The sequence below is a fragment of the Carassius carassius genome, chromosome 25, assembly GCF_963082965.1.
Source record: "Carassius carassius chromosome 25, fCarCar2.1, whole genome shotgun sequence".
In the NCBI taxonomy this organism is placed as follows: domain Eukaryota; kingdom Metazoa; phylum Chordata; class Actinopteri; order Cypriniformes; family Cyprinidae; genus Carassius; species Carassius carassius.
Genome location: NC_081779.1, coordinates 27277015 through 27349103, shown reverse-complemented (window position 1 = coordinate 27349103; position 72089 = coordinate 27277015). Strand labels below are relative to the sequence as shown.

Genomic DNA, 72089 nt, shown 5'->3' with positions numbered 1-72089 from the left:
GATGTCTTTGAGGAGGCAATCTGCATGCATTGTGAGTGTTTTTTTCAGTGAAAAAGCCCTGCTCTCATTCGTCTTTCTTTACGAGAAAAAAAAAACGGCAGCCATCTGCTTCAAGTTCAAGACCCGCCGTTGCTGAGGCACAGAGGAAAATGAGCTCATGGGGATCACAGGTGGATCTGGCTGACGAGTTTAGAGAGGGACTTTCCCTTTCCCGCTTGTCGGCAGCGGACGAGAGAGAGCCTCTGGAGGATGATGTTAAATCTTAACACTTTCTGATACTGAGGTTAGAGCTCTGCTGGGTTTTTACCCAGGAAGAGCAGGAGATGTTTGAGGATGGCGAAGAAGCTGAGGCTGAGCCTTCTCAATCCTCCTTCCCTGCGTATGTAGAGCTGTTGGAAGTTATGGATCGCGCCACAGCAAAGTTGGACTTGCCATGGAAGTGTGCTAACAAGGTGACGCTGTGAGGCCTAGACGAACGTTATCTTTCTGACCGCAGCCCTCCAGCTCAGGTGAGCCTTCCATTTCTGCCTGATCTCTATGCAGAGATAAAAAAGGAATGGAAGAGGCCGTTTTCTTCTCACATCCATTGGTTTCGGCATAAGAGTTGTGCTGACATTGAGGCGATGCTCAGAAACGGCTATGAGAAGATGCCCCCTGTAGAAAAAGATTTTTATCTGTAGGTGAGTCTTCCTCTCTTAATCTCCCTCCTTGGCATCTAAGCCCCTTTAGGAAATACATCTTGCTTAAATGGCAAGGCATACGCAGCAGCAGGTCAGGCTGTGGCTTCATTACATATGATGGCAGTGCTTCAATCATATCAGGCTGATCTGCTAAAAGACCTGGATAAAGGCAAGGGCCTTTCTCCTGATCTATCTCCGTTGAGATGGTGATCGAGAAGTTCAAGGAGGTGAAGGCGCTCTCTGCTGCTTTCAGATCCTTTCGTTTCACGGATGTCCAGGTCTGAGCTTGAACAACATAGGGGTCCTGGTCCGTCTTAATCCATGGATCAGAGACAGGCACAGAAGGCTGTTGTCGCGACTCACGCTCCTCCCCTGTCTGTGGGTAAGAGTAAAATGAATCGTGGGTCACAGGGAGGTAGGCAAGACCTAAGGGATGTGATCAAGACGAGGCATCAGAGTTATCGTCCGAATCAGAGCGGTACTTAGTATCTTCTCTTTCCTTTTGGGGTTTTTTACATCTGCCCTTATCCTCCCCTTCCTAATTCCCCTGTAACCACTAGCTCTCCACCTGACCGAGATTAGATGTGAACTTCTTGCTCCAGCGCAAGAACCAGGGTGGGTCAGTATGATCCATTCTGTATTTACTTATATATGTGTGTGTATTATATATATGTTTACATATGTATATGTATATATGTGTTAAATTGCTGTGGGTGATGTGTGTACTAATCTTCTGTGAGTTTCTTTGCAGTGCCCGATTACAGTGTTTACTAAACACTAGTCTGCATTATGTCCAGCTGGTATGATAGCCCTGATTCTGGGCTCATGTTTCCGAATCAGGCGGCCAGATCACAGTTTTCTGCGGGAGCCTTCTTGATCATCAGGCCCGGCACGGCACTGCAAGGAATTTCATGGAAGTCTGGCCAGGTCACCCTGAGGGGCTTTCTGAGGGGAAGTGGAGGTGGCAGTTACGGAAGTCTTCTTGTATATGCTGCCTCAGGTGATGCTTTCCTCGCCAGAAGTTTGTAAATTTGAGCTTGCCTCTCCCGTGCGGTTCAAAGCCTATGCGATGCTTAGAAACCTTTAGGTACACACCGAGGCCCTAACAAATAAGTTGTGTAGGCAGCCTAGGCCTTTGGCCATAAGGGGTAATGTCACGGACAGCCGTCTAAATGTCCCAGGGGCAACTCCCATGTAAAGTGTTCGCCATGATTCTGGCCTGCACTCCCCTCAGCATGGCAGCGTGGGTATACTTTTCCCCATAGCGACCCCTAGAGGACGCAGTTCGAAATTCCCTTGAAAGGGAACGTCTCAGGTTACGAATGTAACCATGGTTCCCTGAGTAGGGAACGAGACACTGTGTCCATGGTTCCCTGAGGAGGGGAACGAGACTGTGTCCTGTGATTTTTACCATTATAGGCTGGTTGTTTTCACACACTGCGGCCACACAACTGTTCAAACACCTTATAAAAGAGATTTTTGCATTCTATTGCACCTTTCTGCATTTAATGGAGATCTGTTTAGCTGTGCATGTATTTATTATTATTTAATAAGCACTGTGCAATGGCCGAACTGATTGCACTGTGTTTTACGTATTCACTGTATTTCATGTCAAAAGAAAAGAAAAAAATTTCAAAGCATTTAAATTGCTTGTTTTTTTTTGTGATTATTTTTCTTCATTTTTATTTTACTTTATTTTATGTAAAGCACTTTGAATTACCATTGTGTACGAAATGTGCTTTATAAACAAACTTGCCTTGCCTTGCCTTCCCTTTTCCTCTGACTTTCTCTCTGCTGTGGACAGGACAGCCAGTTAGGCAGGAGGAAATGCAAAGAAAGCACACTACCACTTTTCCTATTGTGTTACTTTATTTTTTATTAACATAAATCATCTTCTTCATTGTCTTATGGTTGCTTACTTAAAAATAAGTAAATGATAGGCATGTTAGTCATGCCTGTTGGATTAACAGTAGTGTGCTATTTCTAAAACAAAAATGTTCAAACAATTATAGCATTCATGACTGTACTTATCCGCACATTTCGAAGCCCCATCACCCACCGTAATCTGTCTATCTCTCATACTATGAATGCTATAGATTTCAGGGCAGCAGGGATTTGGAAGTGTGCCATAGCTTGTCTCTTGATTCAGTGTGGGTGAAATGAGAGAACATATGTCTTGTCCCTCTCCGCATGACATCACCTTGCTATCAGAACTGATCTGTTTGCCTGGGCTGCTCTCATGGGGTGGAACCCTAGTCCCTTTCATAATAAAACCCTCTACTCCCTCACTGTTTTTTTTTTTTTTTGCTCTCAAAAAACATTGAAGGTTTTTTTTTCTTTTTTTCAGAGAATAGATTCCTAGATGCTTTGTTTCAATTTGAACTGCTGGACACTAGTTGCATAGGCTCATTGTAAAAAACATTCTTTACCTTCATTTTTGGAAAACTCCAAAAATGTGCCTGTACTTACAATTCACTGCAGTGTCTGGCTAAATAAACACCAGGGACAGTAAAACTCCTACATTTTATTATTATTTTTTGTCTTTTTTTTTTTTGCAAATTATGATTATGGGCAGATTACTAAAGACTTATTTTCATATTCTAATACATGTTAACATTTGCATCACATAACCAGCTCTGTGTGTATTACTTTTCTGGTGCTGTAAACTTGCTCGAAAGCACAACTGGTACAGCATTGCATTTGCAGTAGAAGAGGTCAAATGTCATGCATTTTCTTCAGCACTCTCTGGTTCGATGCAGGTGGTTTGATCCATCTTGGTTTAATCTGCCGTGCTCCAAAAGTGTGATCCTGTACTGTGACAGCATTTTAACAGCAGTGACAATAAAATGCTGAGCCCACCTTTTCCGAGACTTTATTACTATTTGACAAAAATTGGCAGTGTAAGATACTGTGTAAACAGTGTTGTTTTTACAGTTAATAACACATCTTCCAGAAAAGCCTCGCCACAAGGTACTTTGTGGCTATAGATATGTATTTGAAGTGAAGGGTTCCCTGCGTGTGTTTCTGTACTTGACTTTTTTCAGAGCACACTTCTATTTGAAGTAGTGGCCCAGTCTATGGTTTTCTTGTTACATGCTGGGAAGTCCATCATAGCCTTAGGTTTAAGGCTGTTTGTGTGTGTACATATCTTCATGTTTTAGTGTATGTCTGTGGGTTTATGGACAAGGAGTGTGACTAGACCCACCCCAGACGTGGTCGTTATTTTTAACCCCTGTCAGGTGCTCCTCAGGATGCTCACAGGGAAATGAATGACTCTCATTTATTGTGAACACATGGCACACACACATACTCTCTAACATGCTTAAACAAACACACATATGCTTTAAAATCCTACACTGGTGTGACATACATTACCAGTAAAAATGTCTGACACATTTTACTGAATTTGTGTTCTTCATTGTCTTGGAAAAGAGAATGATGCTAATTTTCAACTGTCAAGCATACATGATAAATTAACACTCAGAAAATAATAAAGGTATGAAGGCTGTTACCGAGGCGGTATCTTTTGAAAAGATACTCCTTTGTAGCTTATTCACCCATAAAGGGTGTGCATTAGTACTTCAAAGGTGTATATCAGTCCCTCAGAGTACTACATACCTAATGGTACATATCAGTATGTTTTGAAAAGGTACCACCCCAGTGATTGTTTTTGTAATGTTTTTTTTTTTAAAAGTGAAAGATATTAATTACAAACAACACGAAAAATATAATATAAGAAAGATACAAATTAAGTAAACAATGCTTTACGTTTTTCAGTAAGTAGTTTTATTTCACAGAAGCATTCAAGTAAGAAACTGAATTATGAAATGTAAACATTAAACACTGCATAGTTTTCATTGTATTAATTAAATATACACAGTGTCTAATTAAAGCAATACAATGTTATTCAGTCGATCAGTGAGAGATTTTCATTCTTTTTTTATTAAGATTAAATTCGTTCTATTCGCCGCGGGAGTGTCATTCGTTCATTCTGGTTAGTGTTTAGATCCCTCCTCAAGCGCACGTGAGCTCAGCTTTACAGAGACTCGCTGAGCAGATCACAGAGACAGAACAACAACACCCAGACTCTGTTTTAATCATTCTTGGGGACTTTAATAAAGCCAATCTCTCCCGTGAACTGCCAAAATACAGACAGCATGTTACTTGTCCCACAAGAGACAGTAATATATTGGATCACTGTTACACAACAATAAAGGATGCATTTCACTCTGTTCCACGAGCAGCTTTGGGACGTTCTGATCACCTTCTGGTTCATCTTATACTGACCTACAGGCAGAAACTAAAATCAGCTAAACCTGTATTAAGGACTGTAAAAAGATGGACTAATGAAGCAGAGCAGGATTTACAATATTGTTTTGACCTCACTGATTGGAGTGTTTTTGAAGCTGCTGCCACCGATCTGGATGAACTCACAGAGACCGTAACATCATATATCAGTTTCTGTGAGGATATGTGTATTCCTACCAAGACTCAACTAAATTACAACAATGACAAACCGTGGTTCACTGCAAAACTCAGACAGCTCCGTCAGGCCAAAGAAGATGCTTACAGGAAGGGGGACAATGTCTTGTATAAACAGGCTAAATACACACTGGAAAAGGAGATCAAAGTGGCAAAGTTCACTTCGAACGACTCCGCATCAGTGTGGAAAAGTCTAAAGAAGATCACCAATTACAAGACACCACCCCCCAGCACTGTGGAAAATCAACGACTGGCAGACGATCTGAACGAGTTTTACTGCAGGTTTGAAAGAATACCCATCACCTGCCCTGAACGCCTCTCCACACAACCGTTCACACCAATAACAACTCCTGCAACCAACCCTGAATGCCTCTCCAAACAACCGTTCACACCATTAACAGCTCCTGCAACCCATCCTGATCACCTCTCCAATCAACCGCTCTCAGCATTCACAACTCCTGCAACCAACCCTGAATGCCTCTCCAAACAACCGTTCACACCACTCACAACTCCTGCAACCCACCCTGAACACCTCTCCAATCAAGCGCTCTCACCATTCACACCTCCTGCATCCCCCCTCTCCCCCACACCTGCAATACAGATCAGCGAAGATGCGGTGCGCCAGGTCTTCAGGAAGCAGAAAAGGAAAAAAGCACCAGGCCCAGATTGTGTTACACCAGCCTGTCTGAAATCCTGTGCTGACCAGCTGGCCCCCATCTTCACAAAGATCTTCAACAGATCACTGGAGCTGTGCGAAGTCCCTTCATGCTTCAAACGCTCCACCATCATCCCCATCCCCAAGAAACCCAAAATTACAGGACTAAATGACTACAGGCCTGTGGCTCTAACGTCTGTAGTCATGAAGTCATTTGAAAAACTGGTGCTGGCCCACCTGAAGGACATCACTGGACCCATGCTAGATCCTCTTCAGTTTGCCTACAGAGCAAACAGGTCTGTGGACGATGCAGTAAACATCGGACTGCATTATGTTCTGCAACACCTAGACAGACCGGGAACCTATGTGAGGATCCTGTTTGTGGACTTCAGCTCTGCCTTCAACACGATCATGCCAAACCTCCTCCTGCCCAAACTAACTCAGCTCTCCGTGCCCACCTCCGTCTGTCAGTGGATCAACAGCTTCCTGACAGACAGGCAGCAGCTAGTGAGACTGGGAAAATACACATCCAGCACCCGTACAATCAGCACCGGAGCTCCCCAGGGCTGTGTTCTCTCCCCACTGCTCTTCTCCCTGTACACTAATGACTGCACATCTAAGGACCCCTCTGTCAAGCTCCTGAAGTTTGCAGATGACACCACACTCATCGGCCTCATTCAGGACGGTGACGAGTCTGCTTACAGACAGGAGGTTAAAGAGCTGGCTGTCTGGTGCAGTCTCAACAACCTGGAGCTTAACACGCTCAAAACAGTGGAGATGATTGTGGACTTCAGGAGAAACCCCCCTGCACTCCCCCCACTCACCATCATGAACAGCACTGTGACTGCAGTGGAGTCATTCAGGTTCCTGGGCACCACTATCTCTCAGGACCTGAAGTGGGACATTCACATTGACTCCATTGTGAAAAAGGCCCAGCAGAGGTTGTACTTCCTTCGCCAGCTGAGGAAGTTTAACCTGCCACAGGATCTGCTGAAACAGTTCTACTCCACCATCATCGAATCCATCCTCTGCACTTCAGTAACTGTCTGGTTCAGCTCAGCTTCTAAATCTGACCTCAGAAGACTACACAGGGTAGTCCGGACTGCTGAGCGAATTATCGGTACAACCCTCCCATCTATTCAAGAACTGTACTTATCCAGAGTGAGCAAAAGGGCTGTTAAAATCACTCTGGACCCCTCACATCCAGCACACTCCCTCTTTGAACTGTTGCCATCTGGTCGACGCTACAGAGCACTGAGCACCAGAACAACCAGACACAGGAACAGTTTCTTCCCTCAGGCAATCCATCTTATGAACAGCTGATAATAACTGTGGGACACACTACACTATTTATATTTATATACACTACACTTTTTATCCAACACACATACTTAGCGTACACGTAAATCTTTTGCACATAATATACATGTACATACATGGAACACACTATACTACTTATATTTATATACACATACACTTATTTATCCAAACACACATACTTAGCGTACAGTTAAAATTTTTCCACATAATATACATGTACATACATAAATGCTCATTTTAATATACCTGCCATACATTGTCAATTTGTATATTGTCAATCCTTACCCACCTATTTGTATTTTTTTGTATTTTTTATTCCTTATTGTGTTTTTTGTTCTGTCGCTGTTATGTTGCACTGCAGAGCTCTGTCACGAAAACAAATTCCTCGTATGTGTGAACATACCTGGCAATGAAGCTCATTCTGATTCTGATTCTGAGATTAAAGCCATAGACAGAAGGACTGAAAAGATTAGTACAAAATAAAATAAAAATTATACTAATAATAATTGTTGGCAAATGTTTGTTGTCAAATAGTACTTTGATCTCATTTGACCTAATATAAGGGCCTGCGATAATGTGGTTTGTCCAGTGTGGCACAGTACCACAAGACTTTAATTCAGCTCTCCTGGCTGCAGTCCAATAAAAGAAGTCACTCTTACGAGAAGTGCAAACAAAACCATACCAGTACAGTGATTTACAAAACTACAAACAAAATAATTGCTCTGCAGTCGGCACCTCAGTAACGACATGTCACGGCATGTCATGTTTATTTATACTTAACATGCTATGTAATAGACTGCTCTAAAGCAAGCAGCTTTACAGTATTAAAAAAAATAACAGTGTTAAAGTAGATTTCAGTTAGAATTACAATTGGATTTTCTACTATAAAGCAGCTCTATATGTATATGAAAATGTACTGTATAGAATATGTATAACTCATAATAATAATTGATCAAAGCCAACTGATTAATCAGTTAAATAATAGAAAATTAGTCAATTAATTACTCATAATTGTTAGATTAATCAATTATCAAAATAATTGTTAATTGCAGCCCTAATATAGCAGCAGGTGTGTTAGGTTACTGTCAATTTAAGACTTAATGCACTGATCCAATATACTGATACACACTTCTTAGTGCTCATCGTACCGTCAGTGCATTGCATGCGCAGCTCGGTGAACCGGTTATCTGTGAACTGTTTCATCCTGTCAAAGAATTACTCAACCTTGAGCCAATAGCCTTCAAGTATGAGATGTGACGGGCATGTGATTTGTTGAATGTAGTGAACGAATACGCCCTTCACTGAACGAGTTTCATGAGTCTGAATGAGCTCGAGAGATCTTGTTGTCGTTCCTGAATGAAATGACTGATCTGATACCCATGTCGTTTGTGAACGAGTTAAATGATTTGGTACATCTCGTTCGTGAATGAAATGACTGAACTGGTACATGCCGTTCGTGAATGAAATGAATGAGAGTATAACGGGTCAGTCGGCCATTTAGCATTTCAATCTCGCCAAGCGCAGTAGGCTACTGTGCACATACGCTTGTTTAGGATTTAGTATACAGAAAATAACTCCACGTTTAATCCCCGATTTTGAATGTGAATATATAACATATGAACTGTCTGACCAGACAATTAAAATAATTGTGCAAGAAAATCTCATTCTTTTTTCATCTGAACAACTTATTTAGACTTTATTGATTGCGATTTTGCACACATTTTAATAAAGCCAAATCAGTTTTTGTCACAAGTGAATATACGTTCGTTGACTTAAGACATAACACACAAGACACTCTTTTTCACTACTTTCTGTGGCGTATTTCATGTAATATGAAGAAATGGTCACTGAACAAATCAGTGAACGAATCATTTTGGTGAACGAACTGAAAATGAACGAATCTCTTAGAATCAAAATTTCCACCACTAAGACTGAGCTTGTGCATCATCTTCATGCCAGTTATTCAGCCATAAAGTGTAGGCCTATGTATTTCAAAACTGTGTCTAGTAGGCTACTATATAAATTAACGACCCGACCGACCGTGACCCGAATATCATAAAAAATATTTTTGGATGACTTGTAACCGGGGGTAACCGCGGGTGACCGCAGGCACCCGCTCATTTTGGATCAGCCCGTGCATCACTGGCAAGGACCGTTTGAATGTTTTGTATGACAATAAAATCCTAGTGATATGTAGGGTTGTTGAGTAACTCAGGGTCTGCCTGCTGTGCTGTTATCCTTGCTTTGGAACAGAGCTGGTACACAGCCCTCATATATTTTATTTAGTATATATTATTCTAGGACATCAGGGGTTTTCAAACATACTGCTCTTTTTGGAAAACTATTAGTAAGTTATTGATTAGAGATCATGTGTGCACAGAGCTTCTCGAGAAATGCAAGTAAATCAGTTCTGTAAATTTTACCGTTGTGCCACACATCTCTTGGCTGAGCAGCACATTTTTTAAAACACATCTTGATACCCTGGCTTGTTATTAAAAGACTGTAGTCCAGCATCTTGCATTTTTAAAGGTAAAAATTGTGTTCTGTGTGAATGTTTATCGCTTGTAAGTCATAAAAACTTTCTCACATCACAAAGTTTACTGGTATTTTGCTGCTGATGTATGAATATTATTTCAAAGCCTGTGTGAACAGCACAAATGGTATATTTACCAGAATCCAAAATTTTACAGTAATTTACAGAGTTTAATCTGTAGAAACAATTTTTGTTTCTGTAATCTAATGTGTAAAAACAAAGGGACCCAGGAGAGCTCCCTGAGGTACCCCGTGTCCACTTTCCACTGACATTGTGATTCTGCTGGTACAGTTGCATCAAATGACAATCAAAACTGGAGCAGTCTAAACTGGAAATGCCTGATGTAGTGATGCAACATATTTTTAGTTGACAAACAGTTGACAGTTGACAAATAGTTGACTATTTTTATGTTTGTTGTGTTGCACGGTGGCTCTAGCTAAGATATGAAAAGCAGTTTTCATATCAGCATGAACACACTAAAAAGTTTAAATATGGAGTAAATTAGGACCATAATGCGCTATGTTTGTTTATGGACAGGTTGTGTAGTAACATCTTCATCAGTGTAGCTACATCATCACTCAGAGAGGTTTGTAGTTCCCCCACTTCAGTTTCAGCTCTGGCAAAAGAACCAGTTCCATGTCATTGAAAAAGGTAAGTGTTTCTCTGGACAGTTACATAGAATCATGGCTATACTAAATACTTGCTGCCAATATTGTTGTCTATGGTCAACGAGACTGCCAGGTGTCCACCTGCATCACTGTGAATATTTTTCAAAGCTTGTACCCTAAACAGCAGTGTTGAAATAAATCACCATAATTCACAAACTCCTACACTGTTTCCTTTGTCCTGTTCAGTATGTCATAGGCCATGTTCACACAGCAGCAGAATACAGTTGTCAGTCCTTAACACGGTTACGTTCACACACAGTTCAGTTATTTTCGGGTGTGACAACCGCATTCTGTAACTCACACCTGTAAATTTTCAGGTCTTACAACCGCATTCTCGGAACACAAAAGCACTGTGTGAATGTAACAGGACTGGACAACTAGTTATCCGTCACATTATACACTGTGAAAGGGAGACACTGTGCCACACAAACGCACGTCTACTGTACCTCGTGTTAGGTGTTTTCATGAGTGTTTTTGCTAATTCACAATGACAGATAAGTCATCTGCATGTTTGTCATCTGAAATTTTTAGATCCAGTCAGTTTTCTACGGGCGCCGCTCCGCTCCTGTCAGTTCCTGTTCAGTGTTCTGCACACGACTCAAATATTCCACTTTTCACCCATATTTAAAGGCAGCTGTTGGCTAATGAAGATCTGACGGGTGAACTTGCGGCTCAGTTGGACTGTTCATACAGACAGTATTCTAAACACAACTGTAAGCTGCTGTTTGAACGATACATTTGGAGACTCATACCTGTAAATAAAATGTGGTTGTCAATCCCAAAAACTGACAGTGAACGTAGCCTTAGATTTCTGTCGGTTTTATTACTGCCTCAAACACAGAAGGGCTCATTTGCTGCCTCTGTTTTATATAATGCATCAGTGGAGAAACTTAAAAACTAGTCATGACTGTTTCCCAAAACCATATTAACATAGTGGCACCTCCGTAGTTTGAACCACATTGGTTCAACAATATAGGAATGATGTTACGCAATTTATGACATTATACGCAAGTGGTGAAATCGTAACTAATGCTAATTAACTAAGTTAGATGTTTGAGATACTGTTATAATGAACACTGCATCCGATGACTAGCTACAATATATATATTGTCATGTTGCTTTCTTTGATATTTGATTCATTGTGGATTCTCTTTTACATCATACTTCATAAGGTTCCCTTATGCATTTATGCACATGCACACTCTTTAAAAACACTGCTGATTGTTGACACATGAAAATATATAGCTGAAGCATATATATTCAAATAGAATGAAATAAATGGAATGCAATGTATGTTTGCTTGCTTATTGTGGCCAATAGCACAATTTATTTAAATCCACAACTCTTACTAACAAGAAACCATGTTTCCAACCACAGGTCGAGAGCTGTAGTTCCAACCATGTAAGTTTGCTATGCTGTGAATATCCATTTGAACTATGGTTTTGGAAAACACAGAACCATTGTACTATGTTGGTAACAACTGAACTTGCGACCATAGTTGGCTAATAATGCTTTTGGCAAATGTACCTCAGCCAGGTTGGAAGGAAGGAATAAAAGGAGAAAATAGGAGAAGACCTTGAACTATTGTTAAACTATTGATTTCTGCTTTTTCTGATATTATTAGGGGGCATTTTTACCTTAATGAGGTCATTGATTTCCCTAACCATACTGAAACAGGAAAGTGCTGTCCATTTAATTTCTTACTTCCTTTTCCCATTTATTGAAACAAATTCCCAGTATAAAACAGTGTAGCTGTTGCCTTGACTCAAAACTTCTCAATTCAAATCAACATCAAATTGGGCATTCAAAGACATAAAAACAGTTAGACAAGTACCAAAGCACCATAAAGCACCTTTGAAACTCATTGTGATCTAAACTGGTCTTCTCAGCAAGAATGCGTTTCAAGTTTGCTCTTTCTCACAAACCAGCCTATTTCCCTCAGTATTGCACACTGGGCTTCAGCTCCCTTCAAACTGTATGAATGGAAATAAGTAGAAAAGAGTAATGATGTCAGGAATCCTGGTCTTATTTCAGCTGGAGTGGAGGAGTGAGTTTTCAGTGATTTTGGCCAGTAACATGTGGATGTCTCCAGAGCTTGATTCTTTCCATCTTGTGCAGATTCAAGACTGATGGGCAGAGCAGAAAGCTTAATGGGAATGCTTTATGCTTTAAGTCTTTTCCCTCACCCTCTCCACATTGGAAAACGAAAACCCAAAGCAGTATTACAATGACTCACTTATTGACTCACTCACTTAAGTAAAGTTTCATATGGAATTTCGTAATGAATTCTCTTGGCTTTGACATATGGTTGAAGTGTACAACCATTTATAGTAAACTAAAATATCATGTAATGTCGTTTCTATGGAAACTAACACATTTGTAATGATGACGCTGCAATTCACTTCCTTTCTGAAAACTGAATTTGACAGTATTACAAAGTGTACTTTTTAAAGTTTTAAGTGTTAAAAAGAATCAAGAAAACTCTTTAAGTACACTTAAGTTGCAGTTTTATATATATATATATATATATATATACTCTTAAGTTGAAGTACATTACTTTGCATCATACAATTAAGCATACATCAATACAATTAAGCACACATTTTGTATAAATTATCACAAAGCATTGTTCATGCAGTATTAACATGATCAACGACGATCTAAATGAAAAGAAAAAGGAAAAAAAAAGTGTTGTTTCTTTTATAGAACATTTAGATATTTTACTAAACAATTTCAAAATATGATTAAGAAATGACTTCTGAAATCATTAAGAAATCATTACTGGTTCCAACTGGATGTCATGCTTCACTGGCAGTCTGTGAGAACACTGGAAAAATATCTGATTGATTATTGGAAAGACTTTTCCTTTAATCATTGTATTTTTGTATACCGAAATGTAACAACCCAACTGTTAAGTCAGAGGGTGCGGTTAGTTGAACTCTTTTTTCCATTACATTTTATACACGTCTTCAGCAGACCCGATCTTCTTCTGACAGGGATGCTTTCATTGCATTACAGCTCATTACACTGAATTGCTGTACTTTTTACTCATGTGATGCAATGTATTTCCGAGTGAATCAATATAATAAGGTAGAAGTTTTAAAAAATAACATCTAATGTATCAATGCACTAATGAACAGTTCTCAATAAAAGCATGTGTTCCTAAAGTAAATACGGTCAGTTTTGATTTCCCCCTCCTACCTGAAAATAAATGACACATTTTGGCATTGATAAGTGGCATCTGTGCCTCCCACTCTTTGAAAATCTCTGCTGTCCATCCACCGTTCAAGAAGCATAATCTCACCTCCCCTTCGCCTCACGGCTAACACGCTAGACTACGGCAGCTCATTCATACATTCAGCCTCTCTCTCTCTCTCTCTCTCTCACACACGGTCTCTCTTGCTATGACTCACACACTCTCAGCCTTCACTCAAAGCCTGACTGCTCTCACATATTAGCAAGGCTGAAGAGGAGACCTGCAGCTGCCAGGTAAAAGACTTCGATGATTACCAGTCTAATCTGCTTGATTACCAGATTTCACACACAACCACTTCTGCAGGGCTCACATTTACAGGATCATGATGCTGCTATTCTTAAAGGGTGCTCAGCTGTCTATATGGTTAGTGTTACATGTTATGCTGAATTGTGAGAGTTATGTATGTCTGGTAGTACAGTGTACCGGCTGACAGTGTGCTACTGCTCGTAGTGTACAGTTGTGTGTGTGTGTTTCAAATGGCTGCAAGTACAGAGGGAAAGCTGAGAGAGGATGAATGGACTGACTGTACTGCGTATGTGTCCTCCTTTACGCTGCTGCCGTATAAATGAGACTCGGGGTGGATGGGTGCCGGGGGTCTTTCACTGGAGGGAGGGGAAAGTTAAAACCCGGGAGATGGACATGAACAGTAGAGATGAAGTCACTGGAATTTGGTTGATGGTTTGCTAATATGTAGTACTAAAGAGACTGAAAATAACAGATGTTTAGAAAAGGCAAAATACTGCTTTTGTGGGATGCCTGACACAGGGTTTTAGCGAATCAACAGAGGCTGTATGACTGCAGAGCTGAGATGCTTTGTGTTGTTTATCTCTGTCTGCATGAGTAATGTTTATGTAATGTGAAGTTATACGAGAGATTTCGTTATGACCATGCTGCACCTGCAGACAGAGCATTTGTTGCTTTGAAATCTCAGAAATTTCCCAAATGGTTAAAATGGTCTTTATCTTGAACTTGAAGTCTCTGAGTAGCATCAGTGTGTGCATTACATTCAATGGGTTATTTCTCATGAGCTTTGCTAATTGTGGTCTGCTAATCTGGATTTAATTGATAAAATAAAATAAAATGAAATCCTGCATTCATCTTTGCAAATTCAATCTTGCATCTCAAATTTGTGAGACCGTATCTTGCATTGAATTTGAGAATATATGACTTTACTGTAAGATTTTACTTGATTTTATTTTTAAACGAAAATACTAGATTCTGATATTGTTTTTCCACGTCCATTCGCTCCTGTCTGAAGAGATGAGGGTTTTTGGAGAGACGGGGGGCACCTTGGCTTGTCAAGCACTCATTCTGTAGTCAGGGAGGATGCTGGGAGATAAATTTAGCCCTCCAGCTTTGCTTCCATCTGCCATTGCATGGTTTAGGGCCGTTGCCATAGGAACCACCATTAGGTGCCCATTCGTGAGCGAAAGGGAAAATTGGCGAGCTTTCTTAAATGTATTTAAACGACATATTTTGGATTTGGTTAAGTACAGTGTAAAGCTTATGTTTTGTGTGGTTTTGACAGAGTGGACAAAGCTTTATGCCCAGATTCGAACCATCTGAGTCTGGCAGGGTTACGCAGTGGTTTGGTAAGTCTAGTCACTGACCTCATTATTAAAAATATTATTTTCAATTGCTCACAGGTGCCCAGTGATCATGTACAGTGCAGCTTGATGATTCTCTTTGCCACATATTGAATGTTTTCATGTTCTCATGAAGTCAGTACAAATCAGTGCCTTTGGTTCTTCCCTGTTGCTGGCACAATCCCTTTAAATGTTCGTTTTGTCTGTGATGTAGGATATCATCATGGGTTGAGTTTATTGACTTTATGGGTTTACCTCAAACGACATCATTGTGTGTTTCGAGTTTAATTCTAATCCTGACTCCTAATCAAGAACATGTTTGGAAAAGCAGCTCGGAGAAGACAGATCGGCCCCTCTGTGTGTAGTTTGAAGACAGAATTGGGGAACTGTAATAGAACTGTGTTCGAGCTAAAATGAGTCATTATGATGTGCCACTGCAGTCTGTGATTCAAGGTCACCAGTGTTTTTGAGTAGGAGGACAGAACAGGTGGTTCTTGAGAAGTGAATGTTTGCTTGACTCACATCCAAGTCCAGACAACCACCATGTTTTAGGCCTCATACACTATCTGTCCGACCTACATATCCTCATCAAACATAACAAACCATGAGCCAAAGAATGACATCTGAATACAAGCCTGGCAGTTTCATGTTTTTTTTTTTTGGTTAAAACCGAGGTTCAGATCTCATCGTTTCAACCTTTTTGACTTGAGATCTTCAAACTACAGTGCGTCTTTGTTACAAAATAAATAAATAAATAAAAAAGACTTGTTTAGAGTTTCAATGAGTATTGGTTAATTTTGGTTTACTGAATGTAATTGTCACCTTTCAGATTCTCTACACTACACCAATATGTATGCACAAGGCAGCATACTTTAATAATACACTCATCAATATGTTCTGTTTTCACTATAATTGGAAGTCTGTGAACACTTAGAGTTGGATTCACACAACAATTCTGCTGGAATGTATAGTTGGCAGTGATTTTGATATGTACCAGCAGGATCTCCTGTGGTTCCACACCTAACCGCCCCCTAAAGCAAAGTGTGGGTGCCAATACCAGCTGGTCAGTGAGTGGGATGCCTAATTCCTTATTGTGTTCTAGCATTGGCGTAGGCAGAATTGTATTTTTGGGTGGGCCTGGGCAAAAGTGAGCGGGCACTAGTAACTAACGGATGAAGTCTGACTCAAAATTCAGATTATTTAAATCTTTTCATCGATCATATTGAAAAATAAACTGTAGAACAAAGTGAAAGACACGGATTTTAAAACAACCACTTCTCTGTCACCATCACAACAATGAACTACAATCATTTAAAATAGCCCCAATCCCTATACTATTTCATATTGCAGTACCTGTCCACATACAAAACCTGAGTATCAGGATGAAAATTACATTTATTTATTTATTCTAAAACAGAAGTCATTTAAAATGTTATTTGTATATTTTGAATTTGTATTTTATCATTATACATAAATTTAGCCTATTATTATATATTATATATAAATAAAGTGTATGAAATTATTTTATTCAGAAATGTCATGTTTGTGATTTTTATGTGTTAATTTTATAATTAAATTAATAGATCTACATATTTGGAAAGTCAGTAAGTCGCCATCGTCAGTCACAAAATGTATAAAAATAATCTTTGTGAGGATGACTGGCAACAGCTGGTTTTACATTTTTTAGACACCGCACACTAAACAACTTTAAACATTGACTGAAAACACTGCCTTAGCCCAAATCCCTTTGTTCTAGTGAAGGCAGTGTCAGAATTTATTTCCACAAGCATCAGTGCTGTCTTATATTGTGCTTTTGTTAAGAATACCAAGAAGTCCATAGTCTTCACTACTTGTTTCAATCCATTCTACTTAGACTTCTTTTTATCTCTTTTTATTAGCACATACACATATATTTATAGAAACTCTAATGCATTGTAATGTTCTATTAGTCTAGTTAGACAGTTTGTTTTAATCAGTTTTCTTTTAACAGTCAAAGTGAACAACTGTTACAACGGAAAAGGAAGAAGGTTTTACAGTCTTATTAGATGTAGTTCATTTAGTGATTCAATGATGTCAAAAGTGTTAGTACTTTAGTACCAAGCAAACTGTGATAATACCCGTCTTTCTATATTGTTGTAAATACATAGTACAAACTCACACTGATAACAGCTATCTTTTTGACTTACAGGTGACATCTAATGTTCCAAATGTATCTGAGTGCTCTGTGTGGCCTTAAGGTTTTGAGCATTGCTACACACACAAATATAAGTGTGTTTGTATTGCATTTTATTAGTTTTAGTTGTAACATAGAATTGACAGTGACAAATTTTGTTGTCTTCTGATATTCCCCAGAATTTAAATCTCTGAAGTGGATCATCACAAAGCAACTACAGAATACTGGGACTTGAGGGCATTTGTGGCGTATCAAAACGTATTTCCCATGGATTTTCAAGGCCAAGAATAAACAAGGAACAGAAGAGGCAGAATTTCCTGTAACATAAAAACTAAAGAAAATTGTAGTTGTATTTCATATAATTCCTTTTGAAAGACATTCTTCTCACATTAAGCAATAATGTATACAGAATGCTCCAGTTGTGACAAATATGTACAATCCATGCATATGTTATGTGGAACAAAGTATTATGCGATACTCTGAATGGTCATAAATTAATTTGGTCATTCATACAGTCTGAAATAAACGGTACCTCAAGCTTTCATCCCATTTTATGGAGGCTTTGCATAGCCAGTTGGCCACAGGGGAGCAATCTGTAGGTTTAGAAAAGCAGAATGAGACTCCAGTGGAAAGTCCCCAGACACAATCAGTCCCGCAGTATCATGAACAAAACAAAGTTGTCAACCAGCAGCAACATGCAAAACAGCAAAAACATCTTAATATTGAGAGAAAGCGTCTCAGATTACAGAGGAAACCTGCTCAGGAGACAGACACTGTTACAGAGGGAACCTCTCCAAGGGCATCTGGAAGTTCTGGATGTCTTGTTTCTAACATGAGGAAGCCTTGTGAAATGCCATCTGGAGCTTCATCCTCAGCAGTATCAGCTATACCATCCTGCTCCATGGATGAGACCCTGGAAGTTACGACTAGACAAAAACGTGAGCGTAAACCTCAAAAGCCTGGAAAATATTTGTGCTCATACTGTGGTCGTGCTTGTGCTAAGCCCAGCGTGCTTCAGAAACATATTCGATCCCACACTGGAGAGAGACCTTACCCCTGTGCACCATGTGGGTTCTCCTTCAAGACTAAAAGTAACCTTTACAAACACAGAAAGTCCCACACTCATAGGGTGAAAGCTGGTCTCACTACAGAAAGGGATGGACCAGGTATAAGTTGTTCAGAGGAGCCACTTACAGAATCAGATGAAGAAAGCCAACCATCTTCCTTTTTAGAAAAACAAAGAATGTCCACTCAAAAGTTAGATGCCTCAGAAAAATGCTCTGAGGGACAGTTACAAGGTATAGAAGACTCCCATGCAGTTAAAAAGAGACTTGCAATGAGACTTAGCAGAGGGAGACGAACACCAATAGGATCATCTGATGAAGCCTCCTCATCGTTTGGTCTAAATAGCAAAGGTAGCACAGAGTCTGGCTATTTCTCTCGATCTGAGAGCATGGAAGTCTCTCAAGATAGTCCACCTAACACAAGTGCCAAAAGCTATGCAGAGGTCATCCTTGGAAAGTTTGGTCGCCTCGGTCAATTACAAAGGTCTGCTCGTGGACAGCATGACAATCCTGCTGGGCAAGAAGGGAAAATAATTCCATTCACTGTGCCTAAAAAGCAAGTTATTGACCACATAACTAAACTCATCACTATTAATGAGGCTGTGGTAGACACCAGTAAGATTGACAGTGTCAAACCCAGAAGGTTCTCACTCTCTAGGAGAATCAGCACAGAATTGAAGCCAACCTCTTCCAAAGAGTCCTTTCTTCACAGTCCAAAAGAATTAGATTTGAGTGCAAAGAGCAGTGGTTCTATTACTCTTGGTGTACCTTGTGAGAAATTTCAGCCCCATTCTCTTAGTATTCCGCAAGCTGACCCAACCACTGCTGCTCCTCTTCTAAGAAGTCACTCTATGCCCTCAGATGCAGGTGTTAGTGATGTGTCTGAAATTTCTCGTAGCCTTCGCCTTAGCCAATCCTTTGATGACCAGCAGCCTGTTCAGAATCGGCGTCATGGTATGCTAAGACGGCAGCCTGCCATTGAATTGCCCATTGGTGCTGAAATGACCATGAAGGAGCAATCCTATTCCAGATCACCACTTCATCCCTCAGTTCCAGATCCCAGCCAGAAACAAGATAAATTCGAGTGTGATGCATGTGGTATAGTTTTTAATGACTGGGAGAGATGTCAAACACACGGACAACACTGCTGTATGGTTCACATTTCCCAACAAACTGAAAGTCAACTCTATCAAGTGGAAAAGCCCACAAGAACACACACAACCCGTCCTGATGCTTTTGCATTTAGAAAAAGAAGGAAAGAAGAAAGTATTGAACTTGAAGATCATTCTTTACCCTCTGTTTCTTATATACCACGGAAAGGATCTACACCATCTTGTGAACAGCCTATTAAAGGGACCATTGAACTGGGTCAAGAACATGGGACAGAAGGTGCTTTGAAAGGAATATCTGTCATACAGCATACTAGTTCATTTGAGAAACATGAAAGTGCTATAAAAACCTCTGGACCAGATGAGGTCTCACACTCTCATGATGTCTCTCACTGTTCTACTTACTCACAATCAAAGCAGCAGGCAACTAAACCTTCCATCCGTAAACTTGTACGCCAACACAATGTCCAACTGCCAGAAATCTTGGTCACTGAAGATTCAAATATCAACACCATGGCAGTATCACCCCCTCCAGCTATCCCTAAAATTAAAGACATTGAAAAGGTCAGTGAGTTCCAATGGCCCCAAAGAAGTCCAACTTTGGCCCAACTTCCAATTGAGAAGTTGCCGCCTAAAAAGAAACGCCTTCGTCTTGCAGAAGCTGCCCAGTCATCCGGGGACTCAAGCTTTGAATCAATGTCCCTGCCTCACAGTCCAAGTCAAGACAGTTGTGTGTCTCATAACTCCAGTCGATCAACATCATTTGAAGAGGCTTGCAAAGGTGATTCAGATACAACACCAACTAGGAGATCAAGAGCCATTCATACTTTAACAATTCCCACAAATTATCACCGAGAAATGAGGCGCTCTGCATCTGAGCAGGCAGCCCATGTTCCTCAGCATGCTAACCTTATTACAGAAACTCGAAGCAAGTCATTTGACTACAGTAGTTTGTCTCCAGATCGAACCCCTGCAGGATGGAGAGAACGGCGGAAATGCCTTCTAATGAGGCATAGTGCTGTGAGGGAACCGGAGGAGGAAGACCAATCTTCTAAAGTCATCAACACCAGTTCTCCAACTAAAAGGACTAACACATCAACCAGCTATAGCCCAGGCACCTCCTATAGCCCAAACACCACCCATCGTGTGATGTTAAGCAATACTATTCACTCATTTGGTGAGAAGCAGATCATGCAATCACAGCATGTTTTATCAGAGAATACCCAGCCGTTTCATACTGACCAGCCCTCAACATTGGGAAGTCTGCTTTGTGCATCAGGTGCTGCCAGAGCTCATTATTCTTCAATGTCGACAGGACTCAAGCTTGAAATTCCAGTGGAGAATGAATTGGTGAATTCTGATACAAGCGTCAATCAACCATACCTCACTCATTATCACCATCAGAATATTGGTTTTGATGTTACTACAGAACTACTGAGACCTTTACCAACCCAGAAAATTCCAGTCCGACTTAATTCACATCTTCCACATTATGCAGGCTCCATTTATACACAGGTTTCACAAACATTTGCCTCAAGTCCTCAGGACCCTTGCTGCGCTGGAGTTAGTTCAGTTGCAGTGACCTCAAGGTTTGAAATCATAGACCAACAACCAATGTCTAATGGATCTAAATCAGTAAGTGCTGGTGCAACCAAACGTGTGCTCTCCCCCACAAGCAGTGAGGAGCTCAGCCCACTAAGTAAGCAACAACAAAAACAGGCGAAGGAGGAAAGGGGCAGTCAGGAATATGAAAGTGGAAATGAAAAAGTTTTGATCGAATGCAAGAAGGAAGAAAGCCTTGGTGAGCAAAGTGACATCTTCTCTATAGAACACAAAGAACCATCATTTCCTACTCTTAACACTAACGTTAATTTTAGCTGGTGCTATTTAAACTACATAAAGCCCAATCCATCCATACAGAGTGAACAACAAAACTCAGTCTATTCCTCATGGTGTACAAGTACCCGCAACCCATACCCTCCTGGCCTGACAAGCAAGGAAGTGCTAGGCCTGTTGCACTGCAGGCAGAGACATTCAGCACTCATCTACACCATGGCGGACATGTCACCCTCTCTTGACAGGAAACAAGAAACCCCTGACTCCCAAAAGCCTAACACGACTGAGGTAAATGTAACAACTCAATTTATCTAGTCAATGCATGAAAATTCTTACATTTGCAGCTGTGTTTTGGAACATGGTTGCAGGTTCCTAGCTGCTCAAGCTGGTCATTAGTTGTTTAACCAGCTACCATGTTCTCAAAACAACTTGACCATTTTAAACTTGATTTTCTAACAGGGAGAATGGCTGATATGCTAGGTTACGTTAATTTTTTTAACTTGGGGGCTTATGTTTGTTTAGCTTATTAGTTCAGTAATTTAAAAGGTATATGACTTAAAAAATAATAATAAAAATAATTCGCTTCAAATTCCACATTCAAGTCTTTTATTCTTTTGTAATTTTATTTTATTTTATTTTTTTACTTACTATTGACATGACAACCTTAAAGTAAATCAGTTCTAATGCTGTCTGGAAAATGTTGAATGAGACTTCCCCCCCCATCTCTATCTCCCTGGGCACCTCGGATAGGGTTGGTGAACTTGCCCGTGTCTCTCTCGAGTGTAGGTACATACCACTCAGCGCACAGAACCGAAAGAAGCCCAGCAAGCTGAGTTGAAAGAGGTAGAAAAGAAAACAACAGAGGAGAATGAGGATCAACAATCTACCTCCAAATACAGCTCACGGGTTCAGATTTGTGAAGGAGGGTAAGTCATACTAATTTAAACACTTGTACAAATGCAGTGTGAAAAAAATGTGATGATGTAGAGCCACACGGAGATGCATTTAGCTGTATACGTAAAAAATTTGTATCATATTGCCATTTCGTCCAGACGGATTCCGGTGTTTTAGGAGCCTGAATCCACTATTATTTTAAACCGGGTCCCAGAGTGGATAAATCTGAAAATTACACCCTTGCGTTTTCATGTGTACAGCCAATCCTGTATAGTTTGTGAAATGATGATGTCATCACCCCACATCTAGACCCTAGTCAGACACCACTACGTCACTTAACAGCAACAAAAACAACAATGGCGGACTACATGCTTGTGTTCGTGCTGCAGAAGCTACCAAGCCTATTAACTTTACTAAAGCACAATCAAAAATTACTAAAGCAAAAAATGCTATGTATATGCACATGCTCCAAGTTTTCTTCTCCATTTTTAGTTTATCACTGTGGCAGAAATACAGCGTCACCCACTGGTCTGTATACTACATTGTTTTGAGTCGGTTTCAATGGTTTTGTGTGTATGCAGATATTTCTTGAGACGACATGTTTATAGAATTTTTTTTTTTTGAAAAAAATAAATACAAAAAAAAAATTATATATATAAGAAAAAAGGCTCTGGCTTCATGTGGATGTAGCCGTAAATGATTGCAATATATCTTAGCTACAGTGTTTGCAAGGCAGCATTGTATATAAATATATATTTTGTTGCTTTTTTCACAATTTTCTGTAAGCATTTCAGCAAACCTTGATTCAAAATTTGTTTTGTAGATACATAATCCTTGTGTACACTATCTATGTGCTGTCTGTTTTTGTTTTTTGTAAACATTGTACTTGTAAAATGCAATAATAAGTTAACATAATGAAACCAAGTGATAATGTCACTGAGATATTTGCAGTTACATTAACCAGTTCACCGAATCGATCTGAATCGTTTGAAACAGTTCGCATAAGCATTAATCCACAAATGACTTAAACTGGTAACTTTTTTAATGTGGATGACACTCCCTCTGAGTTAATACAAACCAATATCCCGGTGTAATACATTTACTCAAACAGTACACTGACTGAACTGCTGTGAAGAGAGAACTGAAGATGAACACCGAGCCGAGGCAGATAACGAACAAAAGATTGACTCGTTCAAATGACATCTTAAGTCATTTGTGGATTAATGCTTATGCGAACCGTTTCAAATGATTCAGTTCGATTCTGTGAACTGGTTGAAGAAGATCCGGTTATATCGAATGATTCGCTCGCGAACCGAATATCACTACATTTCAGTGTTTTGAAATCTCACAACAGACCGGAAGAGAAGACAATGCTGAATAAAGTCATAGTTTTTGCTATTTTTGGACCAAAATGTATTTTCGATGCTTCAAAAAATTCTAACTGACCCTCTGATGTCACATGGACTACTTTGATGATGTTTTTCTTACCTTTCTGGACATGGACAGTATACCATACACACAGTTTCAATGGAGGGACTGAGAGCTCTCGAACTAAATCTAAAATATCTTAAACTGAAGATAAACGGAGGTCTTACGGGTTTGGAACAACATGAGGGTGAGTTATTAATTACATAATTTTGATTATTGGGTGAACTCACCCTTTAAGTCGCTGTTCTAAGAAATGAAGTCAGGCTTGGGAGATGCAAACTCACAACTGCAAGTTAAAAGTCAGAATTATGAGAAAAAATTGCAATTAAGTTTTTAAAGTTTTTTATAGTGGCATTTTTTTTTTATATACAGTAGCATAAACATGCTTCCATAGATACGCCATTTCATTTAGAGAGAGAGAAAAAAAGATAATCTTTTCAATACCTTGCAAGCAGGTATCAATTTTAGTTCAAATCTGGATTTTAATACTGACATAGATGCAGAAGCTGTGGTGTTTCATCCATCTGAGTCTTTTACTTCTGTCGAAGTTCCTGCACTATACACCCTGCTCATGCTGTAAGTATGGTGGCTTTCTGTCACCAGTTTGTCAGTATTTTGAGCAGTGTTGTTCTTGCCCCGCTGCAGGAGATCGTTGGTTGTCAGAGCCAACACGGACCGTCTGTTACACAGTCCGAGCCAGGAAACTACCTAGCCTGGCGGTCACTTCCTGTGGAACCCCACAGAATCCCATTTACACCATACTGCATCAATGATTTTGGTCATTGAGCTGCAGGCATATGGAGATGACTAAGATGCAGTAAACTCACATTTTGAGGTGTTTTTATATGAATGAAAAACCAATTTCTAAGAGATTTACGACAGTGGTTCTCAATTGGATTTGCTTCAATATCCAGATTTTAAGTGGCAACCAAACAGTACCATTACTGTTTTAAGTACACAAGTAAAATGTCAATAATTCACTGCACAAAACATTATGGTTATTATAAAGTTATGGTTATGTTAGACTTTATAAATATTAGAATTCAAAATTTCAAAATATTCATTAGAAAATACCACACCAGAGTGAACATGATATGATGTTTTAATAATTAAAAAATCACATTTAATGATAATTTGAAATGTGAAGACCATCTACCCTACTTTGGTCAGCTTTTCTCATCATACCCATTTGTAGGTCAGAATTTACAAAAACTTGACATTGTTTTGTTTGCAGCACACTGCACAGCTCTGCATTAGCTTGTGTATCTATTCTTCCATGTTCTTGTGTGTATAAATGAAAGACAAATGAAGGTAAAGTCTAGTATGACTGCGGCTTGAACCATTTTAACCCTTGCTATTAAACTCATATTTAATGTAATCTGGGTAATATCATTTTGGGACATTTTAATTGGATGCATAGCATTTAGCATTCCATGATCCAGTCGGAACAGACCTTGGACACATTTTCGGATCTTGACCCACCAGTTGAGAACCGCTAGTTTAAAGTCTAAAGTCTAAAGAATAGTTCAGATGCTTGTAAAAACACATAGACTACAGAATACCTGTGGTTAGAAAATATGACTGTACTATACTGTACGCATAAAATAATTTTTGTCATCTGCATACTGTATGCATATCCTATGTGTGTAAAAAATGATGTATACTATGGGCTGTAGCCCTTCAAAGTATACTCCAATTGAAAGTGTGTGCAAACACTGGTGTTAAGCACAAGCACACTAGAAAGTTTCATCCTTATCCAATATCTGCACTATTTCTCTATAGATGTTATGACTGATAAAAATGTTTGTGTACTGGTTTAAACTAGAGTTACGGGTATCTTGTAACCAACTCGCACAAGTGCTTGACAACATGGTTGTCAGTTGTTGTTGTTGCTTCACATCTGTTCTTTTTTCGACTGTGAAACAACAATGTGAAACAACAATAAAAAAACAATTATTGCAAAAAAAAAAACTTATAGAGAAAAAATAAGGCACATGAAAAATTCTGGCTGCATGCATAGATTATGTTCATACTTACTTTGCTCAGTTCAAATACCTTAGCATACGCATAAAAACAGAAGCACACTCTGTACTATAAGGGATCCAAGACTTGTTCATTAGAGCAGTGGTTCTTAATTACAGTCCTCACGTACCACCGCTTTGTACATTTTGTATCTCTTATGACTTCAGATGTGAAGAGTAAGTGGTTCTTTTTAATGAAAGAGGGAAAACTATATAATAAAATAATCTGAGCTATGAACTAAAACTATGATTCAGTCAGGCTTCAAGACTTATATGATCTACGTCATACACACTACTATAAGAAAGAAATGTAATTCTTCAAGGTTATGTGGTCTGTAACTCAGTCTGTCATGACTGAGATCAGTTAACAGGCACACGTCTTCCTAGAAACAACCATCTGCGCTGTTTCTGTGGAATGATGGCAGTTGTAAAACACAACGTACTCTTCACAACAGCCATGAAATTGACTCATAATTTGGCTGTACTCCTCCACCATGCAAGTATGGTCTTTGGGGAGCGTTAAAACAGAGTTTAGGACATATTTCTGTCCCTTCAGAATGAAAAGACTGAAGGTGGTTAGGGTGGTTTGTGAATCTTAAAATGGAAGCTCTGAGGTTTTACTTGATGAATGAGGGGAGTGATTTTGCATGAAGGTTTAGAAATTGAATTTAGTCAGCATTTCAGGTGGACGTTAATTATGTGGTTTCTGCACAATTTGTCAACTCTTAAAATTATATTTCACCCAAAAATTAAAATTACCCAATGATTTACTCACCCTCAAGCCATCCTAGGTGTATTTTCTGACAAATACAATCAGATTGATATAAAAAATTTCCTGGCTTTTCCAAGCTTTATAATGGCAGTGAATGGGTGATATTAATTAGTCCAATAGAAGCCCAATAAACTCTGCCAATCCATCATAAAAAAGTGCCCTACAGGCACCGGGGGGTTAATAAAGGCTTCCTGAAGCAAATCATTGCATTTGTGTTAGAAATATCTACGTATTTAAAACTTTATAAACCGTAATCTCTAGTTTCCACTAACTGTCGTACACGTGTTCACAAGAGTGGCCTTCCAGCAGATGATGTAGGATGTAGGCGTAGCGTAAGCTCCGGTGAGAAGTGATGAATGTGGAAGCACAGCAGAGAGAGCAAACAAAACACCGGTCATGAATCAGAAGTAGAAAACAAGGATTTGTAAAGAAAAATTTTGGAGGATTTCCATATCATTTAAATTTTTAGACTTGGCTGATGATAAATCAGGCAGAAAAGCATACAGGCTCACTTTACAGGAGAACAACAAAAGTCATAATCTAGACACCAGGGGGCCTCATTTATAAAACTTTGCGTAGGATTTGCGTCAGAAGTGGCGTACGGATGAAACATAGGACGTGCGTACGCACAGAAATATTCGGATTTATAAAACCGTGCGCACGCACATCCTACGCATTTTTCCCTTAATAAATCACAATCAATTCTAAATGTAGCGCAGCTTTTGCGGCTTCATGATACGCCCATAGTTGCCCATAAATAGTCCGTGAAACGCCCACAAGTTCATATTCATTGATTGCAAAATCATGGCAAACACAGAGAAGAAATCAAAAAAACGTAACTTCACTCAATGTGAAGTAGAAGTTATCGTTGGCGAGGTGGAAAAGAGGAGAAAAATGTTGTTTGGAGGGCACAGTGTGGGCATTACTATTACTAATGCCAAAAAGGGACTTGAGTGGCAAACGGTGGCAGACGCCGTAAATGCTGTAGCCTCACAACCTCGGACCTTGGCCGAAATAAAAAAGAAATGGTCGGACATCAAAGTCGAGGCAAAAAAACGTCTAGCGCTCCATCGCCAGAGTGTGTCTGCCACGGGTGGGGGAAAGGGGACACCGGAGCTGACCCCTCTTGCATCTGACAAGCTACAGATGTCGGTAATAATCGACGTGGAAATGGGAAATTGTTCAGCGCAAATGTAATTTCTTGTTGCTTTCTGAATGGTTGAGACATACGCCATACATTGTTTTATCAAAAATAAAACAAACTAAAGGCATATGCATGAATACCATAATTCCGTAGCTTATGAAAAAATGTTTTACTATGAAAACAACTTTCCCCAGTGGACAATTAATACATCTATCTATCTATCTATCTATCTATCTATCTATCTATCTATCTATCTATCTATCTATCTATCTATCTATCTCCTTAATTATCTATCTATCTGTCTATCTAATTGCATCTATATCTGCTCCGCCAGACGGACACATTGACGAGAATATCAGTTTTGTACATTATTTCGTTCTGTTAACTATATTATTTATGAGGATGAATTGCACAACATGCCAATATTATTGCAGAACATATTTCACTTTTCTTTTTGGAAATATGTGTTCATTTGAATTTCTGTTGTAATTTTCGTTTGATTTTTTTTGTTTGTTTCACTGCTGATCGATCAAACGGGTGTTCGTGTAGGCTGTTAATTGTAAGACTTGCTTTGTGAAGTCTTCATGTTATTTATGAGAGGCAGTATTGTCATTTTCACTTTCACTTTCACGTGTTTCTTCCATCTGCCGACGGTGTCGCCATTTCTCATTTCACCCGTTTTTGTGCGTACGCCTGGGTCAGAGCTTGCGTGAAGGACCGCACATTTTCCCGTCAAGTTTGCTTTTTATAAATATCAGTTATTGCGTAGAGAGTGGCGTACGCCTTCTTTTGTACGCAACGTTTATAAATGAGGCCCCAGATTATCATCAGATCTTTATTTTATTTTATTTTTTTAATAGTTTTTACTATCGCTTTTTAGCAATTTAACATATCCTTATTTTTCCAAAAAAACTTTGGAACGGTGGTGTATATTCTTACAAAAGATTTATATTTTGAGGATCATGCTGATATTTTACTATTAGGCCCCCTAATAGTTGACTAACCTTTAGTTGACGAGAAGAGGCTTTTATCAGTCGCTTAATCGCAGAAAAAAAATATCCACAAGAAGTGCACAGACAGATCATAAACGGATGGATTTTGTTGTAATACAGTACATCCAAATGCTCGCCTATAATTCATCAACCTCAAATATGGCTTATCATCTGAAATATGTAAGTAGTAGTAACTTTACATGGCCACTCAATCTAATGTTAACCGAGAAAAATGTGCGCTATTTAAGTGTCTGAACAGTAGGGGGATCACAGCATGACAGACTGAGCCGCCAGTGCGGTCGGTCACTTGCTCTTAAAATTCTCCATTTTGGTCATACAGATAAATGTAATACATCTTTCAAATCTGTAAAGCCTCTATGTTTATTTGTGTGCACTAACTATAACAACAAAACATTGCGCTTTTGTAAAATAATGAAAGCAAACTGGGTGCGCTTTCTGCCGCCTCGGCCTCTGTGAACTTGAGCGTGAAAGTAACTCTGTGTATACTTCGCTTACAGAAATGAAAAATATATCTATAGAGAGAGAAATGTCTAATTTCAAATGAACCGATTCAAATGGAAAACAAATATTCTCAGATTATGTAATCCGTATGAAACTTGCATTTCCACTACTACTGTGGAGATGATGAGTCAGTGTCGTTGAAATCATCTCTTAAGACGAAAACACTACTTTATCAATAGATTATTAAAATATTAAAGCAGTTTAATCTTACTGTTTTTCCCGACACATACATAATCATTACTTCTGCCGGTGTGCTGTGGCAAGCTTGGGTGCCTAATAAGCTATGTTGGCAACTAAAAGCTCATTATCATGATTTAAATGGTTTATTAATAAACTTGTAATTAGTCAACTAATGCTTAACATGAACGACTACTAGTCGACCAGAAAAATCTTTAGTTGAGTGTAGCCCTATAAAATAGAAAACCATTACTGTAAATTATAATAATATTTCATAATATTACTGTTTTTACTGCATTTTTGATCAAATAAATGTAGCCTTGATGAGCATAAGAGACATACTTACTGATCACAAACTTTTGTAAGGTAGTGTATGTCTGGAATGACATTTGTTATTGGATCACATTAATTAAATTGTTTACTGTGTGAAGAACGTCTAAGGTTACGTATGTAACCCTGGTTCCTCGATGGAACGAGACGCTGCGTCGAGGACGTCAGCCTCGTCTCTGAATAATGTGTATAATCAGTCCAAAGGAAGGGCGAGACGTCATAGGTGGGTGACGTCAGAGACCAGGAAGCATAAAGCATGAGCGGCAAAGCCGGAAGTCAGCCTCAAAGGATGAAGCAAGCGCCAGCCAGAGATGCCGGAAGAGTGGCACTGCGACGCATCGTCTCGTTCCTTCGAGGAATCAGGGTTACATATGTAACCTTAGACGTTCCTCTTCAGGAACTCGAGCTGCGTCGAGGACGTTTGGGGAACGAGAATCCCCATGCCGCCAGACTTTCAAATCTCTGCCTAGTGTGGAAGAGCACAGCTAAAGCAAGAGAAGGAGCCTGACAGAATTCGGGGACAACCCGTCCAATGGCCAAACTTCAGAAGGAGTGAGTCTTGACCCCCAGGAGAGGGGAGATCAGAGGACTCGAGGCTTAGGATAACATCCTGATCACCGCTTAGCATAAGCTTCTACTGGCCGGAGGCCTCAGCCTCAGCGCACCATGGAGGAAACATGTAACCAGAGGGTTTCTGCCCACTGACTGGCCACCGAGAGGGGCGCAGTAGGCCACCATGGCCGCCACATGGACCTTCATGGTGGAGTGGGTCAACCCTGCGGAGAGCCTGCAGGAACTCCAGCACTGTACCATACGGGCAGTTAACTGGGTCGAGCTGGCGGTCTCCGCAGCAAGAAGTGAAAAGCTTCCACTTCAAGGCATACAGTTTCCTCAATGAGGGAGCTCTGGATTGGAGAACGGTCCTACAACCTTGGTTGAGAGACCGGAAGCTAAGAGCTGTGCCTCCTCAGAGACAGCACCTACAGCCTCTAAGCTCCATGCGGGGGCGCACCCTCCGCCTGCGAGAGGAGATCTCTCCTGACGGGAACCTCCCATGGAGTGCCGTCAAAAAGAGAAATCAGGCCCAGGAACCAGACCCGGCCTGTCCAGAACGGGGCTACTAACAGCAGCCGGACTCCGTCCCGTCGCACTCTCTCCAGAACTCCCGAGAGCAGAGCAATCGGGGGGAAAATGTACAGATGAAGCCTCGGCCATGTCTGTACCATGGCGTCCAGCCCCAGTGGAGCTGGATGAGTCAGAGGAAGAGGGGACAGTGCGATGTGTCTCGAGTCGCAAACAGATCCATCCGAGTCTGGCCCAACTCTCCAACTCTGCTTCATCACCTTGGTGTGAAGCCGCCATTCCCCAGGCCTTTGCCCCTGCCTCAACAGGATGTCTGCTCCCATATTAAGATGCCCAGGGGCCTCATTTATAAAGCGTGCGTACGCACAAAACGGGGCTGGAAACGTACGTACGCCAGTTCCCACGCAAAGGTTGTGATCTATAAAAAACAAACTTGACGGGAGAATGTGCGCACCTTTAAGCAAACTTTGAGCCGTGCGTACGCACATTCTGGAGACAAAGGGAATTGGCGACACCGATGGTGAGGTCGTGAACTGAAGTTAGATTGTAGAAAATAAATGTGAGAAGAACGATTATAAGAATGAATGACATTTAATTTTCACTCCATTTCATACGTTATATCCACATTATCATGAAGATTAAATCCAACAGTGTTATTTGTGCCGATTGTTTTAGGCTATATACATCTAGTAAAATCCAAACGTAATTCAAAATGTATTAAAAGTAAAATAAAATAATAATCAGCGCTGCCTTACAGTCACATTGTCCACAACGGGAGCACAGGAGGACATGGCGCGATACATGTGATAGCCTACAGAATAGCATGAAATACCCTTTTATTAGAGAACTGCAGAACACAGTGTAAAAAGGAAATATTTTCCTTAATGTACATAGCCTATATCATAAAATGTCAAAGTCTGCAAATACAGTCATGAAGCACAATCGCTACTCATCATCGGTCCTAACTATTACGGTGTTCATTACAAAACCGTCAAGAAGCATGTGTTCACTATAACATTTTCGTCTTAAATTTTCGCCCACAAATTAATTAAGTGATTTTGTCAAGGTGTTAACGATCAGTCTATTTGCTAGAAACATATAAATTCTCCGGTGACCCGGGTATGTAATGCTTCATGATGGCACTCCTGGCACTGTTGGAGGATTACGCTAATGGCAGAATAAGGAGAGAACGAGTTTTCAGGGACCATGATGATTTCCTGGCCCATGATGATGACTGGCTAATAAGCCGATTTAGATTCCCTAGAGCTGTGCTCTTGGATCTATGTGCTGAATTGGGTCCAGTATTAGAGAGGGCAACACGCCGGAACCATGCCATCCCAGTCCAAATACAAGTCCTCACCACTCTGGGGTTCTTGGCAACCGGCTGTTTCCAGCGGGAATTGGCAGACAGGTAAATTAATAATATAAAAAAACTATAAGTAATCCTCAAATTTGTCTCTAAGACCTTTTTGTATATGAAATAATTCTATTGGAATCTATCATCTCACCCTATAGGTCTGGTATATCACAGCCGTCCCTGAGTGCCATAATATCTGTCGTTTTAAATGGTATACTTAATATGGTTAGTCGATACATCAGGTTCCCCTACACTGTGCGAGAACAGGCCGAAATTAAAACGCAATTTGCAGCAATGTCTGGTTTCCCAAATGTAATCGGCGCAATTGACTGCACTCATGTTGCTATAAGGGCACCATCTGAAAATGAATTTGCTTATGTTAATAGAAAGCATGTGCATTCTATTAATGTGCAAATCATATGTGACTCCAACATGACCCTCACAAACATTGTGGCACGCTGGCCTGGTTCAACACATGATTCCTTTATCTTGACACATAGCAGTGTAGGGAACAGACTAAATGCAGGCGCAGTACGTGATGGCTGGCTTCTTGGTGAGTTTAACAATATTAAAAAGTAGAAACTGTAACAATTTTGTTTTTAATATAATTATAACCTGCAGGCGACAGTGGCTACCCCCTGAGACGCTGGCTCCTCACCCCATTTTTAAACCCGCAGAGCGCAGAGGAAACTCATTATAACGAGGTCCACTCTCGTGCCCGCGCAGTTGTGGAGCGTGCCATCGGCATCCTGAAATGCAGATGGCGTGCTCTGGATGCCTCGGGTGGCAGACTTTTATACCATCCAGCAAAAGTGTGCAAGATTGTCAGGGCGTGTGGTGTTTTGCACAATATAGCACTGAGAAACGGTATTCCTCTCCCTCCTGATCTCCCTCTACCCCAGCATTACGACCCCGAGCCACAGCCCCCTGGCCGACAAGAGGGATATCAACGAGGTGCAAGAATCCGTGAGGATGTCATGCGGCGTTTGTAAAGAAAGACAAAACTCAAGGTTCATGGTTTAACTGCATCTTTTAATGATTGTGCAATTTCTTGCATCACTTCTCTCATCTGCCGTAGCTCATCTGCAACCCTGTTGACAGCGTTTATTGTCTCTCGCTGTAACTGCAGGACTGCGTCAGTGAGTACCCGACCACTTTTGGACGTGCCAGACGCAGAAGGGGCACTGCTTTGAGCCGGACGCTGTGCATCTGCATCTGAGAACCCCTCACCCTGAACCTCCTGTTCATTTACAGCTTCAGACTCCGGAAGGACTGGAGGACAAACAATTGGCAACATTTATCCATTTATCACCCCACACACTCAAATGTACAGCGTTAATGATTAAAAATCGGTTTAACCTTGCTCCTCTGTGGTTTCAGTCACGTCAGTGTCTCCCTCCTTTTCCGACACAATACCACACACGCTGACCTCCCCAATTATAGCCGCGATTTTGCTGTCCACTGATGTGAGATCAGCTGTACATGGGCCCCCACCAGTTGCAGCCACGCTCTGGCGGTGGGAGGACAGTTTTCTCTTTGCCTCCACCTTGAATGAATGAGAATCTTTATTTCACATATTTTGCATACTGTAAGCACATGTAAATAAAACTTTTTGAAAATCAATATTGCTATTTATATAGGTATATAGCCTAATAAAACACAAATGTAATATGTTGGTAAAAAAAAATTTGTATACCTTCAGGTCGGACCATTTTTTCTTTAATTCTGCAACTGTCCGTTCTGTCCCACTGACACAATTGACGGCAGAAGCAATACTTTGCCACTCGCACTGCTTCTTTTTATTAGTGACCCCACTGCTGTGGCCACCAAATAACACAGTTTTCCGAGCCTCCACCTCCCCTACAAGTGTTTCAATCTCAGTATCTGAGAAATTACGTTTTTTTCCTCTTTTCTCACCTGTCGCCATTATTAAAATTAGGCTAACAGAAATGCACGTTTTCACTTTCTTGGATTAATTAATTGGCGGGTCGCATGCCAGTTTTCCAGGTATATATGGGATTCCACTCTCATTTACATGCTGATCAGCAATCATGAGGTGATTTGCATTGACTATTTATGGTTAAAAATGGGCGTGTACAGGGCGGGATATGAGGCTGGTTCACGTACGCACATCTGCGGGTGATCTGTGATTTATAAAGGGAACATTGCTTACAGGTGTGCGTACGCACGGTTTTATAAATCGGAATATTTTTTGGCGTACGCCATTTTTGGCTTTTGGGCGCACGTAAACTTTTAGTAAAGATCCTACGCATAGTTTTATAAATGAGACCCCAGGAATGTGGATGGCTCTGAGCGAGAGGAATTCATCCTGGGCCCACACAAGGATCTGGTACGCTATTTGTATAAATGGCGTGAGTGCAGACCTCCTTAGTGGTTGATGTAAGAGACCACCGCTGTGTTGTCGGTGCGCACCAACACATGGTGACCTCTTAGGTCTGGGAGAAAATAACGAAGTGCATGAAGCACGGCCAGCATCTCCAGGCAGTTGATGTGCCATGTCAGATGGCGACCACTCCACAGACCGCGGGCAGGGTGTCCACTCATGACCGCACACCAGCCGGTGAGGTACGCGTCTGTCGCTAGCATCCCACGGCGACAAGGAGCTCCCAGCACCGGGCCCTGAGACAAGAACCAAGGCTTCCTCCACATATCCAAGGCACGTAGGCAGCGCCGCGTGACCTTTAGCATGCGAAGTGGGTTTCCCTTCAGGGAGAACCCCTTGGTCTCGAGCCACCACTATAGGGGTCTCATGTACAGCAGGCCAATAGTATTCACGTTGGACGCAGCTGCCATCAGACCCAGCAATCTCTGTGACTGCTTGACAGTGAGTGACCGGCCTTCTCTCACTCTCGCGACTGCAGTGAGGATCGACTCGATCCGAGCAGGTGACATGCGTGCCTGCATCGTGGTCGAATCCCACACCATGCCCAGATAAGTGGTTCTCTGAACTGGAGAAAGCACACTTTTCTTGCCGTTAAGTCTTAACCCCAGCTCTTTCATGTGAGCGAGAACGACATCTCGGTGCAGAACCGTCATCTGCCCAGATTGAGCTGATATCAACCAATCGTCAATGTGGTTGAGTCGTGAAAGTGTGGGGTGAGAGTGCAAGGCCAGAGGAAGATCCGTATTGGTAGGCTTTTGCCCCCAAAAGCAAACCTCAGGAACTTCCGATGAAGAAGGACGGAGATAAGTGCATCTTTTCATAGATCGTGACACACCAGTCCTTGGACTTGGCCTGTGCAGGCGTGCTAAACTTCAGTCCCCTGACTGAGAGGTTAAAAAAGCACAGATCTAAAAAAGGACACAACACCTCATCCTTCCTTGGAACAGTGAAGTACCGGCTGTAGGACCGGACTCTGCAACCCAAGGAGGGACCACATCGATGGTCTCCGTCCTCAGAGAGAGTCTACTTCTGTTCCATTACCAGAGCCTGCTTGGGGCCCACCAGAACTGGATTCTGTGGCCTCTCACTACAGTGTGCAGGACCCACTGAGACAGCCAAGCTAGCTGCTCTGGAAACCTCCCAGGAGGTCACGAGCCTTTTAGCACCGCTACGTTTCCAGGCAGTAACTGAGAGAGAATCGTAGTTGATGTATTATTAGTTCAATTATTAAATTCCATATACTCCAGATTGTCTGTCTAAGTTGCTCATGTTACGAAGTCAATGAAATGCCGATCTTAGCTACAAAGCTCATCTGTTACTTTTAAGTAATATAAATTTTATAAGGACAGGAGAATGGTTTCATGGCCAGAAACTATTCGTCCTGGAATTATAGGAAGTGATAGCGTTACTGAGAATTAATAAAAAAAATCTTACGGCCGTTTGCTGGACGAACCACAATTGATTTACATTAATTTCTAGTAAAAGATATCACAATAATTGATATTAATATTTCAATATTCTATTCTTCATGAGTAAATTACAGTGCCTTGTCCTCAGAGGGAGAGCGGTACACACGTGTTCTCACATAAGAAATTACATCCCTAGAGCCCCTGCACATCTAACTTCACATAGTCAGATAAATTTTAATATATAGTAGTCAACAACCAGACGAGTCAACACTGTCTGGTGTAGAAAAAAAAGAAAACTCACATAAAGATGAAACAATGTAATACACGCGTTGCCTCGGCAGCGTACATGTTCTATTTATATATATATATATATATATATATATATATATATATATATATACTGAGTAGCATATATATATATATATATATATATATATATATATGCTACTCAGTCACACAGACAGCATCAATCTCCTCAGAAAAGATGAATGCTGCAGCGAGCTCTGCCTCCGAGGACGAAGAAACCACAGCATGCACGGATACACTCCTCATAGTGTGCCCAACGAGAGAGCATGGAGCAGCAGCAGCGAGCTGTCTCAGAGGGCGAAAAACCACAGCGCTGGTTTCCAAGCCTCGCTGGTTTTCCAAGCCTCGAGAACGAGCTCTAGATCTAGTAAACACGGGTGGAGATAGGACGAGCCGTCTCCAACCCGTTCACCAGATCATGTGCGATTCCCGCCATCGCGGTCGCCGCCGTGCATCAGCCCCAGCGCGACCGCAACTGCAAGATCGCATGCACGGACACACTCCTCGGAGCGTGCCCGGCGAGAGCCGAGCGCTTAACAGCGAGAAAAGCACAATCAGCCCCCCGAGCAGGCGCGGAGTTTGCGGGGGGGCAGGGGGAGCATTGCCCCCCCTGGTGGCTGAAACGGGAAATTAACTGAAGTAGTTCAGCCCAGTGACACGAGATAGGCATGCAAGTGGAGATGTGTGAAATCAGTGAAAAGTCACTACTCTGCGATTATGGAGTGTTTGAGAGAAATTAGTGAAGAGGGAGAGAAGTGGTCATGTGTAGAGAATTGTGTGACTGTTCATTTTTCCCTCTTAAAATGTTTTATATGTTTCATGAAGTAGGCTACAACAAAATGCGAAATAACTTGTTTTTAATCACTCTCATTGCCACAATGTGTTTCAAAAGTGGAGAGTATTGTGTGACTGTTCATTTTTCCCCTCTCAAAATGTTTTAAATGTTTCATGAATTACAACAAAATGCGAAATAACTTGTTTTTTAATCACTCTCATTGCCACAGTGTGTTTTGAAAAAAGGAAAGAAAAATGTTAAAAATATTTTCGTTTTGGTTGAAGATAATATTTTAACAGTGCAAAAGTGGTCCACATTTCATTGATTAATTGTGTTCGAACGAAGATGCGATGCGAAGTCAAGTGGCTGCTTATGCGAAGTAGCCTACCTGTTTACAAATATGATTGTATTGTTGTAGTGTTTTTTTTGGGTTAAAAATAAATATGTGTTTATTTAGCATGTTTGTTTTGTCCATATGTGCTAGTGCTGAGTTCCCCAATTGATAGGCCATGCAAGTCCCAGCTGCTACAATGATTTTTTTTTTTGCCCCCCCTGGCTCGAATGTCAAACTCCGCCTATGCCCCCGAGAGCCGACTGCGCGAGCTCCACTCCTCATTAATGCTGCTTATTATAATATAGGCATAATATGCGTGTGTAACTGGTGCTTGTGTGACTGGTGCTTGAACAACTGGCGAGCTCATCTACGCTTTTCCATATCAATCTCCTCTGAGAAAGACAGGCAGTGCGTCGCGCCCTCTCATCGGGGAGAAAGTACCGCAAACGCGGGCTTCCGAACCCCCGAGAGCGGGCGCCGGATCTGGTTGTTAAGAAAGAAGATAGGGACTTGAAAAGACCCGTCTTACATTCCTTCCAGCAGATCCGAAAGCGAATCCCGCGAGCACAACCACCGCTCCGTTTTTTTTCTCGACAAAAGCGGGGCTGGCACCGCGAGGAATGCCAGTGAAAGCTCTCTCCTCAAAGAGAGCCTTCTGAGAGTGAAGCAAAGGCTCGCATCGCAGCAGTCAACTCCCTCGAGAGCTGACACTGCGCGCTTCACTCTCAAGCAGACAACACACGAGCTGCGTGTGTCCCTACCTTTTTTTTTTTTTTTTTGGCAGGGAAAACACACAGCCTGAACGCTGTCTGTTCTCGCCCAAAACTTCTCTTGATTGAAGCTTTGACAATGGAGTTTATCAGTGGACAAACGACACTAAATAAGACTCACAAACAGATAGTGACTGACACACACACACACAGAGCGCTTGCTGAAGACACAAGGCTGACTACCGGCTTTGCCTCTCATGCTTTATGCTTCCTGGTCTCTGACGTCACCCGCCTATGACGTCTCGCCCTTCCTTTGGACTGATTATACACATTATTCAGAGACGTCACGCTGGACGCGTTCCCCAAACGTCCTCGACGCAGCTCGAGTTCCTGAAGAGGAACAGTAGTCTGTTACTTTGGGAAAATATTGTATACAACCACAAATTAAACAGCAGCATGGATTAAAACTAAAACACTAATCAGCCCAAAATTGAACTCTATTATGACTGTTATTTTTAAGAAAGCTGGCACACAGTTCTTGATTTGTACTCATGTCATAGGCTATGAGCTTCTGGTCGGGTCCAGGGTCCCCCCCACCCTCTCAGCTGTTTGGATTGGCACAGACGCCTGGACTCTGGGCACAGACCGGCATTGCAAGAACCCCAGGTCTGAGCCGGGGTGGTGGTGAAGGGGTTCGGAAGGGAGGGGGGCCCTAGTTCTTGACGTTATAAATGGTGCTCTGTTTGAGGTCAAGTGGAGGCCCCATTTTGGGACATTCTGGACACAAACTGGGTGGATACCCAGCCAGACTACCCATGTGTGTGTGTGTGTGTGTGTGTGTGTGTCTGTGGGTAGGTGGAGGGGGTGTATATGGATATATTGTATATGCATGCATGGTGTCTGAAAGAGGGACTGTCCCAGGCATATCAAGCTGTTTAAGAGTACCTTTAAAAGTGTAGCATGCAGGTGCTAAAGATTGGAGATCAGATCTCCCACACAGATTTTTGAGATCAATGTATAGGCCTCTTTATATGCCTATTTCAGCCCTGAGGCTATGCTCCGCTGCTATTTTAATTAACCTAGAGTTGATGTTGAGAACTTCCAGTTTCAATGTCAACCTACAAGTGTTGTTTTCTGTTCCATTCTGTTTGTTAAACACGGAATAAATATTACTAGTATTGCTGATGTGATTCACTTTTTTGTTGCTCTCATTTCGGCCTGTTAAAGGGTTAGTTCACACAAACTTTGAAAACATTTACTGTACTCAGAACTGCATACTACTGTACTCTTACTATTCCTGCCAGAGAAAGATATGGTACAAATAGTAAGAGTAGTATACTAGTTTGTGGTTATGAATTCAGCATCTGTCATTATTTAATCACCAAACCCACATGTATTTACTTGAAATACAAAAATAAGTGTGCTTAATCATTGTGCACTTGTACTGTACTTCAGATTTTAAGTACAGTAAAAAAAAAAAAAAACTACTTGCAGGTAACAATTTTAATGATTGAAAAGGCACTTAAGTGCACTTTCATGACTGTTTCTTAACACTCTTAAGTACATTTGTAAAAAGCGGCTTTTATAATGTCAAATGAAAAGTTTTATTTTAAAGTAATTTTTTAAAGAATGTTTTAATAATCTTTTGTCAGGATTTAAAGAAGTACGTTTTTTTTGTGTAGACTAACATACTATAGCACATGTACTTGAGTTATCGTTTTAACGGTAATGTGTTGACATTACATTTAAAGTAAAAAAAAAAAACACTGTATAATGCACTTAATTGCAAATCCCTCCCTAACATTTTTGTCTCATTTTTATTTGTTGACAAAAATGTCAATAAATTTGCGTCGTAGTTTTTGTCATTTAAAAAGAGTTTTAGTTCGTTATCGTCTGTGAAAAAAATATTATGACGAAAATTATTCGTCAACGAAATTAACACTGGCTTGTATGATATATTCCAAATCCAAAGCCATAAAATAGCTTTTTTTTGAGGAAAGAAATTTCCACAAAAGAAGGACATTTCTGGGTTATCTGTAGTCCTACCCTTTAGTAGTCCTACCTGTCATGAGTCAGTGATGGGGGGTGAAGTCCAGTGAAGGTTCACACAGCATGTTCTTTCAGCTGTTACGTTGGTTTTTCCAGCTACAGGTCGAGTGAGGAGTACGTGTATGTCCGGGGCCGCGGGAGAGGCCGATATGTATGTGAAGAGTGTGGAATACGCTGTAAGAAACCCAGCATGCTGCGCAAACACATACGGCTGCACACGGACGCTCGGCCCTACGTCTGCCAGCACTGCAACATCGCCTTCAAAACCAAAGGTACTGAATGCTGCACAGCCGAGGAAAGGAGATCTGTGGCTTTTAGTCCATATCTGCCAGCATTCAATTTCAATTCAAAGTCAATACAAACTATATGTTAGTTCACAACTAAAAGACAAAATTACTTTTAGCAAACAAATATGATTTACAATTACCCCCCAGACACCAAGGAGGCAAATGTAACAGTCTTTGTCCTTATTAGTGAAAATATATCAATTGTATTATAAATTGGTGAACCTGCACTCGTCTCTTGTTTCAAAAGATGACTAGTGTATTTCAAGCAGTCTGTGAGTCATGAAGGACAATGTAAAGAATTTTACAATCGCCCCCAGTCTCCCTAGTAATGAAGTCAAAATACTGCACATGATATACGTACGTTTCATATTTTCTTTTGTGTTCCCATGTTGAAACTGCTTTCCTCAGGGAATCTGACTAAACACATGAAGTCAAAGGCTCATGGGAAGAGGTGTCCAGAGGGAACTGCTCCAGGACCAGTGCAGGGTGAGCTTGAGACAGATGAAGGAGGTGAGGGGGAAAAGCATTTCGAGGAACTTTCGACTCAGAAAAAGGCTAAAAATGTATTTAAAATAAAATGTATATAAAATGATACGTACTGTATATAGACCTTGTATTTTGCAGTATGTGTGTGTGTGTGGTTATAGTTTTTTATTTGTTAAAAGTACAGTAAAATAAAATACAAATTCTGAATTCTACAAATATAACTACAATTTAAAGTAACTGTTTTCTGGATATTCTCAAATGTCACATGATCCTACAGAAACCATTGTACAGTAGTATACTGATTTTTTATGTATTTTTTTTTTATAGAAGATTTGCTGTAATTTATAGAGAGTAAAATCCACATTTGTTTGAAATATAAATTGTTTGTCAAATTATAAATGATGACACTTTTGATCAATTTAGTGTATCATAAATTTTATAAATGTAAAATTAATATTATATCACAAGGAAACATTAAACGATAATGGATACAATGTACATGATTTCAGACACATTCTGTCTGAACGGTCAGTAACTCAGTATTAACTTCTTTTCATAATTCTGTTAATTGAAAGCAGTAAAACTGTGACTGTCAGTCTTACTTAAAAAAAAAAATATGATACCTACATAATATAATGACTCGGATTAACTGCAAATAATTGCATATAACAGTATTTGTGGATGCAGTGGACTGCTGTGGCATATCGATTGTTTCATATGGTCAGGGGGCATGTATTTTAGTATAATTATCTGTGCCTAATGAATGCTGATAGGAAGTCTGTCTTGTGCTGTAGGGGACAGTGAGAAGCATTTCCTGGAGAAGGAGCCGATAGAGGAGCATCAGTTCTCAGACGCAGAGGACACAGATGTGGACGAGCCTGATGATAATGACGAAGCTTCGTGCTCCTCCTCGTCATCTAAGACACTGTCTCTCTCCAGAGACACTCCTGGCTCCTGTGACGTCTCAGGCCTGTCAAACCCAGGCTGGGAACAGCATCCCAAAGCGCCTGTCAGCATGAGCCCCGGGAAACCGAGCCACTTTGGAGAAGCCTCCTCTCCTAAGACCACCAATTCTATCGTAACCCTTCCACACCTTGAAGCCGCTGTAGGGAAGTGCTCGTCCCCCATCCACAGCATGTCTCCTGGCCTGCAAATGTCCCCATCTTTACCACAGTCTCCTGGGCGAGACTTGTCACCTCTACGCTGTCCCTCTCCATCGTCCTGTCTGTCCTCTTTGTCTCCTTCAAACCACCCAGCCTCATCGTTCCCAGAGAGACGTGTGTCCCCCATTCAACCTCCGTCTCCCAGTTGTCCACTTGCATTGACCGTCGGGGCCAGTGTGACTATTCAGTACCAAGCTGAAAGATCCAGAGACTCAATGAAAGCGTCTCCCAGCAGACCAGACCTCAAGACCAAACCGGTAAGTGTCTGACAGGACTTTTCTGTTCTCTGGCTTATTTAAGGTCTCTGCGCCAAGGAACCATAATGAAACACTGTTAAAAGACAGAATGAGACATGTATGTGTTTAACCTGCACACCTTGTCATTTATTAAAAGTGCATTTTTATATTGGTCTAATCTGAAGTAGAGGTTTCCAGTTTAAACCTGTTTTGTTCAGTTTGTCTAAAAGCAAATAACACTCCCCAGAGAAAAAATAACATAAAATCAAAATAAACAGCTTTGTTTAAATGGTATTTTTGCTTGACGCCAGAGTGTTGATGTGCAAAACACAAATGGTTTGATTATTATTATTATTATTCCTTTAGTACATCATATTTTAGCAGGAAATGGGATGCATATTTTAAGAAGAAATTACAATAAGCATTAAGGTGTTTTTAAATTGCCTTATTTAAAGTTATTACACTAAATGTTGTTTAACAAAACATTTTTAGTTTTATCTGAAGTGAAAATTCTACTTTCATATTATAGCATATTATAAAATTATTATTTAAAAAAAAAATTATTGACTTACATTAAGGAATATTTTGGCTGAAGTCTAAAGAAAATATATTGATAAATTGTCCTTATAATAAACGATCCTTTGCTTTGATTTAATATTTTTTTATTATTAAATAAAAATATTTTAAAATAAAATAGATATTAAATCAAAATGGAAAAGCAATAGCTACATAAAAATATGAACCAAACCATAAATGTAATATGGAAAAAACCCTGTTGAATTTAGTTTACAAATTGTATTTATATATATATATATATATATATATATATATATATATATATATATATATATATATATATATATATATAACCAGTATTATTTATTTTGTTTTATTATTATTATTATTTATTTTCCTTTTTTTAATATATTTTTAATTAGATCTTTTAGTACCTGTAATTAATTTTATTTCCGTTTTAGTTATAGTATTTTTTTGTAACTAAACATAAACATATTTATTTAATTGCTCTGCTAAGGCAACATTACTCTTCTTTATGTTTTTCATCTAAAATCACCTAACATTTTTACTTCATTTCAAAAAACAAAAATGATTTTAATAATGATTCTATAGTTTTAGTTAGCAGTAACAACAGAGCTTTATACCGCGTGATACAAGAGACTTTTTTGATGTCAAAAAGATCAGATCATTATTTTGAGAAACATGCCACAGAATTTTGGGCATTTACATATTTACAGTAGTTTCTTAGTTACCCCTTACCATCTCTTTTAACAACCATGTTAGTCAGTAGTGAGTAAACTGTGGGTTTCTAGTCTTGATAGCTAAATATGTAGATGCTTCTTTCTTTATGTAAGTTTGTTTAAGTCCACTTATAGAAAGATGGTTTTTATTAGCGCACAAAATGTAATTAGTCTGAAAACAAGACAGACAAATATATCCAAGCTAAACATCCAAAACAAATACCCTGGGTCCAAAAGCACACTGTGTGTTATTTCAGTGTCACACCTTTATTAGAAATAGAAGCCAGACCACAGGTCTTTACATACAATTAAAGCCAAAACCTTAGATACTAACCCATGAAATGACGGCAGACACATCTGTTTATAATCTACTGTATGAAATACAGATTTGGGATGAACCAGGACTATCTTTAGCTGTAGCCGCAAAACAAGACTTACCACACAGTTTAGAAATAGTGTCCTTAGCCTAGAATAAAGATGACTGCAGTAGTGCTCACTCTACAATATACAAGTGGTGATTTCACTAAAGAAAAATGTCTTTCTGGCTCCTTCCGAAGGTGAAAACACACAGTCCTCAGAGACGGACCAGCGTGACACAGTCTTGGCCTCCGGCACACGGGCGTCTCTCCAGGAGCACACAGCCCAGGGAAGGCCAGCGCGTGTTAAGTCACCTGCCCCTGCACTCACAGCCCCAGGTGACGATTCCCAACCTCAGCCTCACCATCCCCATCGGCGGCATCCAGATGGTGCAGCCACGCTCCAATATACTAAGCCACAGCGTGGCCCAGATGACCGTCACCCTGCTGACCAAGGAGAAAGGTGAAGTTCCTCATCGCAGAAATCAGCTGATAGTGTTCACGGAGCCTGCGGTGGAGATGAGCTCGAAGAGCGACGCTTCCTCCGATGAAGGCAAAGAGCAGATCCGGAGAATGGTTTGGGCAGAGCTCGCATCAAAAAAGAGGGAGGTTCGCAGTGTTCCCTTGACCACCTGGAAGAGTATCTCTCAAAGAAACAACAGAAGGCATTCTCGGAGTCTGGAGAAAGCTCAGCCGGTGGACGCTTCCAGAACATCCATGGACGCTAAGTGCTGAAGGAAAAGTTTGGGCGAAAATGAAAATGTTGTCATTGTTTATGCACACACGTGTCATTACAGATCTGCACGTTAGGCACAATGTTCAGTTTTGCTCTTTCTGCAAAATAGCTTTTGGTTCTGCCAAACATGTTGCCCCCTGTAACGATATCAACCTTCATATTCATCCGGAAGAAGGAGGCGGGAACCGGCGGACAATCAAAAACATTTTAATAACAAAATAAACACAAAACAGCGCACCAGCCCCTCACGGACGACTGGTGCGCATAAAATAAAAACCAAAACACAACTAAAAGCCCAGGCCTGGTCCTCTCTCGTCCTTCACTGTCGTCGCTCCAGTTTTATATCCTTCCATCTCCTCCATGGGCCTCGAGACCGGTGGGTCGAACAGATGTAGTTCATCTCCAATCACTCCCCCGGCCTCGCTCCCATGTCCCTCGGCCCCGCCCCACTCGTCACATACCCCCATCGCCCCTCGCAGGCCGGGGGGTACTCCCGAGACTGCGCTCTACTCCCCCCCCCCTCCCTCCGGGGGGGCCGCTCCCGGGGACCTGCGGGAACCTGGGGGTAGGACAGGCGAGGCGAGAGAAAAGGAGATGGAAGGAGGAGCGACAGAGACGAGAGAGGGGAGAGAGGAAAAAAAAAAAAAAAAATTCCGGTTCCCAGACGCACCGCTGCTCGGCCCTCCACCAGCTGGGTGATCTCCTCCGCGGTGCCTGGCGGTGGCACTGGACGGCCCTCGGCGGACGGCACGACACTCCTCCGCCGCCCGGTGGACGGCGACGGCTACTCCGGTTTTGGGCAGCCGGCAGGAGTCCCCCGTTCCCTGCTCCTCCCCGTTCCGGCGGATGGCAGCAGGCTCCGGCCACCTGGCGAACGGCGCCGACTCCTCCGCTCCCTCACGGACGGCAGCCGTCTCTCCACATCGTGGGCGGCCGGTAGCGAGCTCGCCCGTCCCCGGCAACTCGCTCCAGTCCACCGCCTCGAGCGTCCATGGCGGCACACTCCTCGCCAGCTCGATGGCACCGCGGATTCACCACAGCGGCGAGGGATCTTCAGCAGCGCGTCCCTCCTTCTCCCGGGCTTCGGCACCACTGTAACGATATAACCTTCATATTCTTCCGGAAGAATGAGGCGGGAACCGGCGGACAATCAAAAACATTTTAATAACAAAATAAACACAAAACAGCGCACCAGCCCCTCACGGACGACTGGTGCGCATAAAATAAAAACCAAAACACAACTAAAAGCCCAGGCCTGGTCCTCTCTCGTCCTTCACTGTCGTCGCTCCAGTTTTATATCCTTCCATCTCCTCCATGGGCCTCGAGACCGGTGGGACGAACAGGTGTAGTTCATCTCCAATCACTCCCCCGGCCTCGCTCCCATGTCCCTCGGCCCCGCCCCACTCGTCACACCCCCAAATTCAGGATAATGGGGCAACAACTGCCCCTGCACAAATAAACGAAATATATATTGGCTGTAGTGTGAAAATTAACTAAAAGCACTGACTGAGCATCATAACCAATCACACATTTCTATTGAGCTTATGGGTGCAGCGGCCAATCAGAGTTTCGATTAGTCACCGCTGAAAACAACTGAATTATGCCCTCTTGATAAATACTCGGATCGTAAACAATAAAGTGCAGATGCAGTACTAGGAGTTTTGATTTTATCATGTGTAAACAGCAATAAACTAATTCATAAATGGTTCTTAATGCATGTGTGGCCAGAATACGGCATGCTATTTCTTCAAACATTTGACATAAAAGACAAAACAAATTAATAAGTTAATATGAAAAAGTGTTATTACTAAGTTAAAATGCCCAGGGAAATCTTTTATTGCCCCTTACTTGAAAAGTCTGTTCTGACCCTGTTGTCCAACATGTGAGACATTTCATCGCACTATATTTGAAGATGCTTTAATGATATTTGAGAGCTGCATCGGAAGGGAAGATTTCCACTGAATAACGACTTCAAGGGGTCATGAATCAGGAAAACTAATTTTGACATATAAGAGGTCATTAAAACTTCCTATCCTGTAAGTTTCAGAACTCAAAACCTCAATGTGAGTCCAAAATCAGCTTTTATTTATTAAGCTGCCAAAACAACTCTGTCAGGGTTTTTATGACGTAATTGACATGAAAACATCAGCACAGTTCAACGCAAACTTCTAAGATCTCTGATTCTTTGGTCCACCCACAAGCAGGAGAAATAATAAAACAGGAATATAGTTTTTACTGAAAGATATGAACCCAACAGTAATGACACAAAATGTAAATGTGTTAATAGACTAAATTAAGACTTGTCCTGGCTGGCATTTCTTAATTTTTCTAAAATGTCTGGGTTTTGGCTTTGTTTTTGCATTGACGTGCTCTCTACAGTCTCTGAAAGAAAAGGTACAAACACTGTCATTGACACAGTGCTCCATTTATACTAATATGTACACTCTAGGGACAAACGTATACCTGGCTTTAAGGAATTAAAATGCACTTTTGGGTCCCAGCGACAGCTTTTGTACCTTTTTTCTGAGGGTGTGAGTGACTGAATGGTCAACTTCACACTGTTCCTGTTGACAGCATGAAAATTGTCTGTTATTCAATTAGAAAGCACAGAAAACAAGAAAAACACAGTTAATTAATACTCGCTAGAGCTGTCAATCACTTCAGTTCTGCACTGTAACCAAAACTCCCGTCATTATCAATGTCTGTGTACACTACGCAGTGAATCTGCTGTTTACTTCCTGTTTTGACTGTGTTAGTTATGATGAGAGCGTGCAGAAGCTAAGATCATTGCATCGGTGTGCTCAACAGACATGACTGTGATCAGCTGTGATGCCAGCTGTAGATCTAACGCTACAATCAACACTTTCCACCGTGAGCTAACCATAGCAGCTGGGATAGTCAAAATCTACAGTAGTATAGATTTTGAAATGAGTTTCAGTGGGTGTTTACAATGAGACACAAACCTTCAGATAGTGTTTCAATCATAGGGTTAAAATCGAGGAAGAAATATAGCCTTTTATTTCTAAATTATGTCTAACATTATAAGCGCATCTCAGGAAGCATAAAATATTGAAAGAAATGCAGTTTGTGACCATTGCATGGTTCTAGGACAGATTTGAAATAGAGGACAGGAGCTGTATTTATTTCGACTAACATGCTGTTTTCGATGTGAGGGTGAGTAAATGAAGGCACAACTTTCACTGTTTCACTAACTATCTTAGTATGGGTCAGATTTTAGGTACCAGAGAAAATGTCTGGGACCATGATTCAATCATTAGACTAAGGTTTGCTGAATAATTTTTGGTCTGTGTAGATGCATAATTTTCCTGATCTATGTATATTTTCATGCACATCTGTGTGTATGTGTTGTAAACTGAATACATTTTATAACATCTATTTAATATATATATATATATATATATATATATATATATATATGGTAGTAGGTGCCAATTACACTATGTCCAACTCTCACTTTCATATATTATTATGTTACAGCATGGAACAATTTAACTCATCATGATGAAAATATATCTATATCCTACTGTAAATCTGAATAGAAACCCCACTGTACAAATCTATGTTTTTATATGCATTTATACTATATTCTATGGCATTGCAGCATAGTTTTTCTTTGTTATATGTGATGGTCAGTAGAATGTTGTTGGCCAGTATTTGAAACACTCGTGTTTTTCCAGAAAGTCGTCTAGAATGAGGTCAAACCCAGAAGATGAGCTCTGGTTGATGGTTGAGTTGTTCTCGTGGTGTTGATTATTTGGATGTGGGGAGATGTCAGTATGGTGTTCCTCTCGTTGTGATGTATTCAGATAGACAGAGATCTCCTGTGTAATCTTCAGACAGGACAAAGTATTATCAGAAATATAAGAGTAATGTGACTTTACATTAAAAGATGGTTTCAAGAGACTGTTGTTGCTTTAGCTATGTTTATTTTAATCGATAAACTATTCACAAAATGCTCCTGTGTTCTGTCATACTTGATTATATTCAAATACATTAGTAATGTATGGATCTTCATGTTTCTAATAGCATTTATGATTACAAATGTTTGTGCAACTTTTTAACTGGACCATGTTTAGCTTTGATAATGTGATATGTAATTTAAAATACATTTTTCTGATGAAGACTACAGTGATTTTCTATCGTTTCAGATCTGGAGCACCTCGGTAAAGTCAGGGAAAGGCTTTGGTGATTAAAGGAGAGGACATCTGTTCTTGTTAAACATCATCTTCCAGCAGAGGCTAACGAGGTCACGATAACCAGCAAAACTGTCCTCTTAACATCGTACTTGTGTTATTTTTGACTCCACCTGAAGATGGTGTTATGTACAGTATGATTTTAGGAACCATATCGCCCTCTACTGGCACGTGACCATAGCTCTAAATATGACTCCCTGGTTGTTTATGGGGATAATCGGTAATTGTAAGTTTTTAAAACCTTTTTTTTTCGAAATCACTTTAGTTTTACCTCTAATAAGTCTTATATAAACTACGTTTTTGTTACAGCAGATGCATAACACGTGAACACAATAAAGTCACACTGAACTGTGTTTGCAGTATTATTATTATTTATTACATTTTATTTTTACGGTGTTTTAATTCATTTATTGACAAAAAAAATGCTGGAAGAGGTTTCAGGTTGACGGCATGCGTCATTATTGACAAAGCTTCCCGATATTTATATCAGATCATCAGGCCTTTTACTTCATTAATGACTAAATACTTTTAAACTGTTTTCACTGATATAAAAAAAAAAGAAGAAGAAAGAAAATTCATTTTTAAAAGGTACTGTGAATGCTGATGTAATGAATGCAGCGTCTACTCTCAGTTTGTCACTAGATGTCGCTGTAAACACACTAAAATGGACAAGTTACAGGGAAATATATACAGTATATGCTCGTTCGCGCGCGCGCTTGGCTGTATAATGTAAACATATTGGGCTACATTCCACCATTTAGGTTTATGTTTGTGCAACATTCTGTCAAAGTACAATTGCATGCACATTTAAGAGCACTTTAACTAGACTGATCATTTAAGTACATTAATTATTATTTTCTTAACAAGGATATATATATATCTTACATAATTTAAGTAAATCTCTCTCTAAATAATAAATAAAATAAAACCATAAACTCAACACTCAATGCATTCGCTTTGACACACAGGCCCAGATCTCAGACCAACACTGAACCAACGCTGAATCAGTGTTAATGCATCAACCAAATTATCATTGCATCAATGTTGAAGTTTAACATTATTAATTTTTTTTTTGTCAGGGTTGCACCCTCAAATAATGATATTTCAATTATGAAAAATAGATCAAGGTCATCAATGGTCATAAAAATCTAAATTTCTTCAACTTAAACTAATCCACCTATTTAACATTGAATCTACATGGAAATATGATCAAACCCATCTTGATTTTTACTCTTTTCAATCAGAGAACCTGCAGGACTGCAGTTAATAGGGTTTGGAATCAAAAGGTGACTCAGAGTAAACAACATCCTTCAGTTTAAATGCAGATATTTATTTTTGCCCCCACACGATTTAAACAAACTATTTAAATGGGAAAATAGCATCACATTTAAGTAAAACAAGTTATTCTTTTATTTAAAACAAAACAAAAACAAACAAACAAATGTTGTAGTGCCCTCGATACATATAGGCCCTGATTCACAGACAGGGATGAGCTTTTAATAAAGGATTAGTAAAATTAGGATAATAATATATATATATATATTTTATTTTTTTTTTATTTTTTTATTTTTTTATTTTTTTTAAATAAAAATGTCTGAGGAAAAACACATTACTGGTGCGCATCTCAAGACAAAACAAAGACACTGACATATTTTAAGATCTGTCAGAGCACGCTATTTTCAGTTAAGACAGCTCAAACATGCATTTAGGCTTAAGCCTGGTCTGTGAAACCAGGAGACAGAGCTTAAAATACAACATTGGCACATAATATGATAAAATGGACAACAAAGTGACTTAATTACATGGAATAATTCATTCTGAATTTAAGCAAAGGCCAGGAGAAGATCCGGTCAAACTGACGATATATAACAAACACAAATGAGAAACACCAAAGTACAACAAACTGACACATTATCACATGTTGAGGACATGAAGCTACTTTTCTGATTCAAAAAGGATGTCATTACTCATTAAATGGACAGTCTGATGAACTCAATGATCCAAGCTGTTCAGGAGCACAACAAAGTCATTTTTGCACAGTCACAGCAAAGATGATCTCTGAGGACTCCTCTTTCTCAGCATTGTTGTAAGGTATCTAAAGAATAAAAACAAAGCAGACTTTCCTCACACAATCAGCTCATGAGCCGGTGTCTTCTTCACATCTTAGCTCACGCAGAGAACTGCATCTCGGCATGTGCTGTTAGTTTACAATGCATTTGGGAGCTCAACAGTGCATTTTACAATCTGTATTTTTCAATACACACAGTACTTGCATATTATTTTGAAACAGTTAATATAAAGCATGTTTCATGTGTGGGACAAATTGGATTATATAACATTACATTAACTTCTTATTTACTGAACGATTGTGTAAAATCACATTTGGGACAAACAACAAACATGCCCCAATATCTTGCATTTTAGGGGCATAACTGCATTTATGAAATAGTTGCATTGCATCATATCAAAGTCCTTTTCTAGTTTTTGATCATCACACACACACACACACACACACACACACACACACACACACACACACACACACACACACACACACACACACACACACACAATATATATATATATATATATGAAGAATTGGAAAACAGTTAAAGAAACCATTAATTACTACTACTACTACTACTATTACTTCCACTACTACTACTACCATCACCACTATTACTAATCATAATAATAATGTCCAGCTGGTTCATCTCACTGGTCACAGTTTTTTTGTTAATCCACACACATAGCTGGAAGATTTTTATTTATTTATTTGTATTTGTATTTGTTTGGTGCTAGGTGTCTGTATTGGCACATGTTTACTGATGCTTATTTAAAGTATGCAGGTTTTTTAATAAGACAGTGTGGGTTTATCAGTAAAGCACCCATATGCCTGAGTTCCAGACACAGATCCTCAAATGTTGTTTATGTTCTTAACTGAGATGCAGGTCATAGCTCACGCCAGAGGAATGCATAGGAAACGGAAATGGACGTGTGTTTGTCTATGTGTGTTTCCTATCATCTTGCTATCTTCATTGCCCTTCTTCGATATCTGCCAAAAACTGAATCATCTCTCGCAACATTCCAAGAAAGTGAATCCATTTTTCCTTGTTTGGAATTCCTCAAACATCTCTGTCACAGGGGCATAAAAAAATCAAAGCCATTCTAGCTGTTGATAACTTGTGATAAGGATGCATTTTGCAATTTTGATGTTGTGCTTACCTGATCAGGTTTCAAAACACCTTGAACAGTGTCATGTTTGATGGCAGAATGAAGTAGAATCATCAGATAAGCATCAATATTATAGAGGTTTAGTGATTTGACCAAAAGTATTACAATATGCTTGTCCTGCACTGTTACACCCAAACCACCACCTATTGCACAAGGAACGCTCTAGCAACCACATACAAAACCTTGTAAACCCTCCAAAATACCACATTTTGTCAAAATAAAAGATTAGGAAATTGGGCAAAGTCCTTTTTACACTTCTATAAAACGTGATTTGCAGAATAATCCCTTGTGAAAAAGTACACTAATTTAAAAAGTACTTATGGAAATAATATACTTCAAAAGAATATACTTAATTGTGTATTGCACTATTTTTAAACACTGTGTTGATGTAAATTGCAATTGATTGAAAATGTATTACAGTTGAATTATGGAGTTAATGCAGTTAGCTTAGACTTGAGTACATCTTTGTGTAATTTCATAATTACTTCAGTTGTCTATGATATATTGTTAAAGTTAGTTCTTATGCCATGATTTACTTGCCCTCAAGCCATAGGTGTAATGTAGCCTGGTAATACCATACTCTGCTACTTCACTTTGCTTTGTAGACAGAGTACAGAAGCGAAATGAAATTGAGCGGAAGTAGGAAGTCTGACGTAGTCAGGCTAGGTGTAATGATCTGTCAGAAGCATTTTGATCCATTTGCAGCACTTTATTGAATAAAGCAAGGTCAACAACAGGCAATGGTCAAACAACAGTGGAAGGAATGACAAGACAGAGGCAGAAACCATACCAGGCAGAAGGGAAAATGCTCAGAAATGTCAGCCGGGGCAAAATAAGACTTCTGTGAGTGTGAACGCTGGTTAAATAGGCCAGTGATGAGCAACACCTGTGCAGGTAATTAGTCCAGTACGGGTTATGGGAAATGGAGTCCAGGGTGAAAGTTAATACTCAGGTGAGGGTGCCCTCCGGTGTCCAGCGGAGAGAGCCACAGTGGTCTGATTCATGACAGTGCCCCTCCCTTGTGAGTGGATCCGGATGCAAGGGGCAGACCGACGCTTGAGACCGACGCTGCCTTTCCACAGGGTCGAGTTGCAGGTCGAGTTGGATAAGCTTGTTGAAACTCGAGGGTGAGTGTAAGATCCAGGATATCATGGGCGCTCACCCAGGACCTTTCCTCTGGGCCATATCCTTCCCAGTTGACCAGATTCTGGAGCACTCGTCCTCTGCGTCGGGAATCTAGAATCTCTCTGAACTGGTATGCTTCCTCGCCGTCCAACCTCCAACCTCGTACTGGTCCCTCTCTCCTCTGGGTCCACTGCTTCGCTTGAGCAAGGAGACCTGGAAAGTGGGCGAGATACGGTAATTTGCAGGTAAAGCCAAATGATATGAAATTGGAGTAATCTGCCTTAGGATTTTAAATGTACCCACGTACCTGGGACTTAACTTTTTGCTGGGTAGTCGCAGATCCCTGGTGTATAGCCAGACCCATTGTCCAAAAGTATATTCAGGCCCCTCCCTTCTCTGACGATTGGCTTGTTCCCTGGTTTGGCGCACTGCTTTTTGTAGGTGAAGTTGAGCTGCATTCCATGCATTCTCGCTTCTCCTTAAACAGTCTTGACAGCAGGGAATTCGGAGGGTTTTCCCGACCAGGGAAATAGAGGGGGCTGGAAGCCAAGGACACACTGGAAAGGGGTAAGGCTGGTTGATGGCAAGCGGAGCAAGCTTTGTGCATATTCTGCAAATAACAGGAACCGACCCCAGTCATTCTGATTCTGGTTGCAGTATGAGTGTAAGAACAGAGTAATGTCTTGGTTGAGTCTTTCAACTTGGCCGTTGGACTATGGATGGTAGTTGGAGGTGAGGCTGATGTTGATGTTGAGTTGCTGGCAGAAAGCTTTCCAGACTCGAGAGGTGAATTGTGGGCCTCAGTAGGAAACTATATCTTCAGGAAGGTCATGGATACGGAAGACCTGTTCCAACAGGACGTTGGTGGTTTCAAAGGCAGTAGGCAGTTTGTTCAGGGGAATGAGTCGACAGGCCTTGGAGAATCTGTTGATGACTGTGAGAGTTGTTATGTGATTTCTGGAGTTGGGGAGATAAGCAACAAAGTAAATTGCTCTATGAGACCATGGGCGTCGAGGAATGGGAAGGGGTTGTAATAAACCTGTGTGGTGTTGGTGAGAGGATTTTCATGTTACATATCGGGCATTGTTGAACAAATCTGATGGTATCCGGCAGTAAGGATAGCCACCAGAAGCGCTCGGACACCAGCTGGATTGAAGCTGTGATCCCGGGGTGCCTTGAACTGGAGGAATCGTGTACAAGATACAACACCGATTGTCAAAGATCAGTTGGCAAGTAAGTTCAGTCGTTGGGGCAGTTCGGCAGTGGTGGATCATTGTCCTGAGCTTCAGTTATCTCGAATGTACCATTGAACTGGTGCTAAAATCAAAGTTGGCGGGATAATGGTTTTATCAGTGCTTTTCAGAGTGAGTGAAAGGTTGTGCAATCGGGATAATGCATCCGCTTTACAGTTCTTGGACCCTGGTCGGTAGGTTACTTTAAAGTTGGAGTGTGAATAGAATAGTGACCATCGAGCTCACCTTGGGTTAAGACGTTTGGCCGAGCGAATATACTCCAGGTTGAGGTGATCAGTGAGTACCAGGAAAGGAATTTTAGCGATCTCTACCCAATGCCTCTATTCCTCAAAGGCTGCCTTCATTGCCAGCAATTCTTGTTCACCCATGTCATAGTTTCTTTCGGCTGCATTCAGTTTGCTTGAATCATAGGAACAGGGGAATAGCTTGGGAGGATTGCCCTGACATTGTGACAAGATTGCTCCGATCCCAGTGTTGGATCCATCAACCTCTACTGTGAATTTGAGATCGGGATCTGGAAAAAGAAGGATGGGTGCTGTGGTAAAGCAGTCCTTGAGCTGTTGGAAAGCGTTCTGAGCTGTTGGTGACCGGGGAAGTCGTGGCCTAATGGTTAGAGAGTTGGACTCACAATCGAAAGGCTGTGAGTTCGAGTCTTGGGCCGCCAGGAATTGTAGGTGGGGGGGAGTGCATGTACAGTGCTCTCTCCACCTTCAATACCACGACTTAGGTGCCCTTGAGCAAGGCATCGAACCCCCAACTACTCCCTGGGCACCGCAGCATAAATGGCTGCCCACTGCTCCGGGTGTGTGCTCACAGTGTGTGTGTGTGTGTTCACTGCTCTCTGTGTATGCACTTCGGATGGATTAAATGCAGAGCACAAATTCTGAGTATGGGTCACCATACTTGGCTGAATGTCACGTCACACTTGTCACTTGTCACACTTGTCTAGCTATTGTCTCCCTCCCCTGAGCAGTAAAGTAAATGGAGCCGCTATGATACTGAAGTTCCATATAAAGCGCCTGTAGAAATTGGCAAAGCACAGAAAATGATGCAATTCCTTTACAGTCTTTGGTTGTGGCTAGTTTAATACAGACTGAACTTTGTTATTGTCCATGGTGACCCCCTCAGCGCTGATGATGTAGCCCAGGAAGGACACTTGTTTCAGATGGAACTCACATTTCTCTCTCTTTGTATACAGCTGGTGATCCATTAGACATTGCAGGAATGCTCGAACTTGTTGAACGTGCGTTTCAAGGGAATCAGAGTAGATGAGTATGTCGTCAATGTAGACAATGACCTAGCGATTGAGCATATCACGGAACACTCTGTTGATGTAGGCTTGGAAGACAGACGGACAGTTGGAAAGCCAGAACATCATAACCAGGTATTCGTAGTGCCCGGATGTGGTTGAGAAGTCTGTCTTTCATTCATTTTCCTTCCAGATACGGATCAGATTGTATGCACTGTGGAGATCGAGCTTGGTGAAATACTAGGCAAAGCACAAGTGGCAGTCGATATAGAAATTTGACTGTGACATCATTCAGACTTCGGTAATCAAAGAAAAATGAGCTTTATTGGCATGACTTGTACAGTATTGCCAAAGCATCTCTCTCTCTCTCTCTCTCTCTCTCTCTCTCTCTCTCATTGACCAGCTTTGGTCAGGAAAGTCTAATGGAGCATGTGAGGTGTCAAAGTGCAGTGGAGCAGCACATAGCTGAGAGCTTTTTGAGGAATTCAGTTGCTTTGTGTTTGTCAGCGCACATTGGCACATTCCTCCAGCGAGCCACTGCGCTGAGTGGAAAAGGAAGTGGAAAAAGCCACATTGTTAGATTGTGCCTGAGACAGAAAAACACACACACACAACCCCCCCCCCCCCCCACACACACACACACACACACACAAAGAGAGAGAGAGAGAGAGAGAGAGACTCTGAGATGGAGTACGGGTGACCTGAGCAATCAGTAACTTATTAAGCACAATGCTAGGTCTCAGGTTAAATCGTTTTATAAAAGACATTCAACATAATTACTATCAGTCATATTGGCTCTTGGTTCATAAAATTCACATGTGTATTCTGCCACTTTTTTATCATCTGTCCATGATGTTTGATTTATAAACATTTATTTTAGTTACTGTTTTTGACCTCAGTGGGACAAAGAATCAGTGAGGTGCAATTGTTAGTGGACTGTGACATCACTCTAGCATTTCCTGTCCCCCTGCAGAGGCTTTTAAATGTTTAATATTATTCAAGTTCATTGATGAAGAAAAAAAAGTTTAGTGGAGCAGTTGCGATATATAAATGTCATAAATTCAGTTGTATTAATTTATTCATTATGAATATTTTTAATGATGTTTTTAAGCACATTTACCAACACATTTAAACCATAAAACCAATCCAAAAGTTCAGTTCCAATCCAAAAACACACTTTACGAAGGTGCCATGGCATTGCATACAATTAAAAAAATAAATAAAAAATGCAGTGTCATGCTTGGTTTTATATTTTCGGTGCATATCCATGCATTTTAACTATCATGAATAATTACATAAACGGGTACAAATAAATAAATAATATTTTATAAATAAACAAACAAATAAGTAAATAAATAAATACATTTATATTCTATTTGAAAAATTATCAAGTCATTATCGTGTCACATTTATTTATTTTGTTTAGTCATAATATGAAAAAAATGCAGGTTTTAAGAGCATGCAATATAGTTGGAACAGCGGCTGGTGAGAGGATCTTCCAGCAATAACACACTAGAGTACATTTCCAGCATGTCATAAAAATGTCTTCCTCCAGGTCACACTATTTTGCATATTTGAATCAGTGCCATTTGTTAACAGAACTGATATGACAGACAGATGATGCTGTCACGTTCTCCATTGATGGGGTTTCTTGTTTTATTTGCATATCTGAATGTTATCTAATTTTCCCAGCGGTCAAATATATAGCTTCCATGACACGTCATATAATATGTTAAAACTATATCGAGAAGATAAATATTATTGCTCAGAAATTGATCTGATCTGATTTGGTAAGACTTTAGTTTCGGGACCAGTTCTCACGTTTAACCTGTTGCTTATTTGCATGCATATTACTATATTGGCTGTTTATTATTATTATTTATTTTTTTATTTAAAAAAAAAAAATACACCCTTGGTGGGCAGAACAAATCTAGTAACAAATCTTATCAACCCCAAACTTAAATCGCATTATTTATAATATATACTTACAAATAATATATACTATACAATGTGTTTATAAATACTGTTTAACGCGATCCACTATATCTCATACAGTACCTCCTGATCTCTCACAAAATATCTTTCTTATTAGTTTGATATGTGCTACTTTTTGGCATTATATCATTGCTAAATCATTCCAGAACCCATGGCATTTCCACAATCTGCGGTCCTGAACTTAACTGGATATCCTGCTCATGCACTATCAGTCCTGCTTTTTCCTATGGGGGTATCTGCACTAATGTGGGATGTAGTGCTGAACTCATGCAAAACATGCCATTAAACATTATCTCCTGTGACGATGACAGCACACGGACTCCCCTGCGGAGAAAAAAGTTTCCTGTTTCATCAGCTGCTGCTCCCTACCTTACTTTCATTCTTCCCTCCACCTCATTCAACCCTGAAACCAATCAGGAGACAGGAATGTCTGGACTCAGTGGGATAGTCAGTGCTGCGTAACAGTGCTGATGGGCGGAGCCTTCGGCAGGATAAATGAAGGCGGGCAGGTTGAGTTGAACACAAGCACCTGTCAGTGTCTCAGTGGAGCTCGGTGGACTGCGGATACTAACTGTACATCATCCCTCAGCCAGATTTAACAAGCGTGTTACACTCCTGAGAATGGCTTTCTCACTGCGGAATGTTGTCTTTATCACTGTTACACTGTGTGTGCTGCAGCAAGGTAAGCACTTTTAGCTTTTATAAGAAACAAATCACTTTCGTTTTCAGCAGCATGTGTGTTTTCTGTGATTTGACACAATTATTTATTAGAGAAACTTAATATAGCAAAGTAGACTTATTATAAAATGCAGTTCTTTTAGCTTGACAGCAATGAGAGTTTATGGAGTACATTCTCTGATTTTTTTTTCTTTTAATAATCTGTCTGCATATAATGATTATATTGTCCTATAAGACTCCATATTTTCTTGTATTTTACGACCCCACTGGTGGATATCTGCCAAAACTTAACAAACAAAAAGAAAATCATTATGCCTTATTGTCTTTACAGACAAGTTCATCGGATATTACTCAGTGTCATATCTATATGGAGTTATGACAGAAAACTGTATCTGTTGTATTTGTGTATTCATCAGATTAAGTGGAAAGAAATTCAGATACTTATACCAAACACTATTTTAAAATGGGTATTTGTGCAGCTGGATCAGTAAAAATGACTTTTGGTAGTGTGTTTTACTCTAATGATGTTTCTTCATTTTAGGTTGCCAAATAAAAATGTAATCATAGATTCTGTGTTTTCTAGGGTTTGGATATCCACTGTCCGAACGGTCTGAAGCATCTAACAACCCACCTGTTCTCAAACGGGTCCGCACCAAACGCTGCTCCTGTAGCAGCTGGTTGGACAACGAGTGCATCTATTTCTGCCATCTTGACATCATCTGGGTCAACACACCAAAGTGAGTACGTCAAAGATGATATAGGGTGAATGTAGAGCATTGAAAATGATCTTCAAAGGATGCCAGTTTGAACTGAATTCTGATTCAGAAAAATCGCGATTCATAATATGTCATCTTAACCAACTGTAAACCCCAAAAATATGAATTCATTCTTTTTTGCACTTATAATTCTCTGTTAACCCTGTCCTTCTCATCTCATTACAGTAAGATCACACCTTTCGGTCTGGGAAGCCCTCTGTCCCGTCGCCGGCGCTCCACGGGCCGCTGTGAATGCGCCAATCCCGCCGACCGGACCTGCTCCAGTTTCTGTCACAGCAGGTGAGCTCCACCCTGAAGATGAAATCAGACAGATACATGTCTTTTCGTCAGTCGTGTGTGACCAGCGGAGATCAGGGCAGCTTGTGTGTTTGTGGGGTTTACCAAGCTCTGATATGCATCCTCTTCTCTGAGATAAAAAGCAAATGAGGGACTGAATGAGAAAGTAGTTATAAATCATGCAAGTCTCCAAATCAAGGGACAACTATTTTTGGACAAGTTTAATATTATCTGAAGATTCCTGTGGTTGTTCAAGGACAGCACTAGCCCTTGTTTTTATGTGGGAAAGACATTTAGATTTGTTTGCCCTTGGTTTTACAAGAACAAGTCACTGACTAAAGTAAATTGAATACAAATGTTATTTTATTTTATTGTTTATTATTTTATATATTCATGCATGGCCAGTCAAAGATTGGACATGTTTGAATGATCACATTGTTCACTAGTGAATTCAGTATATAACCGTATTCTCCAATTTTCTTTGCAGTTTGGAAAATCCAGATATGGAGAGTGTGACCCGATTTGATGACCAGCCATATCACATGGACAAAACTAGTGACTATCTACTGTCATCTCTCAGGTAAATCATTTTCTATCAACATAAATACATTTACCACATGCATTTGCTTCATGAACATAAAGTATTCTGCTTTGAGGCTAAACATTGTGTTCTTTTTCATTTGCAGGAAGGTGGTTGTAGAAAACCTCATGACAGCCTCACGATCGGCTTCAACCAAGAAGAAATCCAGAATCAGGAATCTCTTGATCAGTTAGAGAGAGAGAGAGAGAGAGAGAGAGAGAGATAAAGAGAGATGAGGTGATGGAGCGCTGGAACAAAACCAGTCCTGGGTGAAGAGGATCTGCCTCGTGAGACAGACGAACTGCTTCAAGACAGAGCTGAAGCGCTGAAGAACAAAGCCTCAGTTACTTCAGAAACCTCTGTTCGCCAGAGTAAAAGATGACATAGGTGGTGAAAAGAAGAACAGATCACCTTCTGCACCAGTAAAATGGTGACATTTCCAAAAACAGTAGAAGTACTGCAATCATAGTATATAGTATCTCTATACTTGACACTGAATAGTTTATTAATATTTTATTTATTTTTATTATCCTTTATTTATTACGTTTTCTCTGTATCAGAGCTTAATTTTATTATTTATTTATTCATTTAGTTATTTATTTATTTAGAAACGAATGTGTCTGATGCTTTCTATGATCAGCTGCTCAAGTAATTGTCTAAATGTTTAAAAAACTGAAAAGGAAAAAAGTTCCAGTCCTGAGGAATGTTTATCTGTTTTCTTTTCTTTTTTTCTTTTTTTTTGACTCTTCCTTCCCTTCATTTTCCCTCCAGTGAAGGCGGAAGTATTTGTCGCATACTTCCAGTAGTGTTTTTATTGTTCGGACACCAGCAGGTTTCAGTAGCTCAAAGCTTGCCAGAATATGCTGTTATTGTATTCCTAAAGTACAAACCGGCTGCTACTGTCTGCCAGCTCCATTATAGAAACACTGTAGAACTGTGTAGAGTTCCCATTACTGCCTCAGTTAAATGGAATCTGTTCATGACTACCTGTGAAAGATTATTTATACGTTTTGACTATTGTCATATATGCATTTAATTATGCTGTACCTGTTCTTGTTTTCTTCCTGTTTAGAGAAGGACTGTTAGTTACTCACAGATGCTTGAATGTTTAATCTTGAACTGCTAATGTGCAGCAGTCAGTTTGTTCTTTTAATTTATTTGATGAAAACTATTTTTGTATTACTGCATCTATTAATAAACAAGTAATATATTATCGAACAACAAAGAAGTCTTTGTTGAATTACTTCACAGTTTTTGGTACTACATGGTCGTTGACTCAATCATGTTCAGATGAGTAAAATAAATATCACATTATGCTTCTTGTTAAACATTAAACTCCTCCGTAACATAAATCAGTAGTACATTCCCATACAAACACAATCCCATAATGAGCAGTGACGAATGCATAATTAGTTCGATCCACTGTGTGGCCTGTAAGTGTATGAGCAAAATACATTCGATTATGAAGGCTCTGTGTGTTTTCTGGGGTGTGTAAAAATTATGTTTTATTATTATTGTCAGCAAAATCACATAAGCACGCACACACACACACACACACACACACACACACACACACACACACACACACACACACACACACACACATATATATATATACACATATTTGGATATTTTATATAACTTCGTATATGTGAACTATTTATAATTCTGCTAGATCTGCTTCATAGATGTTCATGTAGAGCTTCGGAGAACTGTGAATTTCCACATGTGCATCCGAACAAGTGCACAACATTCTTTTCTGAAAAGTCAGTAGCGAGGTTAACTGCAGGTGAGGCTGAAACATTTGTGTTATTTCTTTTTTTAAGTAGCGTTTGACAGTCGTCTGGGACGGTATTTTATCTTGTTTAGATGTGCAGTCTCTTTGTCTACCAGCCCATTCCAGCTGCCCAAATGTTTACTCAACTCCTACATGCAGGAGCCTCATTATGTGGGTTAATCTATAGAATTTGGTTTATGAGAAGTGTTCCATATGAGATCAATTACACGATGTGCTGATTATTTATTTAAAGGGTTACTCCACCCCAAAATGTAAATGTTGTCATTAATCACTTAACCCCATGTCGTTCCAAACAAGTAAAAGCTTTGTTCGTCTTCAGAACACAATTTAAGATATTTTGGATGGAAACCAGGAGGCTTGAGACTATCCCATAGACTGACAAATAAATAACAGGTCCAGAAAAGTATGAAAAGCATTGTCAGAATAGTCTGAATAATCTGCCATCAGTGGTTCAAAACAAAAATAATGACTTTATTCAACAATTCATCTTCTCTGTGTCTCTCCTCAATCACTGTAGCACCATTTTGGGGAATATGAGCTGAATGTAAACTGCGTACGCTCTTCTCTGTCAGCGGTGACACAAGGATGTGCTGTTTTCTTTCAAATCAAAGCATGAATACACATAGAAAACGTATCCTTGTAGCGCGGCTGACACAGAAGAGCGTAAGCTACCTACGTTCAGCTCATATTCTCCAAAATGGTGCTACAGTGATGAGGAGAGACACAGAGGAGACAAATTGTTGAATAACTTTATGGTTGAACCACTGATGGTAGATGAACTATTCTGACGATGTCTTTCATACTTTTCTGGACTTTCGCAGTATACTGTAATTTACTTGGCAGTCAATGGGACAGTCACAAGCCTCCTGGTTTTCATCCAAAATATTTTAAATTCTGTTCCGAAGACAAATCTTTTACTGGTTTGGAACAACATGGGGTTAAGATTAATGACATACATTTAATTTTGGGGTTGAGTATCCCTTTAAATGTTTTACTTGCTATTTCTTTGTAATTTGTTAAACTCACTTGCAATTTGTAAGTGTTTTACTGTAATTACAAACATATCTTCAGCAATAGGTGTGATATATCTTGATGATTTCAGTACACACTAACAGAAGAATTTTACACCTTTATGTACAACGCGGCCACAATTCCTAGACTGAAACAAACTTTCCTCCCTTCATCTGTTTTTCTATCTTCAGCAGAGATGAAAACACCTTGTGCTCACCCAAGCTCTTTGAGAGTAAACAGCTGACTAGGTGTAAGAAAAAACAGGATACCGTCTACACATTCCCACCTCATTCCTTCAGGCACACAGTTAACAAACTTCTTGGGAAAAATGGAAAAACAGAAGTAAAACAGTCGGTGAGAGGAACTAATGTGGCTTGGAGGGAAACTGATTATGACTAAATTGTTATGGTTGTCATAATACTGTGTGCTTTGTTTTAATCTTTTCCTTAGTGTTCTCTAAGATTTTCTCTGTGATAGAAAATCAATATGTTGTTTCTTTTTGCTTTTAAAAAACGGTTACAGTTAAGGTTTCATAAAATAAACACACCAACAAAAATGTAATAGCTTGATAACTAATAATTCTTCAACCAACCAATGCAACATTCTTCAGCAACATGTAGCGGAAAGGTTTCCAAGCAGTGATCGTTGAGTTTATGGAGTATTGTACAATGACTTTGAATACGGCTCAAATACAATCTAAATGGAATTAGCTCATATTTGAATAAAAGTTTGTGCATAGCATGTTGCTAAACTAACAATGCACACACAAATATTAGGCAAAACTGATTAAATGATAATCAGTGTAATCTACTGAAAACACAGGCACAATATGGGTTGATATGCTTTTGAAATGCAAAATAATCGCAGTAAAAAAAACCTTAGCAAATATAATTTCTTCATTTAAATACCCTCCTCCCATAAAGGAAAATTCCTACAAATGCATGTGCAGAAAGGTCACGTGTTATCTCGTTTTTTTAACACCAATAGAGAGTTTGTGTTGGCATACAGGTAAGTGTATTGTGTTGAAGGGTTATTAAATGTAAGAAATCATGTGAAAATGTATCATCTTTTATCAAACTTCGATTATTGCCTTAATCTTTAAAACAACAGAGGATCATGATCTGCATTTTATAAGAACCACCAGTGAATTTCAATAGTGAATAAATTTATACTCCCATGCGTTATGTATTAGGTACATTACGGTCTTTAACAGACAGCATCTTGATGTTGCTCATGCTGCCTTTTTCTTCTTCTCAGAAAGCGATGATGTAGTCAAAACATCCAGTAGTGTGGGATTTCCAGGAAATGCATGTACTCCCTGGACCTCTGCATCTTGTAAATTCTACCATGTATTGTGCACATTATATTTTGAGCTGTTGCAAATTCATAACTTTTGAAAATCAAGTAGATTTTTTTTCTGCCAGGAAAATAATGGTTTTGATTCACAAAATTGTTTTTATTGTCCGTTATAAAAAAAAAAAAAACTTTTATTTAAGCCCATGAAAATGCATATCCTTTTGCAAATAATATTGAAAAATCACTTTTTAAAAACAGTGATTCCATTAATACCCAACAGCAAAACTGGACTCATAAAAGTGTCCACCAAATGCATAAATGACAATCTTGCATGATTGTTTTCATGAGTTTGCTACTCTGCATTGTGGGATTGCATTCTCTGTGTAGGATACATGCAATGGTGCCATGGCCAAAAGAAGTATATCTTAGAAGGAACCAGTTTTGAACCAGAGCTCTGAAACAAGTTTGCAGTTCTCTATCATGTCCAGACTTGAGACATACATGAGAATAACAGCTCAAGATGCAGATCACGGTCACTCCTGTGTTGTGGCACACGTACCACAGATAGCCTAAAGTGATAAACAACCTTCAGCCAACTCTGTAAACAGTCAAGTCTGTCTTAATTTCTCATTCAAAGCTGGCAGTGATAACCATCTGTGGTTGACCCTGATCCACATACCAGAGAATGAAGGGAAACCCAGTGCCTCCTGGTGCAGGACGCTGGAATCTGCTGGGATTCATGTTGTGAGTGAATGCAGGCAGTCACGTCTACTGTGAGCAGGTGCATGAAGATACAGCTGTTGACTGCAGATGCAGTTGTTTCCTATAGCAGGTCTAAACACTAGGCAGAAGCAAACATATTTGATTTTGAGGGAAGTCATTACTGCAGGCTGTGAAAAGAAGGAATATTCTGGCAATTGTCTAATTGGATCAAGAATGGAGGAATTCTCATGGGAGTCACGTAAGAGAGTGTTTCCTCAGGAAAATATTATGTTTAGTAGAGAGAGAAGCAACTGTTTCTAATGAAAGACATCCTGCCTTTTTGGTGTTTCTTAAGAAAATTCACTCCCCAAAACCCACTAGTCAAGTCAAGTCATCTTTATTTATATAGCTTTTTAAACAAAATACATTGCGTCAAAGCAACTGAACAACATTCATTAGGAAAACAGTGTGTCAATAATGCAAAATGACAGTTAAAGGCAGTTCATCATTGAATTCAGTGATGTCATCTCTGTTCAGTTAAATAGTGTCTTTGCATTTATTTGCAATCAAGTCAACGATATCGCTGTAAATGAAGTGACCCCAACTAAGCAAGCCAGGGGCGACAGCGGCAAGGAACCGAAACTCCATCGGTGACAGAATGGAGAAAAAAACCTTAGGAGAAACCAGGCTCAGTTGGGGGGCCAGTTCTCCTCTGACCAGACGAAACCAGTAGTTCAATTCCAGGCTGCAGCAAAGTCAGATTGTGCAGAAGAATCATCTGTTTCCTGTGGTCTTGTCCTGGTGCTCCTCTGAGACATGGTCTTTACAGGGGATCTGTATCTGGGGCTTTAGTTGTCCTGGTCTCCGCTGTCTTTCAGGGCAGTAGAGGTCCTTTCTAGGTGTTGATCCAGCATCTGGTCTGGATACGTACTGGATTCGGGTGACTGCAGTGACCCTCTGATCTGGATACAGACTGGATCTGGTGGCTACGTTGACCTCGGAATAAGAGAGAAACAGACTAATATTAGCGTAGATGCCATTCTTCTAATGATGTAGCAAGTACATCGGGTGTTATGGGAAGTGTTCCCGGTTCCGGTTTACCTAATTAATGCAGCCTAAAAATCCTTTAAAGGGATAGTTCATTTTCAAATTAAATTTTGGTATGTTTTAGCTTACCTCAAGGACATCCAAGATGTAGGTTTCTCTGTTTCCTCAGTATTTCCCATTTTGATATTTTTAGGTCCAACCGTTCTTGTCTGTGACTCACATAATGGATGTCTATGGTCACCACCTCAAAGAGCATGCAAAGAGGAGTCAAAATTAAACAATTCCCCATCGTAAGTACACATTGATGACCTAAGACACGAAACGAGCGGATTGTGTAAGAAAACGAACAGTATTTATATCGTTTTTACCTCTTGTACACAACCATGGCTTTAGTCTGCGCAAGTGCGGAAAGCGCCGGAAGCGATCTCTCGCGCGTGTACATCACTCATTGTTTTCACTTACTGCCTATGGTTTACACAGATTTCGGAAGTATTACCTTTCACTGTGAAGATCTAAACATATTTAGACGTACAGGAAATTGCAATGGAAGACGATTTCCATATATCAACAGACAACGTTGCATACTTTTCACAACCATATTTATTTGAAACAGGATACACAGACCAAGTACTCAGGAGCGATCCGCTGCAGCAGCACGTCTTCAAGCCTCAGAGACAGAGATCTCTTCAAAATTGGTGGTGTTTTAGTAGCAAGTGTTGTGAGATGCCAACAGAAGTGGAGAGCATATGTTGTCACGAATGGAACAACTACAAGATGACGACGAGGACATTAACAGTATCACATCACACGCCTGCCTGACTGAAGATCCTGAGTTTTCTCCGCTGTTGAGACGCAGCGTTTTGCACGTTGTGTTTAGTTTGGCACGTATAAACTGGAGGCGACGTCCAATGCCAGAGGGACCCAATGGCACGCTGTCAATAGAGTGAGTAATGTGTTGTATTTTTATTATAAACGCAACGATTATAGGGTGCATTATAAACATTAATTTATTACAATTACTGCATTATATTTCAGACAGTGCAGATTGAAAGCGTAGCGTGTGGTAAACAATGAGTGATGTGCATGCGCGAGACATCACATCCGGGGCTTTCCGCGCTTGCACAGACTAAAGCCAGAGCGCGCACGCACGTCACATCAGGAAGCACTCGCGAACTCGGATCAGTTGGACTTGGTTGTGTACAAAAGGTAAAAACGATATAAATACTGTTCATTTTCTTACACAATCCGCTCGTTTCGTGTCTTAGGTCATCAATGTATACTTATGATGGGGAATTGTTTAATTTTGACTCCTCTGTGCATGCTCTTTGAGGTGGTGACCATAGACATCCATTATGTGAGTCACAGACAAGAACGGTTGGACCTAAAAATATCAAAATGGGAAATACTGAGGAAACAAAGAAACCTACATCTTGGATGTCCTTGAGGTAAGCTAAAACATATCAAAATTGTATTTGAGAGTGAACTATCCCTTTAACAGATTTATATATAAGAAGCACATTAGTGTGCCATGTGTAAGACAGGTTAAAGAGATTAAAGAAAGAGTGTGCCTGCCTCACGAACAATGTTTAGGCGCTAAATAGGAAAAGGATCTGCCGCCCGCAGTTGATTTTGATATTCTAGGTGTTATCAAATTGCCTGAGTTTTGAGAACGTAGCGGACGTAGAGGATTATAATGTAAAAGGAGCTCATTCAAATACTCAGGTGCTAAACCATTCAGGGCTTTATAAGTAATAAGCAATATTTTAAAATCTATACAATGTTTGATAGGGAGCCAGTGCAGTGTTCACAGGACCGGGCTAATATGGTCATACTTCCTGGTTCTAGTAAGAACTCTTGCTGCTGCATTTTGGACTAGCTGGAGTTTGTTTACTAAGCGTGCAGAACAACCACCCAATAAATAATAACAATAATCTAACCTTTAGGTCATAAATGCATGGATTAACATTTCTGCATTTGACATTGAGAGCATAGGCCGTAATTTAGATATGATTGCTAATCATAAAATTAGGTTACTTTCCCGCCAAGCAATTCGAAATACCTCTAGTTTGGTTTTCCTCCAGCTGTGCTCAATTTTCCGGGCTGCTCTCTTTAGGGTGCGAGTATGCTCATTATACCATGGTGTCAGACTGTTTTCCTTAAATGTAAAGGAGCAACTTTATTTAAAATGCTAGAAAAGAGAAAGCCAATATTTTTTTACATCATCAAGGTGTTCTGAGATTTTGGATATGCTAAGGAATTCGGATACATCAGGAAGATAACTTACAAAGCAGTCTTTTGTGGTAGAAGTGATGGTTGTACCATACTTGTAACAAGTAGTAGAATTTACAGTTTTGGCTATATGAAGTTTGCACAAAACTAAATAATGATCTGAGATATCATTACTTGGCTGCATAATTTCAACACCAATCAACATCAATTCCATGTGACCGTATTAAATCTAGAGTATGATTTCGACAATGAGTAGGTCCTAAGTGTCACGGCGTGGTAGGACGTGCAGAGGAAGAAACAGGGTCTGGGTCCAAGTGCAGGGAAGAAATTACTTTTTAATAAATGAGAACAAAAAGGCCAACAAGGCAAAAACAAAACAGAACCAAAACAACAGGGACATGAGTAGAAGCAACCGGAATGTAAAACACGTAGGACAAGCAACAACCAACAAATCACAATTAATACAGCCAGACAGAGTGGTGTGTGAGACGAGAATATATAGTCCATGACAATGAGCAACAGCTGTGTGTGTGATTGAGAGACAGGTGTGCAGAGTGAAGGTAAATGAGTCCGGGAGCAAGGGAGAAACACAGGTGTAGCAACAAAACAATAATGAGGTGACAAGGTGGGCGGGGTCAGAAAAGGACAGGAGTGAGCACATGGCACCAAACAAACACAACACTCACAGAAGACAGTGACAGAAAGACAGAAGACTGTGACACTAAGACATGTTGTCTAACCCCAGTAGAGTTCAGAATGTCTATAAATGCTGATCCCAATGCATATGTTTCATTATCAACATGGATATTAAATCACCAACTATTAAAACTTTATCTGCAGACAGCACTAACTCAAATGTAAAATCAGCTAACTCTTTAATAAAGTCTGTATGGTGCCCTGGTGGCCTGTATACAGTAGCCAGTACAAACGTCACAGGGGATTTATCATTAACATTTGTTTCTCTGGATAAGCACCATTACTTCAAATGAGTTATACTTGAAGCCTGCCAAATAAGATATACACTGCTACTATAAATGTTAACTGAGCCAGTTCATTTGAAACATATGTTTGGGTTCGGTGAATTAATTAAATACACTACTGTTCACAAAATGAAAGTTGAACTCATGGTGTGTTTTTATCTAACCAATTATGTAAATGTACAAATTAATAATTTCTCGAAAATGTTTGTATTACATTGATTTTTTTTTATGAAATATTTACCTCGTGAGAAGTGGGCTGCGAATTATCTTCATAAGTATCCTTTTCTCAATTGTGTACATACATCAGTTTGTTTCATCATTATTTTCACAACATATTTTATTATTTTACACAGTAAAGTAATACATGACTAATTTTGATATCTGTTTTATCTGATAATTAATGCAAAATAATAACAATATGCATGCGCTGTTCACAGACAGATGATTCATGCTGCAGATCAGGGGGCAAATTAATGCAAAATTTGCATTTAATTAATGCAAACCTACTATAATTACATTACGTTTAATTGTAGTTAAAGTTATAAAATATGTTATCAAATAAAGTTAATAAAACTGTCACGGAATACCACAGGAGGCTGAGGATAACAGACAGACAGTTTATTGGTGCACGAGCAGAGGAGCGGGTAGTGCTGGGTAAAGTGATATGGAGTATTGCTGTGATGAAGTGATCCATAGTAGCTGGGTAGAGACGTCAAAGGAGGGAGGTGTACCACACACACGCACGGAGATGGCTGGGAACTTCTGAAGATCGCTGGAGAGAGGTAAGTAGAGATAGAGTTAGTCCTGAGAGTTAGCATACAGGTAAGACCTTGTTGCGAATGAGACCGGACGCTGACTGGGTGCATGTGTGTGGTATTTGTAGTGCAGAGGTGATTGGATGATGATGAGGGTAGGGTGGAAGTGCTCAGTACTCAGGTGAGGGCGTGCGTTGTGAATGAGTGGAGAAGGAACCTGACGTGCTTGTAACAGTACCCCCCTCCCCACGGCCCGCTCCTGAGGGCCGAGGACCCCGACGACATGGTGGACGTCCTGTTCCTCTGGGAGCTGGCCGGTTAGGATGACTGGAGTGGAAGGGGTTTAGTAAGTTCGGATCCAGGATGTCGTTGCGTGGGACCCATGAACGTTCTTCTGGACCATATCCCTCCCAGTCCACTAGGTATTCAAGTTGTCCACCACGCTGCCGGGATTACAGGATGTCTCTTACTTCGTAGGCAGCACCGTCTTCAAGGAGGAGTGGATGGGGGGCTTCAGCTTCGCCAGGTTCTGTGGAAGGAGAAACAGAGGGATGGTGAGGCTTAAGGAGAGACACATGGAAAGTGGGGGGAATCTGGTACTCAGGTGGTAATTGGAGTTTGAAAGTGAACGGATTGATCTGCTCAAGGATGGTGAATGGGCCAATGAATCTGGGACTTAGCTTGCGGCAGGGCAGGCACAGGTGGATGTCCCGGGTGGCCAGCAAGACCTTCTGACCGGGTTGGTATGTAGGGGCCTCGGATCGGCGAAGGTCGGCTGTCATCCTGCGCCTGCGTAGGGCCCGCTGGAGTTGGTGGTGGGCCGCGTCCCAGACCCTCTCGCTCTCCCGGAACCAGTAGTCGATGGCGGGGACATCCGAGGGTTCACCTGACCAGGGAAAGAGTGGAGGTTGGTAGCAGAGCACGCACTGGAATGGAGTGAGTCCGGTGGTAGGTTGTCGCAGGGAGTTCTGTGCGTACTCAGCCCACCCTAGGAACTGGTTCCAGGAGTTCTGGGGGCCGTGACAGAAGGTACGGAGGAAGCGTCCAATCTCCTGAACCTTCCTCTCCGTCTGCCCTTTAGATTGTGGATGGTATCCGGAAGACAGACTGAGGGCCACACCTAGGAGCGAATGGAATGCTTTTCATACCCGGGAGATGAACTGATGACCTCTGTCTGAGACAATGTCTTCTGGGTTGCCGAAGTACCTAAAGACATGGTTAAATAGTAACTCGGCCATTTCCATGGCCGTGAGCAGACCATTCAGGGGGAGAAGACGACATGACTTAGAAAATCTATCCACTATGACAAGAATGCAGGTATTATTATCTGAAGGAGGAAAGATCAGTAATAAAATCCACCCCTGGGTGTGACCACAGGCGATTAGGGACCGGCAAAGGATGGAGCTTGCCTGATGGTAAATGGCGTGGGCTTTTAGAGACGGCACAGTCTGTACATCCATTCACGTACCTTCTGACATCCGAGGCCATGTTGGGCCACCAGAAGCGTTCCCTTAGCAACGAGAGGGTTTCATTGACCCCCGGGTGACCAGTGCCAAGAGTTGTGTGAGCGGAGTGAATGAGTGGAGTGCGCCGTGTCCTGAGGATGTACTGGTGTCCCGGTGGGCAACCCGGCGGGTGTTGTTAGCAGGATCAGATGGAGGAAGGGTCTCGGCAGACCAGGTAATGGGGCTGATGATGACCTTTTTATGGGAGTATGGTTTCGGGTTCCTCTAGGGTTTCTTTGAGGGCGTGACACCGGGACAGGGCGTCAGACTTCACGTTCTTTGCCCCTGGGCGATACGAGATGGTAAAGTGGAAGCGGGTGAAGAATAGTGCCCAGCGGGCTTGTCTTGGATTCAACCTCTTGGCGACCCGAAGATACTCAAGGCTCTTGTGGTCAGTGAGAACCAGAAAGGGGTGTTTGGCTCCCTCCAGCCAATGCCTCCATTCTTCCAGGGTCAACTTGATGGCCAACAGCTCACGGTTGCCGATGTCATAATTTACCTCCGCCGGGTTGAGCTTCCGGGAGAAGAAGGCACATGGGTGGAGGTGACTGGGATTCCCCTGCTGCTGAGATAAGGCCGCTCCCACTCCGGTAGTAGAGGCATCAACTTCAATGACGAAGGGTCGGTTGGGGTCAGGATGGACCAGGAGTGGAGCGTTCATAAATGCCTTCTTGAGGGAGTTGAAGGCCTCTCTGGCGGCTGGAGTCCAAGAGAGTGATTTGGGCTTATTTTGGAGGAGACTAGTGAGAGGGCTGGTGATGGCACTGTAGTTTTGGATGAACCGTCTGTAGATATTG

At 40.6% G+C, this 72089-nt stretch overlaps 2 protein-coding genes across 2 annotated transcripts; both read left to right on the top strand.

Annotated features, from left to right (window-relative positions):
* The first annotated feature begins 13725 nt into the window (after nt 1–13725).
* Nucleotides 13726–44588, top strand: LOC132104816 (transcription factor HIVEP3-like). Its single transcript, XM_059510348.1, has 7 exons — nt 13726–13827; nt 17533–21650; nt 22149–22288; nt 40166–40341; nt 40765–40866; nt 41637–42262; nt 44055–44588. Exons 2-7 carry the CDS (start codon nt 17907–17909, stop codon nt 44586–44588), a joined length of 5322 nt encoding a protein of 1773 aa, XP_059366331.1. The 5' UTR covers nt 13726–13827; nt 17533–17906.
* Nucleotides 44589–58172: 13584 nt separating this feature from the next.
* Nucleotides 58173–60436, top strand: LOC132104789 (endothelin-2-like). The gene is made up of 5 exons (XM_059510329.1): nt 58173–58341; nt 58921–59074; nt 59279–59392; nt 59877–59969; nt 60076–60436. The coding sequence occupies exons 1-5, from the start codon at nt 58281–58283 to the stop codon at nt 60161–60163; spliced, it is 510 nt and encodes a 169-aa protein (XP_059366312.1). The 5' UTR covers nt 58173–58280; the 3' UTR covers nt 60164–60436.
* The last annotated feature ends 11653 nt before the right edge of the window (nt 60437–72089 follow it).

Coding starts and splice junctions, on each gene's coding strand:
- LOC132104816 (XM_059510348.1), top strand. CDS start 17,907: ATGGAGGCTTTGCATAGCCAGTTGGCCACAGGGGAGCAATCTGTAGGT. Junction 22,289..40,165: donor GTTCAGATTTGTGAAGGAGG/GTAAGTCATACT, acceptor TGGTTTTTCCAG/CTACAGGTCGAGTGAGGAGT. Junction 40,342..40,764: donor CATCGCCTTCAAAACCAAAG/GTACTGAATGCT, acceptor TGCTTTCCTCAG/GGAATCTGACTAAACACATG.
- LOC132104789 (XM_059510329.1), top strand. CDS start 58,281: ATGGCTTTCTCACTGCGGAATGTTGTCTTTATCACTGTTACACTGTGT. Junction 58,342..58,920: donor ACTGTGTGTGCTGCAGCAAG/GTAAGCACTTTT, acceptor TGTGTTTTCTAG/GGTTTGGATATCCACTGTCC. Junction 59,393..59,876: donor TCCAGTTTCTGTCACAGCAG/GTGAGCTCCACC, acceptor TTTTCTTTGCAG/TTTGGAAAATCCAGATATGG.